At 37.6% G+C, this 72,089-nt stretch overlaps 1 long non-coding RNA gene and 1 pseudogene across 2 annotated transcripts; both read left to right on the top strand.

Annotated features, from left to right (window-relative positions):
- The first annotated feature begins 10,389 nt into the window (after nucleotides 1-10,389).
- On the top strand, nucleotides 10,390-34,610 carry LOC118350471 (uncharacterized). Of its 2 annotated transcripts, none has more exons than XR_004804330.2 (3): nucleotides 10,390-10,772; nucleotides 11,964-12,066; nucleotides 34,049-34,610. It is a non-coding gene; the product is annotated as an uncharacterized LOC118350471 (long non-coding RNA). The 2 variants fall into 2 exon arrangements; XR_007401313.1 differs by lacking the exon at nucleotides 34,049-34,610 and adding an exon at nucleotides 32,892-33,049.
- Nucleotides 34,611-72,050: 37,440 nt separating this feature from the next.
- LOC112658320 (stress-induced-phosphoprotein 1-like) overlaps nucleotides 72,051-72,089 on the top strand; it is a 4,440-nt pseudogene continuing 4,401 nt past the window's right edge.

A 72,089-nucleotide genomic window follows, 5' to 3' on the forward strand; every position in this document is an offset into this window, starting at 1 on the left:
ACCAAGGTAAAGTCCATGCAACTCAAGGCACTAAACTGGTGGTGTTGATCCTCTGAGAGATGCAGTTGTTTTGCCAGCAATACCCTCCTTGTCATGGCAGGTGGATGGCTGAATAATAACAGGCCTTGTGAATGATTGGAGGTGGGAGGCAGGAGACTATTTCCTGAATCCATCCTCCCGAGTCTCCACAGAGCTCAGAGGGGGAATTTTTGTATATTTACAATGATCATTTGGGTATCTTCCATCACCAAAATTGGATATGTAATGTCTCACATTCTACTTATTTAGCAATAACACATTTAAGGTGCCAGCTTCAGACTTCTCAGGAAACGGTAGTGCTGATGGAACTCTGCCAAAAGCCCAAGAAGGTTCTGAAGGGCTTGGCTGAGGAAAGGGAAAACCAGAGAATAATTCGATCCAGCATGAAAGGTCACACAAGTCAAGGTCTGTTGTCAAAATGCTGCCAGGGAGGATTAATTAATATCAATTGAGCAAGCAAGAGTGGCTGGCATTTTACCAAGCCTGCCTTTCCCAGCTTTCTCCCAGTAAAAATGATTGTGGAGTTTTAAGCTGCCAGGGCCAACAGATGCTCACCTCTCTGGCCATAATGAAATGGAGGGGCGCTGACATGACTACGAAGGTACACTCCTCTCTGCCTTCAGCTACACAAAAAATAGGTTTTGTAGTCATTTATCTAGGAGCATTTTCTTTTCCCAATCAGAGAAATATACAAACAGCTAAAATTTATTGAGTTATTTTTTTTAATTTATTGAGTTCTAAATACCAGACCCTCAGTTGGGGACTTGTTTTATGTTTAATCATTCAGTGTCCACAATAACCCTGCAAAGTATTATTATCCTCATTTTACAGATGAGGGAACTGATGCTTTAATATTAGCCAAAGACACACACCACACAAATTCTCAAGCTTCAAAGCCAGTGCTGCCTCCCCACACTGCATGTATCCTGCTGGACCTAAGCAGTCCCTTACTTGCTGAGGGAAACTCTTCATAATAACCACAATATTGCCTATTACTAGAGGCCACTCTGATCCTATTGACTGGCTTGGGCTAGGCCAGGTGAAACTTTAAGGATCATTAACTAATGCTGAGTAATGGTTAAACCCTGAGCAGTTTACCTAGAACCAGCTGATTCCTTTCCAAGAGCATTAAGCCTAGAGCATAATACAGAGCATAAACCCACATGTTGGAATCATACTGGGGTTCACTGGAAAACAAAGACGTGTAGCACTCTGAGTGGGCAACCAGAAGCCTCTACCTTTTCTGGTTCTTCTGTTCTCAGATGGACCTATTTAACAGAATATATCCTATAGGATATGAAGGATTTTCTGATTTTCTTCTTTCTACTTCTGCAAGACACAATTTCAAAGCCCAAGGTTCTAATCACACACTTTGGAGGGTGTAACAGATATTCTGTGAGTTGTGCTCCACTTCTTGCATACATATTTTTTAAATGACAAAATATCATAACTCTTTTTGAAGAAGCATGAGGATGCCCAAATAGGAAGGAAAGGCTAAAATGTTGGTTGTTATAAGACTCTGAATATGCCATGACAATTAGCATAAATTTATACTATCAGATCCTAACTTACTGTTAGTTATTGTGTGTCAATCTATCCGAAGGATTGTGTTCTATTTGTATTTTGTTGTCATTTTAAAATTCTTCCTGCTTTCCTCAAGCACATAGACCAGTGCTTCGGGTCGTAGACTGAGCATTCAATAAAACAAACATGTATTGAACTCCTACTTTTACTCTTTTACTTTCGCAACCAACCTCTGGTGTATTCATATCTTGCCCATCAAATCTGATTGTTTTCTTCACTGTTAGTTACTGGATATAACTCTCAGGTCAACATATCACTTTCCAGGATTTTAGTTTCCTTCATTACATCAAACCAGTGGACTCTCAAATCTAACCATGATCTTGAGTGCAATGACAGCATCGGCATTAACTCTGTAGGAAGACACAAAATCCAATGCCTACTTTATAGATGTTGTGTTGCACATGGTCATGGCTCTATGAACTAAGTCAGTTCACCTTATTGACAGAGCAGACACTAGATTAAAGACGTTTATTAGATAGTTGTAGATGCACAAGACTTTAAGAGAGATGAAGACCTGATTGATGGGAGAGGTAACCTAGAAAAGAGATTGGCAGAAGGAATGAAACAGCTCCACTTCCAGATGGCGTGCATGCAGAGGTATCCCAGGTATCTGCACCTAAATAACTTCCATTATGTGTGTAGAGCACTTGAATGCTTATCCTGTGACATGCACTGTATCGGGCACATCGCTCATAACATGTAAATTAATTCATACGAAACTCCTATGAGTTTCCCAACTGAAATCCAGTAGAGTAGGTTTAAGAAAAATAACTGTCACCAACCCACATAGCTTGAGAATCAAGACTTAAACTCTGGTCTGTTCAGATCCAAGGCTCAAGTTGCCCAAACCTGTTTATGATACCTGGTGTCCATTTGGAGAAAGTCTAAGGATGCTTCTGCACAGCCTTTTCCTATTTTTAAAATTTAGTCCATTTATAATATAATGAGGTATTTTGTTTTATATTATAAAGTTTTTTTCTCTCCTATCCTTAAACAATCTCATTCACTCTCCCAGTTTCACCAATCCCCTCAGTCAAAGAACTTGCCTACCTTTACCATCCTCATTCCCCCCACAGGTTCCAGAAGTGTATTTCTAACTGTTTGTCTTATTCTTTCCCCCAAATATTCCATCAGAATCTCAAATACAACATGTCCTAATATGTATTCATAAAAGCTTAGAAGTGGAATAGACATTAGAGTTTACCTAAAATAAAAACAGCAAGTTTGTATATAGAATTTTGTCCTGAGTGCTTCATGTATTAATGTATTTAGTTCTCCAAACATATATTATGTGGATATTATTATCTCCATTTACAGATGAGGAAACTGAGGCGCACAGAAGTTAGGTAAATGGGCCAAACCACATGGCTAGTAACTGGGTGGGAGCGTGAGGTTTGCTGGTATTTGAATGTGGCAATCCAATTCCAGAGACTGGGTTCTTCACCACCATACCCTACCACCTCTCCGACTTGATAGTAAGGACACTGCAACTCAGAGTTTTTGTGGCCTATCCAAGACCACATAGACAAAGTGGCAGAATTAGGATCTTCAAACTCCGGGCCATTGTAATTCTACTCTATTCCACTGTCTCCCTTTATCCGCCCCTACTATAACACATGCCTTCTCTGGAATTCTCTTCTCCAAATTCTGTTAGCAACTTCACTGTACTCTCGGTTACCCTGCCTGAACCCCCAGTCATCTTTTTCCAGACCTCTTTTATCGAGCTAGTTGCCCAGACCCATAGATTTAATTTCATCCATCTCTCTCACCTAATCCTAACCCTCCTTTCTTCACTGCTCCTGCCCCCCACTCACATTCTCATCTAATTTTAGACTCCCACTTCCTTTCCCTGCTCTTTTAGATGATTCTTTCAGATATGCACATCCTGACTTCTTTTTTTTTAAGATTTTATTTTTATTTATTCATGAGAGACAGAGAGACAGAGAGAGAGAGGTAGAGACACAGGCAGAGGGAGAAGAAGGCTCCATGCAGGAAGCCCGACGTGGGACTCGATCCTGGGTCCCCAGAATCAGGCCCTGGGCTGAAGGCAGTGATAAACCGCTGAGCCACCCGGGCTGCCCCACATCCTGACTTCTAAGCAACATGTGTATACTGTTACTGTTTGAGTTTTTAATGTTAGGCATTGGCCATTGATTTCTCTCAACGGAAGATGAAGATTTTGCTCTTTTCCTCCTCAGCTCCCACTCCCACTGCAATCTTTGTAATTTGGTTCGATCGGTGTTTGTTATGACCAAGTAAACACTTTTATTGACTCCTGTAACATAATGTGTCTTTCCCTTCCTTAATGAACAGTTTGTTTACTCTGGAGTGTCATTTGCTGAGTTCTCAATCATGAATTCAACAATGAATCTCCTCTATGGTGTCAGTATTCTTCTCAATACGCTCAGAGAGCTCAGGTGTGCTTCTGGTATCATTGTAGTGACAGCCCTCACTGAACTTCAGATGTGCCCTACCCCTGTCCCAACCCAGGCCAGCCACCCTCTGCCATCACCCTGATGAATCCCACCTTCCAACTCTTGGGTTGGAGCTCTGTTTTCTGGACCCCATGTCTTTTTTTCTAGCTATAACTTCTCATCTTGCTGATGTAGTGCCCTGAGAAATGGTGCATAGAAGGTACATTTTTTTAAGACTTGTAAAATTCTCCCCTCACATTTGACTGAGAGTATGTATGGGTATAGAATTCTAGATTAGAAAATTTCTGTCCCTTAATAGTGAGATTTATACATGTGTTATGTATGTATGAATAGTGTATGTATAAATCTCACATAATATATGTATAAATTTCACTATTAAAGGACATCAAGTTTCTACATGGAAAGGGCTCTTTGATTTGAGTGCTCAGCAAAATAAATGAAAATACACCCCCATCAAAGCGCATCATTGTGAAGTTTCAGGACACTGGAGACAAAGGAAAGATTCAACAAGTTTCCGGAAGGATAGAAAAATAAATAGTAGGAGGAAGAAAAGGAGATTCATACAAAGGATCAAAAATGTCACAGATAATAGCCACACTGGAGGCTAGAAGATACTGTTTTCTATGTATACACACACATATATATAAACATTATATATTTAGTATATATAATCTACATTATATATACTATATATAAGATACATAAGTAATCGAAATATTATCTATTTAATTGAATTCTACATAATATATATAATTGAATAATATTCCTTTTCTTTTCCCTGTATAGTCTGATTCTCTAAGTTTTTGTTTTAGTCTCTATCTTCCATATCATAGGTTACATTTTGGAATGGCCCACTAACGGGCTGTTTGGAAGCCTTGAAAAAAATGAATATGTGGAGCTGTCAATGAGGAGCTTGACTAAAGGACAATCTCAAACAGTCAGATTAGATTTGGGGAGAAACATCTGATATCAATTTCTATAAAAGTTTTCCTCTTTCTGATCAGATTCTATAGGGAAAACTTCCAATTTCTGCTTGAATGGCCTAAGCCTAGCTACCAGCATTACAATACACAAGAGGAAAAAGTGGGCTGAGAGTCTCAGATTCAGAGTAAATTTTCATTTAATGCCCTTGTTTTCATATAATAATCTTGCCCTAAACTCTATTTGGTATTCCCCACTCTTAAAACCTATTTTATAATCCCCAGAGAATAAATCTCTAGACTCCTGCCTGGTTAAACAAGGGGATCGTCTTAGCTTTATGCAATGGAAGAAAGAGCAGAGGGGATGAAGGAAATCAGAATATGTCACTCCAAAATATGCTCCTTTGACATAAAAATTATTTTGAGCTGAAGGCAATTAGCAGAAAACGCAAGGACAGCTCCCCACTTTCTACCTGAAGGTAGGATATAAATTCTTTTACCAGTCAGACTCTTATCAGCCCAGAAATGGCACTAAAGGAATCTACAAACAAACCTGACTCCATTAGTTTCCTCCCATGTATTTACCTCCCCAGTATGCTGCCCTTGGAAGTCTAAAATTGCCTTTCTTTATGTCATTTCTTTACAAACGTATTATTCTTTGTTGAAGATGCTACGTTGGCTTGAATTCTAAGCCACGTTTTGAATTGATTTTGATTTAGGTTTCTCCCACGTGGTATGTATAATTCATATTAATAAATTGTTGTTTGCTCTTGTTAATCTTTTTGTTAGAGTCTCAGCTGAAAACCTAAGATGGATAGAAGTAAAATTTGCTTCCCCTGTAGGATCATCTTCTATTTAAATAAACTTTCAATTAATTATTTTGGTTTATAGCCCCAAATTTACCCACATTCCCAGAAGCAACTGGTGCTGCCAACCCCTTAGCCACTGAGAATTCTGCACTGTAACTTGGGTTACTTTTCAGCTCTTCATATTTCTCAGGTCTGCTAATTAAGTTTTATCCATCAACTCCGCCAGCTTCCAAATTTTTGCTATTGGCTCCTCTCCATTCCTTTAGGCATTTCAGGCTTAAAAACTAAAATCCTCATACTGTCAATTTAGCATGGGTTGAGAGAGGGGCAGAAGTTCAATTCTTATATTTGACTTGCATGTTTACATAGGTATTGGCCATCATTTGCTCTTGGCTAGTAAGTCACTAGTCTTCTAACTTCCTGGTCATGTCAATCCTCTGTTTAGAAATAATCAACTTTTCTGGTGATGAAAGCAACTATTTTCCATTGACTATAGCAGATGTTCTCAACCTGTTTACTGTCCCCACCACTATTCACATGAATAATTTTTTCATCAGGATTACCACTCAGTATAATTCAATGCTTACAACTCCCAAGGTTATGATACTTCATATAGGGCCTTAGCTTACCACTATGATTTATTACATATGATTCCCATTATTCCTTGCTTCCACCAAAATCGGTTACATTTTTTGTCCCCTTAATTTGTCATTATTTTCTTCTCTCTGAGACTTTGCTTATGCCTTTCCTGACAAGTAGAATACTCATTTCTAGAAAACAAATTCTTCTAAGCCCCCAAGCCCAGGTCAAATGTACTTCTTCAATGAAGCTTCAATGAAGCATCTCACATCCCTTAGCACCGTAATGCTGTATACTTCACACATAGCACGTGTACATCTCATTTGGTTTTTTACTAAAGATATTATTTGTATCATTATTTTCATGTCTTTATGTAGGTTCTTTGACAGAACTGTGTCTTATTCTTGCATCTTAGCCAATGTAATAAACTCATAGGCTCATGTAAGTGAACTAAATCTACCCAAACTATAATATACAAGAATAAATAATAATCTCTAAAACCTTAAAATATTTTTCCTCTTATATTTCACTTATGTATTTATTTGAAAAGCCAAAAAGATTAAATACAAATTTTTAAAAAAGGAAACTCCACCTACTTCATCCCTGCTCATTTAACTGATTCACGGCAATTGTATAATTCCAAAAATAGGCTGAAATTTGGTTGCAAACTTTATATCAAGAGGAAAAAGAAAAAAAAAAAGAGGAAAAAGAATCATTATCCAAAAGTGCAATTTTTCCCATAAAAAATATTGATCAAAATTTCTGTGCAGCTTACTGTTGAGACTTTGCACATGACTTACTAAAGCAATTTCCTCAAATACGAGAACATGGCTGGCTTGAGGGGTTTATGGATATTATTATAGTAACTTCAGAAAGATAACCAAGTAAGAGCCATTTTTTAAATCTACTTCAGTACTTAAAATACTTTGTGCCAGGGGGTCTGGGTTGCTCATTTACTCAAGTATCTGACTCAATTTCCGCTCAGGTCATGATCTCAAGGTTGTGAAATTGAACCCCATGCCTAGCTCCATACTCAGTGGGTAGTGTGCTTGAGATCCTCTCTCTGCCCCTCCCCCCTCGTGTGTGTTCACTCTTTCTCTAAATAATAAATAAATAAATATTTATAAATATTTATTTCTCTAAAATAAATAAATCTTTTTAAAAAATAAAATCTGTGTCATCTGGAGGAGAGGTTAATTGACAAAACACATGCGGCCAGCCCGGGTGGTTCAGTGGTTTAGCGCCACCTTCAGCCCAGGGCGTGATCCTGGAGCCCCCGGATCTAGTCCCATGTAGGGCTCCCTGCATGGAGCCTGCTTCTCCCTCTCCTGTGTCTCTGCCTCTCTCTCTGTGTCTCTCATGAATAAATAAATAAAATCTTAAACAACAACAACAACAACAACAAACACATGCTGCAGTAAAAATATCTACAGATCATTGTCAAAATAAGTCCAGTTTTAGACTCAACATCCTCCCCAGTTCTTATTTTCAGGGCCATATTTTAATAACATTTCTGATTACTATTAGCCATTCCATATTATTGTATTTAATGTAAATAGCTCCTATTCATTGGGCATGTATTTTGTGCTATGCATTGTATTTATTTATTTTTCTATTTAATAGTTACAAAATCCCTTTAAGTATTATTATTCCCATTTTTATAAATATATAAATTAAGGCTTAAAAGGAAGCTAAGTAAATTGTCTAGGGTCAAAAAACAGGTAAATAGTTCTCTTCTCTTACTGATTTTACTTTAGGATTATTTGTAGATGCTAGCAATCAGTTTGTCTATAGAACTTCTCTATACTTTGGCTTTTATCCAAGAATCAGTGGAAAGGGAATTTTTGTATAAAGGTTTGTTTCTTATCTGGAGTGAAAGGTTAAAAGGAAAATTACCTATGTGGACTGTCTCTAAAGTGCATATCCTTTTGCAAAATATTTGTGTTAGTTCTATTTGTCATCTGTGTGCATCCAAGAGTGGTAGAAACGGTGTTCTTCGGGGTTGTCTGTCTTCCCTTCTCGTACCTGCTGATGAAAGCCATTGTGCCTCATGCTGTCTCTACATCCAGCAGGAGAGCTCTATTCTCCACAGAAGTTTTAATCAGCTCCTCACAGTCTACCTAAACTCTCTGCTTCCTATCAGCTGCTCTTTAGGAACATGTGTTGTAATGAGAATCATGTTTTTCCTTAAAACCAAAGGGACCCAAACTCTATCTCTCAAAGATTATGCACCCAGCACTGTGTTACATGGTTTTAAAAAGCTCTCTTGTTGGGGCGCTAGGTTGGCTCAGTTGGAGGAGCGCGTGGCTCTTGATCTCAATCAGGGTCATGTGAGTTTGAGCCCCACATTGGTTGTAGAGATTACTTACATAAATAAACTTTAAAAAGAAAAAAAGCTCTCTTGTTTCAGGTTAACCACTAACTTCTATCCACAAAGTATGAGCTGTTTCCATTATACCATTCCATCTTTTCAGCAACATAATTGGGGTTATATTCATGATCAACTACTCAACATCAAGTAAATGATCAAATATATCAAAAAACATGCATTAAATGAGTTGTTTATTGAGCATCTATTAATCATAATAGGATAAGTACTGAACTGATGCATAAATGAATGAAAATTTATTGTACATATGCAGAGAATCCTGATATTTCCTAAAGTATTGACAATGGATGCGATCAATCAGCTATATCCCAAATTCGGCCTGAAACAAATGTAATACTTTTCGGATGGACTGTAGTCTTCTTCCTGCAATCTCCATCCTCAACTGCCAACAACTTTCTCTCCAGGAATCAGAGGCATCAAAATTGTGGTAACTATAATCCTGTATTAAAGTTGAAAGTATATATTTCAAAAATATCCATGGTACAATCTGTATGTTGGAAGTCCCAGGGGAAGAGCTCTGATGTCAGGATATGATGAGGGAGGGATCTTGAATTTTGATCTTTTTCATCAGATTTTCTTATCCCTTCTCTGTAATCTATCCCCCACAACCTCCCTCCATCCTCACACACATCCTCCTCCCCCCATTTAATCTGTTGAAACTTAATCACCAGCGTGGTGGTATGTGGAGGTGCAACACCTGGGAGGTGATTAGGTCATGAGGGCAGACTATTCATGAACAGGATTAGGGCCCTTATAAAAGAGACCCCTAGGAGTTCCCTTGTCCCTTCTTTGGCCAACTGAGGACACAGAAAGAAGACAGCCATCTATGAACCAGGAAGTGGGCTCTCACCAGACACTGAATCTGCACATGCCTTGATCTTGTACTTCCCAGTCTCCAGGACTATAAGAAATAAATTTCTGTTGTTTATAAAGTACCTAGTCTATGGTATTCTATGAGAGCAACCCCCAAAAGACTAAGACACACCTTCAAAGTCAACTTTGGTGGAAAAAGAATTTGCTACAAGGCAATCTGAGAGAGGAAAGGAGGTAGTTTTACTCCTTTGCCTTAGAAGTGGTTCTCAAATACCTAACAAAATTGCCTAGGGTGCTTTCAAAATATGTAGTTCCAGATCTCCATCCTCTAGAGATGTGATGTGTCTGGAAAGACTCAGGAATCTGCATTTAATAAATATTCCCTGGGAGATTCTAATGATGCAGTTCTGTGAAAGACTACATCTTAAGAAACCCTGTTTTAGAAAGAGGAGAAGGTGGTTTTTTTTCTTGATTTTTTAATAAAATCCCAGGAACTGAAGCCAACTATCCCATCTAGACCCCTTCATCACATCTACCTCCTACAGAGTCTACCGCATCAGAAGACAGATTTCATCAAGGAGTAATGTGTAGACATTAAGCTGTCTCCAGGAAGAGGTGTCGGTTATAACAAAAATGTGAGATCCAGGAACAGAGCAGAAGAGGAATTTCACAGGCTTGGTTGGAGAGTGGGTGTCTGGGGATGCTGGGATGATGCAAATTTGCATCCAAGTGCCAGTAGTTGCTTCAATTATTCAAACAATTAAACTCTTCTTTCCAAATACTTCCAGTGACTGGCTTTTACTTTCATAGCTTCCAAGATGTAGAGTGGGCCAGAGCAAATAACAGTCTTGTTCTATGGAACAGCTCGAGATATCTCAAATATATGGCCCTTCCTAGCTGTTTTCAACCTGAGTCTACATTTCAGTTTATTTCTTCTGCCTGTGGGCTAATTTACTGGATCAGTATCTTTAGTTTGCACGTAACCATGGCTTGGCTTTGTAAGTTCCACTAGAGAATGGCACAAGAATAAAAATAGAAGTGTCTGAGCTGCCTAAATGTGAGCATGGATCTCACAGGACATTGTATTATGTGCCAAAAGACTCCTCTGGGGATCGGCTTGCCACACTCCACATCTTCTCACTCTGCAAGGCTTGCAACTGTCCGCTCAGCCCCCACTGGTGGTGCTGCACTGGGAAGGAGTCAGGTAAGCATCTCCCTTCTATGAGGAAAATAGGTGTCAGGCAAAGGGTACATAAAGGAGATCTCTAATTTTGATTTGTTCTTGAAATATATCCTTGAAGGAATGAAGTTTTGGGAGGCTTGGGGTAGGAAATAATATAAAGAAACATGGACTAACGCTTACTTGCAAGGTCGTTTTAGGAAAACAGTCAAGTTAGTGTTTTCCTGTTCTGTTTCTGCTAAGTGTCCATATGCTGTGAGTCATTTATAGGGGAGCTTAGAATGAATCCTCTGAGGCCATTAGTGCCAGAATGTGCTTCTCAGAGTGCCTGATTCAGATTGCAGAGGTGCACTTGGTGGAACAGAGTTGTAGCTGCTTCCCTTGGTTATCTTCTGAATGTTCAACTTCAAGACTTCAATCGTGGTCTTTTTGACCCCAAAGCTGTGCTCTTTCCTGTGGGCAATGCTGCCTCTCCATCTAGTCTTCACAGATGAATCACTTGGACTTTCCTCATCTCCCATCACAAAGTGCTCTGCTCTGGTCCTTTGGGACAATCACTCTGGCTCTGCCCTGTACATGCAGTACCCTTTTACACTCCCATTCTGCAACTCCTTGGACTAATTTTCATCTCATTTCTACATCTGGTGTAATATTTCAAGGTCTGTGTCAATTGCCTTTTCCAAAACCCTTCTGTAAGTCCTCAGGTGTTTCCTCTTCTTCTGTGACTCTATGGTGTTGACTTGAAGAACTGGTTGGTCTATGTATAAACATCCGTATCTTTCCCATCAAAGTATGGATATGGATTATTTTGTCCTTGTCCTTTTCCAGTAACGTTACCATACCTGGCACCATACCATGTACAGCATAGGAATATAATACATATTTTTGAATGACTGCTGAGAATATATTTTTAAAATATTTTTAAATTTAAAGGACATGAATTATGTTATTAAATTGCTTGTATAGTTTTTTTATTTATGCAAGTAATACATGTCATTTTAATGAAAAATTTTAAATACAGGTAGAATAAAGAACTTTAACATATATCTCTGGTTGAATCAAAGATAACCACTTTGAAGACACTGAGGTGTGTCCTCCTGGAAAGTTTTCTATGTTTAAGTGTACATATTATCTTAATATTTTGAGTGTGTTCTAGTTAGCCAAATCATAGGTAAGGATGGCTCTCTTAACCAAGATTAAATCTGATCTTCTTAGATCTCTGGGCTATAGGCTCATCCCTGGACAAAAGCACCAGAGGAATGCTGTAATGGATAATCTCACCAGAAAGAGATGAATGAGTGTCAAACAGACAAAAATGGTGAGTGTCGATCACAGACTCACATGATTTATGGAGAGCTGGACCTTTAGGAATGAGGAGCAGGACCACATGGAAACTAAAAAATTGTTAGCAACCATTGTCTCTGATAGTCTCTCAGTCTCTAGATCTATGCGTGCTCTTATTTCTGCTTTTTGTTGAGCATGTTCCTTTGTTCTCTCTACAAAAAAAAAAAAAAAAAAAAAAAGCCTTTAATAAAAATTCCTGTTTCTGGCTCCCCATGACCTTACCTTCCATGTGACTTTCACTCTGCCTGATGCTGATACTGGCCCACACAGTATGGCTGTGCTGATCAGCTCTCCACTGCCCTGTCTCAGCCTCTACTCCCAATTCTAGATGTCCAAGGGAAAGAATACTGAAGTTGGGTCAGAGTCTAGTTAAGTTACATTGACCCTTCCCAGCACTGTAAGTAGATGGGGTATTTTGAGAGAAGAAATGTGTCTTCTGTTGACCTATTCTACTTGACCGTGCATAGCTCACATCCTCTTTCACTATGATACACACACACACACACACACACACACACATTGGCATCTTGCAGGTTCCTCCCAGTACAAGCATTCTTCTGCCTCAGGGCTTTCCCCATGCTACAGCCTTTGTCTACCATGTTTTTTCTTCATATTTTTCTACTTGCTTGCTTTCCAGCTTTATTGAGATTCAATTGACATCTAATAGTGTATACGGTTAAGTTATACATATGATGGTTTTGATATATGTATATAGTGCAAAATGATACCACAATAGGGTTAGTTAACATCTCCATCCCCTCACATGTTACTCTGCTCTGTGTGTAGTGAAAACATTTAAATCTACTCTCAGAGCAACTTTCCAGTATATAATTTGTATTTTTTTTAGAGATTCAGTTCCTTTTTTTAAATTTTTTGTTTATTTATTTATGATAGTCACAGAGAGAGAGAGAGAGAGAGGCAGAGACATAGGCAGAGAGAGAAGCAGGCTCCATGCACCGGGAGCCCGATGTGGGATTCGATCCCGGGTTTCCAGGATCGTGCCCTGGGCCAAAGGCAGGCGCCAAACCGCTGTGCCACCCAGGGATCCCCTATAATTTGTATTTTTAACTAGAGTTACCATGCAGTACACTAAATTCCTAGAATGTATTCATCTTACAGCTGAGAGTTTGTATCCTTTGACCAATGTCTCTTCATTCCCCACCTCCCCACCCCCGAGTTTCTGGCAATCACTATTATACTCTCTTTCTATGAGTTTGGCTTTTTTAGATTCCACATATTTTTATGATCTATTTCAATGCATCCTTCAAGTTTTGGCTTAAATATCACATTTTCTGACAGGCTTTCTTGCTCACATAATTTAAGTGTCTCCTGGAAATTCAGTAGCATTATACCTCTGTGTGTGTGTGTGTGTGTGTGTGCGTGTGTGTTTGTGTCTATAAAATCTGTTCAGTCTTTTTCTCCCTCTCTCCCTCACTGGTCTACAAACATCCACACAAAAGAAATATAATTTTTTCTGAAATTTTATTATTTTTAGTTTGTAAGCCATCAAGCAGCAGCAATTTAATCTCAATTCCCCAGAGCTGCATAAATGTTCTGATGGCATGTGGGGTGGGAGAGAGCCATTGGGTGGGATTAGCCAGTCCTTGATAACATCATCTCTTCATACTGGGGTCAGGTAGATGGAATTATTCAAGGCTGATCTTTAATCAAATTCATCCATTCACTGCCACATCCTCCTAATTCCCATTTGCAAGATGTCTAAGACAATATCTTCAAAATTGAACTTTTCTCAAGAACCTGTTTATTCAATACAAGCTACTTTTCTAGATTGAGGGGAAAAGAAACCATTGAGTGCATCAAGAAAATTATTGTCTTTCTTTGAATGGCTGAGAATTGACACCATGAATAAGGATGTGATGGGGGAAGTCCTATAGCACCAGAATTGGTCTGTGGATTGTATTTATAACACTGTAAAACCCATAATTTTCACTAAAACAAAATATTTTGAAAAAATATGAAGTACTTTGGAACAGTATGAAACTGTCAGTTGTAGCAGACTTCAACTATCTAGTGCTCCTTAATGAAATCTCATATGATCTGAATTTCTTTCGCAATCAATGGGCTATTTAAATTGATTATATTCACCTGCCTTGTATAGCACTCTTTCTAAGCAGTTAATTTGCTTTAATTAGGGAGAGTAATGGGTTCATTTATTTTGCTTTTGAAATTATTCTCAAATCATTCTGTATTGACAGTGTTTTTAGGGGTTTTTGAAGCTAATTCCTCCTATGACACAATTAAGGGAAAGATCATTTATTTTCAGAACACAATTAATTGGCATATTTTGGTACCTTTAGTAAAGGGCATATGACAGCTCAGGATACTGAAAGAGTTCATAAACTTTTTTCATTGTATTATTTTAATCCACACAAATTACCTGTAAAATTTGATGACTAAGTTACTTTTAGATGTAAGGCAGATGGGGCTGTGTTCCTTCAACTTTGGAAGTTGATTTTCTTGTGTCGTAATGTCTCTTGGTAATGTTCACAATCTAGCTAAATAATAATGTTTAAGTAATGCATTTTTGCCTTCTAAGTAAGATAACAGTATTATTTCTTAATCCACCTAGAAAACAAAACATGAATGGTTCATGATGAATCGAAATATTAGGTTTAATAATCAGCAGTATTTGCACCAAGCTGCTACCCAACACAGCAAAGCTGGCCTTTTAGAGTAATAAGCCCTCCTACAAGAAAATTCTTTTTTTTTTTTTTGAGAGAAAGAGCACACACACAAGGAGCAGGGGGTTGGGGGGATTAGGGGGGTGGAGAGGGCAGAGGGAGAGAGAAGAGAATCTCAAGCAGGCTCCACACCCAGAGCAGAACCCACCATGGGGCTCAATTTCATGGCCCCTGAAATCATGACCTGAGCCAAAATCAAAGAGTCAGATGTTTAACTTTCTGAGCCACCCAGGTCCACTGAGGTGCCCCCCAAAATTCATTCTTATAAAACATGAGGGCACTTTCCTGGTATTCGCATGGTGAAAGGAAGAACATTAAATTTAGATTCAAATATATTGGTGTTGACCCCTGCCAAACTTCTGGAGCTACACAATTAAAATGGCAATAAAGGGACTCTGGTAGTCAAAGTCAATGTGCCTACAAGAGCATCTGCCTCTTTAAAAGTCCCTTCCCGGACCATAAGGCCAGTGAATACATGCCAGCACGGAGACTGGAACATCAGGATTAAAAGCACAGACTCTAGGATGTGATGGCCCTTAATTACATCCTGCCCTCTGCACTCACCGGCTGTCAGAACTTGGGGAGGTTAACTAATCTCTCTGCCTCTGTCTTTTTATCAACTATGAAATGAGAATAATAAAATAGTACCTCCCTCATGGAGTTGCTGTGAAGATTTAATGAGTTAATTAAGGTAAGGCTCTGAGGACAGCGTGTGGGACGGACTAAGAATGAAATGAATACTCACTATGATTAACTGATGTTCATGGCCAAATGCATCCACTCGCAACCAAACTGTCCTCAGTTCATTTCAGTTCTGCTTTCTGGTTCCTCTGATTGCTGCCGCCCACAGCCTCCCCCATTCCATGGTTCCTTCTTTACGGACTGGGGATTTATGACTGTGGGCTAACCCGCATTAAAATTCATGGCTTATATTCAATGCTTATATTTTCCTAATTGCAAAAGAATAATATATACACATTGCCCAAAGTTAGAAAACACACAAAAGTGTAAAGAAAAAAGTAAAAATTAAAAAAACAGGATTTATGTTTTATGTATTTTCTTCAAGTCTCTTTTTCTAAGTATGTACATGTTCAATAAATTTGCATTTAGTTACATGTGGGGGTTTTTTCCCAATAAATCCATGAGTTATGTGTGATTTTTTTTTAAATAAATACAAGTGGATGGGACGCCTGGATGGCTTAGTGGTTGAGTGTCTGCCTTCTGCTCAGGGTGTGATCCCGGAATTCCGGGTTTGAGTCCCACATCGGGTTCCCTCTGAGGAGCCTGCTTCTCCCTCTGCCTATGTCTCTGCCTTCTCTCTGTGCCTTTCATGAATAAATAAATAAAATCATTTAAAAAAATACAAGTGGAAAAATAAATTTAAAAAAATACAAGTGGATCGTTTTCAATAAATATACCACAGCACTGTATTTTCTATTCCTTATGGTTTATTTGAGACAGAATGCATGCAGGATAGGGGGGGTGAGAAGGGCAGAGAGAGAGAGAGAGAGGGAGAGTCTGAAGCAGATCCCAGGCTGAGTGTGGAGCTTGACATGGGGCTCAGTTTCACGAGATCATGACCTGAGCCGAAACCAAAATTCGGTCAGTTAACCGACTGCACCACCCAGGCTCCCCTCTCTTCCTCACGATTTTCTTAATAAAATTTCTTTTCTCTGGCTTATTTTATTGTAAGAATACAGTATATAATAAATACAACATACAAAATATGTATCAATCAACTATTTATAGGTATGTCAATAGTAGGCTATTACTAGTTAAGTTTGAGGGAAGCCAAAATTATATGTGGAATTTTGACTGTTCAGGGTGGGGTATTACTAACCCTCAAGTTATTCAAGGGTCAACTATAAAATACTGTTTTCCCTGAGTTTTCTGTATAACACTTTCATTGTCATTATGAGAATCTACCTGGAGCATTAAGAACAATCATTCCTTAGAATACTATATAACTAATTCTTTAGGAATGCATCTTATTCAAATCAGAGATATTTTAGTCTTGCTATGTCACCAAAAGGTTAAATTAAAAGAGTGTACCATTGGGATCCCTGGGTGGCTCAGCGGTTTGGCGCCTGCCTTTGGCCCAGGGCGCGATCCTGGAGTCCCGGGATCGAGTCCCGCATCGGGCTCCCGGCATGGAGCCTGCTTCTCCCTCCTCTCTCTCTCTCTATGTCTATCATAAATAAATAAATAAATTTTTTTTTTAAAAAAAAGAGTGTACCATTTAAAGCACTAAAAGATGAAAGGCAACACCCACACTCTGTCCATCTGCTTTTGCCCTGCTCTTCTCTGCCTCAGTAGCCATGATCAAAGATCATCTGTCACTGCCAGTTCTGTGATGCACCCATGTCTGATGCCTCCATTTGGAGTTGCAGATTATGAACCAAGCAGATGGCAGCCACAAATCTAAAAATTAGATGGAATATGGCTTTTATGTAGAAAGACTACTTTTAAGTCATCTTATGTGTCATCTTCCTGTGGGTCACTTTCTTACAAATATCCTAAGCAACACCTTCATAAATGAATTTTTAAGAGAAAGCTGAAAGTGAGTTTTCTCTTTAAACCTAAGCCTCAGATAGATGATCCAAACCCCAGGTGTTCTTATGACTCTCCTTTTCCATTTTATATTCCTTGAAGAAATATTTTTAAGAGTAAAATAAAGATCTTTTGGCTAATTAAAAAATTTATACATGGGAATAAATATTCCTAGGGTTTACTTAAGACTACCAGATGTCAAAAAATGTACTCTAAAAGTTACCAATTGCTTTCTTTCTTGAATATTTGGTATGCTATTAAAAAGAGGTTATATAAAAATAATCCATGTTTCATAAAGGAGGTTATTGATATCCTGCACTGTATAAAAAGAAAAGTAAATACCGAAACTGAAATACTCATAAAAAAGAAAAGAAATGAAGTTATTTTACTGGCATTATATCTTGTTATAGTTACTAGCAAAACAAAAATAAAAAAAACAGTACCAATGAGTTTTAAGTAGCAGCTTAGCTAAATTTCTTAATTTGTCAACATGTGATGATTTTGACAATCCACTTCCATCAAGCCCAGCTCTGTGTCATGCACTGAAGGTAGGGCATGTGGTATGGCCTTTGTTGCTTGGGTATGGGGACCTCAAAAGCACAGGTGGAGACAGGGGAGGGCAAGACATCCACCTGCTGTGGCTCATTAGACAAAGGAGAATGCAATGTGCCAACATCTCTTCCAGAGCCTGAGTCAACAGTAAGTGGGATTTCCTCGACTTTCAAAATTCCCCATCCATATTGACTAGGATGCTCCTTGAACAACTACCTAAATCTCTTGCTCAGGTAATAGTGCAGTGAGGGTGGATGGTGGGCTCCTCTTTATGAAATGATTCTGGGATCACAAACCCTTCTATCTAGGGACTCCACCATCTTTCCTTTATGAGATCCTCTCCACCTAGACAGTTGATAAGGGATAACACAAAGAAGAGATACCCAGCCTATCTCAGGCTAGATGGTGACACTTATAACTCCTCATATTCTGTAGCAAGAATTAGTCTCATGGTCCCACCTAACATGCAGGCTTTGCCACATACATCAGAAAATAGGTTTCTATTTTCCTCCAAATCTGTGACCTTTGGTCATTTCTTTTTCACTTCCTGAATGGCTATTTTTCTTAAAAAAAATAAAAAAGTAGAAAAAATGTTATTGAAAAATCTCACACATCCCTTTAAGATGTAGCCTGACGTGGTGGAAATATACTAACATTCGGTGTAAATATCATTGACATCTCAATAACTTGTTCCTGTTACCTGTGAGAAAATGCAAAATTTGGGCTGAACAATTATAATATGGCATTTAAACCTTCTCATCTACCAATCTCCCATCTTAGAAATCATATTTAAAGTAAAACTCTCAACATGTTATGCTATACTTAGCTCAGATAGAAAATGATGCTGGTTATAGCAGTGTAACTATGGTGTTGCCATGGTTATCTACCTATTAATGATTAAACTTGCTTCCTTATGCTCATTAGAATGTATATCTTGAAAACAGAGAAGAGGTTTCAGTTTATTAGCAGATTGTAAGGTCCAAACTTCTCAAACAAAAGTTTGGGCATTAGAAACCAGTTCAGGCTCTGACAGTCAACAGATCCTTCTCTTGTGTCTATGGTATGAGCAGGTTTTTTCCCCCCTTATTAGCTACAGTAATCAATTTTCAAAGGGATAAACATTTTATGCTTCATAGAGTCATTATAACTTCCCAGGAAGAGAGAAACTTGCTGAGAGATAGCATGAATTATGCAAAAATACAAATTTGTTTAAAAACCAGAAAGCATCAGCAAATTGAATCTGTTTATTCATTTCCATTTTTTGTCAGACCTATCCTCTTGAGTCTACATACAAACCATCACCATAAATTACCAAATCAATCAAAATTTCTGAATCATAGGAATAAGATTAATAGTTTTTCACAGAAATGACTTTGAGACTTACATGCAAGATATTTTTGTTTACTATCTTTTTAAAAAGCCAATGTCTGTAGGTATTTCTAGCTTCAAGAACAGCAGATAATTTATCTCCTCACTACAGGTTTTTAGGAAGAGTTAGTTTAGGAAGAGTTAAAACTGTTTAAGATATCTACATCTCCAGATCATTTTGTCCTTCATGAGAGAAGAGAAAGGAATGATGTGGTAATGTTTATCTTCCTGTGCTTCTCTATTTGTTTATTCAATGAGCATTTCCTGAGTGCTTAGTAAGTCTCGAGCCCTGCCCTGCTGCTGGGGTATAGAAAAGAACAAAACAGACATAATTTCTATCTGTAAAAATGATAAAATCCTCCACAAAGGCTTGTGAATGAATCACTCTCTTTTAACAAGAGGAAGAAGCCTTAGCCTGGCCTTTAAATTCTTCACCCTAAATTTTAAGCCTTCCTTGCAGCAGCCTACCATGTTTCTCCCAAACTGGTTGGCTGTCTACATCACTAGGAACCCAACTCCTATGGCCACGATCTTGTTTTCTATCTCCAATTAGATTTCAAGGCCTAACTCAAATCCTACTTTTCCATAAAGCCATCTCTGACTGGTTGGTTTCTCAGTCCTCTGAACACCCATAAATTCTTTTTTTAAAGTAAGCTCTATGCTAAACATGGGGCTTGAACTCACAACCCTGAGATCAAGAGTCACAGGCTCTACTGACTGAGCCAGCCAGGCACCCCCTTACATATTTTTTTAATATAGGAAACTTTATTGAGTTTATATTATGAATCAAGTACTTTAAAAAACTATAATTTGCATTTTGAATCAATCTTACAATGAAAATATCTACATTTTGTAGATAAGAACATTTGATTTTCCATGGAAATAAACTGCCCCCAAGTTATAGCTGTAATTCAACTCAGGATATTATGATTCAAAAATATATATGTTCTTTTAAACCCATCACATTGACCTAATAATATTTTTTATTTCAGATTAAATGATAAATTCTGTTAAGTCAGGAGTCACCTTTATGTATGTCTGTATTTCTCTTAATCTCTACAATTAATGCTATACCTAGAGTAGACTCTGATTAAAAATATTTTCATGATAATTGTGATAACAACACAAGTTAAAATATAGTAAATACCTTCCTTCTCACATGGTATATACAATAACAATTAGAAGATGTCAAGAAAAAGAAAATCACAGTTGGCTGGAGTAGTAAGAAAAGCTAAGAACTAAAGAATACACAAGTAAAATCATTCTAAATATGGGGAAAGTCAAGAGCAGAGGTATGGAGACGAGAATGTCCATGGAATAGCCATTGGAAGAATCTGGCTACCGCAGGGATGGATATAGTGTAAGACTAGAATGGTTAGTGGGAAACAGACAAAATAATGTTCCCACGAGGATATCTTTGTCCAATCCCCAAAACCTGTGAATGTTATCTTTTATGGCAAAAGAGACATTGGGGGCACCTGGCTGGCTCAGTTGGTAGAGTATGTGACTTTTGATCTCAGGGTTGTGAATACACACTCCATGTTGGATGTAGAGATAACTTAAAAGATGAAATCTTTTAAAAGAGAGAGAGAGACATTGTAGAAGTGACTAAGGATTTTGAGGGGACATTATCCCAGATTATGCAGGTGAGCACAATATAATCACAAGAGTCCTTATAAGAGAACATCAGGAGATCAGAGTGAGTGGAAAGAAATGTTATGACAGAAGCAAGAGGTTGGAGTGATATGAGGAAAGGTCCATGAGCCAATTAATGCAGCTGAGCTCTAGAAGCTGAAAAGACAAGAAAACAGATTCTCCTTCAAAGGAATGCAGCCCTCCAAAACCTTGATTTTAGACTTTTAATCTCCAGAACTATAAGACATTAAATATGTGCTGCCTTATGCCACTCCATCTGTGGTAATTTATCATATAAATAATAGGTATCAGTGCATGAGAAAACTTAGTATTTAGCCATACTAAATAATTGGGAATCTTCCCTGCAAGCATTGAATGTTTCTAAGCTAGGATGGAAATAATGTGATGAAGATGAATCACATTGTTGCATTTATTCACAGTTATCTGAATTACTGTCATAGCAATGAGAAAGGAGTCAAGGGGGATTGCTTGGAGATTGTCTCTGAGGAATTCAGAAAAAAGAAAGAAGATGCCAAGGAGCTACCTAAATTATGAATATGAGAGATATCAACAAAAAATTATAGTTATAATAGATAAATTTAAGTGGAGTATTAGACACACTAAGGAAAACAATGAGTTAAGTCTTGCACGCACTGAGTTCAGCATGCTGACATCTTAGCCATTAGACAGTGAAAGGCCCAGTGCTGGAGAAAGAAAGTGGCTTGGAAACGATGCCAACTAATCATGAACACCTTGAAAGTAGGAATATAGTCCTTTTCTCATTACCCACAGGCCCAAACACAGCACATCACAGCTAGCAGATACAGAGGACATGGTTGGTGATAGGGAAAATATCTGATCTTGCCAATGACATGTATTATATTTTAAAACACCCTCTTTGGGGTAAGTGTCTAGTTGTAAAGATTTCTTTCTTCTCTAAGTGATCTCCCTTCATCTCTCCAATTTTAAAATTAAATTCCAGAAAGTCTATATATCCATGTGGTTTTCATGGGGAGGATGCTCAGTCTTTATGCCGTCTTCTGGATCTTGCTACGTCTATAGAACTGCACCTTGACCCATGTAGTCCCTTGGTGTCCTGCATTCTCTACTGAATTGCGACTGTCCCATGTGGCCACTTGAGCATTACTCGGGCACTGTGGCAGATGCCATGGCCTGCAGCTGCAAGGTGGTGCGGCTACCTTATCCCCGTCAAAGATCTCTGATATTCCTTCCAGCACTTCTGTGTCCCCTATCCCTTAGAGACCTTAGAATTCTCAGTTGCTTTCTCTGAATCATTCTGATGTGTACTGGATCCAGTGACATTGTCATCAAATTTAGCTGTCTAGGCCACCTGCCTTTGTCTTTGTTACTCAACTATTCCCACATCACGGTAGGCATGGTAACATTCAATATGAACTTCTCTTGAGAGTCATGTAGGCTCCCTCAGACTATACTTTTGGAAGCCCTGAATTCTCCAACTGTATCTGAGTATTTGAAAACAGCCCCTTAGCTTTTAAACCTACTTCTCTAGGAAATTTAGAGTGTCAGATTTGACATTCAAAGCCAACCAATGGATTTTTGGTTGTAGACAGTATCTTTTGTTTCTTTCCTTACAGCAATAAGCTTTGGTATTGTGACTTAGCCTTAATGAGACTGGACTGCAGGGCATACAAAAGAAATATCTGAGAAGGGAAAATCCAGTGGAAGCCATTTATTTCAAAAGCATTATTTGCCTGTAAGCCAGAAGAGAGTTGAAGTCAAGGGCATGAATGATAGCAGAAAGAATGAGTAAAAAAGAAAAAAGAATAAAGGATGCAGGACTGAACTGAGGTACAGCTACAAAGAGAGAACAGGAAATAAAGCAGGCTGAAAAAACAGTGACCTAAACAAGAGGAGAACAAGTTATCAGAGTCCCCAAGGCCCAGAGAAAGAGAGCATGTCCCAAGGAAGAGATGAGCAGAGAGCAAAACACTAAAGAGATCAAGGAGGATGGATATCCTAAAGGGTCCCTGGGTCTGAGAAGTGCAAGGTAACTGCTAACCTTTTTTCGGTATGTGTAGGTTAGGGGTAGGATTTGGACTAGGATCCAGGGATCACCCAGTTAATGACTTCATGTAGAATGCTGCTTTCTTAGTCTATTCCTGTGCCAAAAATCTGAACAAACCAGAATGGATCTTTTAAAAATGTGTGTGTATGTATATGTGTGTGGAGAGAGAGACTAGACTTTTTTGTTGTTGTTATCCCTATGAAAGCATTACTCATATTAATTTCATATTTCATATTTATCCCTAAATAACCAAACTGGTTATTTAGGCCACTCTCCTAAAGTATGTTCTTTTTATGTGTGTAAAATTCATTCTCAATCATTATTTATGTGCAGGTTACATAATTATCCATTTAAAACACATCAAAGTTATTGTGGTTTCAAAAGATGGTCATCTTAGTCCTTACCATAAAATTCCAAGGCTGTAAGAAATTCTTATTGTTCTAATGAGCCTGTTAAATATAAGAAACAACCTTTTGTTGTCTCAAGAATTGCTAAGCTTGAAGTAAGGGACAGATACTCATTTGGGAGTTCAAATGAAGGCCTATGCTATAAAAAAAAAACAAAACAAAACATTGTATTGATTCCAAAAGGAACAAATGAGAAAGTAGATTATATATGACATGTATCTAAAGCTTATTTCAGCAAATACTCAAGAAATTGGATTTTACATTTAAGTTACTTTACTGGTCACTGTAAAATTCACTAACAAACACACTTTTTCAGTTACATATTTTACCATAAAAATGTATTCAACAGGGGCAGGATGATTATACTCTTTTTTGTACGATAGGTATAAAAAGTATCTCCGTGGGGCTATACACGTGTCTCACACTATAAAACTAAAAGGCAGAGTGATCAACCTGGCAAACACTTAACTAAAAAGACTTGAGAGTTCTAGATGCAGCGACTACAGGCAAGATATTTAAGCTTTCTGAGCCCCAGTTTCTCACTCTATAAAATGCATATGAATACTATAAAGATTTAGGATAATGATGGGCATATAACACATATGCTAGAGCAAGACAGGGTACATAAATCTTAAGTGGTAATATGCTGCTCTTTTCCTGTTGGTTTTACAAAAATATAAAACATGAAATATAGCTAAGTCATGGAATGAAGAATCAGCAGAAGATCCTTAGATTCCTTCAGAATAATTTTCTCCCAGCACAATGCAATCATTTCAGCGTGTCATCCCTCTGACATGTGCCCTGAGTCGACAGCATATCAATGAAGTCCCTGCATCAGATTTTACAAAAATGAACACTGAGGCTGTGTAATCTATTCTTTTCTCGTTTATTTATTCCTAAATAAAAGTCCATCCTCCCGATCAAGAGGATACAGAGGACTGCCAACCTCATTTCTTTTACTTTAATTTAACAAAGCCCTCCTGGGCCTTCATGGTAACAAACAAAAATTAGGCTTAGCATAGAAAGTGTACTTGCGGGTGCAAGGAGCTCATCCCAAAGCTCGAGAGACAGGCCAAGGCACAGAGGAAGACTCTTACCAAATCAGGCAGACAGAAAAAGACAGAAGATTTGCAACTGATCTCATCTAATTCACTGACCTGATTATGCTTCAAAAGAAGAACTAAAGTTTCTGAGATTGAAACAGACCGAAAAGAAAGAATAAAAAGCTAGGGCGATCGTGACGGCTGATGAGGGCATGCGATGCTCTGAGTAACTGTCTTCTGCACAGTGACACGCACATCCTGCAGAACTACATTTAATGCAGAAACCAGCAAGGGAAGGCAGGGAGTTTTGATCTTATGGTATTTTTTTTTTAAAGAGAATAAAGTAGAAATGTATTTTTATGGAGCTCCCATTGATTCTCTCAGAATTTAAGGAGATTAACACTAGTGGGTTATAATAAATAAAAGTGGTTTTCCTTTCATCGAGCATTTAGTGATCCTAGGGGAAGCACAAAACAACATATTTTGTTAGAAAAATGACAGGGAACTAACCTCTTCCTTCCCCTAAAAAATAATTGGTATGTAGGAAAAACATGATGAAGCACAGATTAGTAATGTAAAAGCTAGGTTTTAAAAAGATTTCAACTTCCAACAGACAGCCAATTACTAATGATTTCCTTCTACGTTAGCAGAGAAAAACCTGGAAAGGATTCAGATGCATATTTTCTATCCATCAAATAATATTCTTGAGTCCATTCTGCATACCAGAGCTTTCCCATATTCTGGTGGAGACAGCTATTTAATTAATATTTACAAGATTATTTTCCTTTTCTTTGAGGGCTTGTCTTTTTTTTTTTTTTAAGATTTTATTTATCTATTCATGAGAGACACAGAAAGAGAGGCAGATATATAGGCAGAGGGAGAAGCAGGCTCCCCATGGGAAGCCCGATGCAGGACTCGATCCCAGGACCCCAGGATCATGACCTGAGCCAAAGGCAGACGCTCAGCCACTGAGTCACCCAGGTGCCCCAGGCCTTGTCTTTGATTCAGTTACTCTTTTCCCAGATAAGATCATGCTATTCCCCCAAAGCCCTGCAAACCTCCAGATATAGTTCTGGTGATGCTTTCATGTGGTGCTACGTCTTTGTCCTTGAAATGAAGGCGGGCCAATACTTGGTTCTGTTTTTCTTTGCTTGCTTGCTTCTTGTTTGTTTATTTTCATCACATGTTTCAGTAATTCTTCATATTAAAGCCATCTGGATTTCCTCTTTCTTCTGAACTTTCCTCCCCTTTCCTACAATACTTTTTATTGTCTTAGTGTGTATAGCTAAAGTATAACAAATATTATTCATATTAGTTGTGAGAACAGTATCCCAAGATACTTTCCAACAAGAAGATCCTGTGAAAATGTAAGCTTTCTTCCCTTCTTCCCTAAATACTACTATGCTATAAATCATGTCCAATGTTCTCTTGATAATTTATTCTATGTTATAAAAGGAGACCTGTGGAAGCTTTTATAGCCTGAGCCTGTCACTGACATTATACACACAGAATAAAAGCTAGAAGTTTGGACCCTGTCCTATCTTGGGTTCTCAACCCTGGGTGACTTTCCCAATTACTGTAGTGAATTTTAAAGTGCTGGCAATGGGAACGCCTGGGAGGCTCAGTGGTTGAGCATTTGTCTTTGGCTCAGGGTGTGATCCTGGGGTCCCGGGATCAAGTCCCACAATGGGATCCCCGCAGAGAGCCTGCTTCTCCCTCTGCCTACATCTCTGCCTCTCTCTCTGTGTCTCCCATAAATAAATAAATAAAATCTTTAAAAATACATAAATAAGTACTGCTGATGAATGGATAAAAAAGATGTGATATATATTATATTATATTATATATTATTATATATATTATATTATATAGATATTATATATATAATGGAATATTACTCAGCCATCAAAAGGATGAAATCTTTCCATTTGCAATGTGTATGGAGCTAGAATGTATGATGCTAAGCCAAATAAGTCTGTCAGAAAAAGACAAATACCATATGATTTCACTGATATGTGGAATTTAAGAAACAAAACTAATGAACATAGGGGAAGGGAAGGAAAAATAAAACAGGTTAAAAACAGAGAGGGAGACAAACCATAAGAGACTCTTAATTCTAGGAACAAACTGAGGGTCATTGAAGGGGAGAGAAGTGGGGGGATGAGTAACTGGGTGATGGACATGAAAGAGGGCGTGTGATGTGATGAGCACTGGGTGTTATACACAAATGATGAATCACTAAATTCTACCCCCGAAACTATAGTACACTATATGCTAACTAACTTGAATTAAAAGAAAAGAAAAAATAAATACTGCTGCCACAGCCCCATCTTGACTTACTTAATATTTCTCAAAGCACTTCAAACATTTTAATGTGCAGCCAATTGAGAGCCATTGAGCTAATCTTCCACTCACGGCCAAGGAAACTGAAGCCCAGAGAGATTCAATCACTAGCCCACCTGCATAATGGAAAAAGCAGCAAAGGAAGGGTTAAAGACCCACAGTTTTTAGTGCATGGTTCTTCCAACTCCAAGAACTATAGGATTGCAAAAGGTTTCCTGAAGAAATCGATGGTCTGAATTTCTTTCGACCCACCCCAGGTCAGGATCAGTTACATAATTTGCAGAGCCCAGTGCAAAATGAAATCATGGGGCCTTTTGTTTCATAAATTACTAGGAATTTCAAAAAGTTGGCAGCAAGGATTTAAACCAAGCACAGGGCCCAATGTTCCTGCACCGGACACACACCCTGAAGTCCATCCTGGCCCTGGTTTTGAAGATATTCTCTCCAGTAACAATGTGTTTGTAATAAACAAACAAATAAAGATTCCACTGCTATAAACCGAGAAACAGGGCTGAACAAGTCTTTGGTGTAGTCTTTTTTGTTTGTTTGCTGTTTTTTTTGGTTTATTTACTTTTTTAAATGTGGGAGCTCTCAGGAGACTTCAAGAACCCCTGTTCTTTGCAATTGCATCAGCCTCCCTCTTCTCCTGTCAAAAGCAGAATCTGTGAGATGAGGGCTTTTATTTTTGGGAAGTGATCCCAGAGAGCCAGAGGGAGGGAGAGGAACAGTAAAATAAGGATGGAAAGAATCAACAGCAAGGGGTGGGAGTTGTTACTGGGCCAGCCACTGCTCTGGGTTAGGAGCCTTTGAAGAGCCATCCAGAACGCACCTCAGCACTGCATACCCAGCAGAGAGGGAGAGAAAGGGAACTTTTATCCTCTGGGTCCTATGCTATAAGGAGGTGACTCCTGGAGCTTCCAGAATGGGTCAGAAGAGACGGAGAGTCATGCTCTGCTAGTGTGATGCCGTGTGAAGCTGGCTATAGCAACCGGGGCTGGAGGGCCACAGAGGCCCAACATAGTGACCCTCCAGGCTGAGACTCAGAGCAGCAAGCCCAAACTGATTTTAGCTAAAACTCTTTACTTCCCAGAATACCTATTAACATCTCTCTGGACACGTGTGCTATCCATGGAGCACAGTTTGGAACAAAGTAGAGGATCTATTATTAGAGTTAGATATTCCTTTTCAAAGAAATCACACACTGGGAGAGCCAGGTTGGGGATGGGAAAGACCAAAGGAAAGATTAGAACATGGAGAATGAAAGCCTGCTTCCAGCTGAAGGGCAGTAATTGTTTTGAATGTCCTCCCACCGGTATAAGCACAAAGATTTGGCCTCCCTGACTGTTCCATGCCAGCTCTCCTGAAATTCTTTAATGTGTATCCAGAGAGTTTTAATAATAGGGCTATCATTTTTATACCATAAAAATCAGACTCTTTTCAAATGAATGCTAGATGAAACAGGAAATAGCACTTTTCTTCCTGCAGACTGGTAATAGTAAGAGGTTTTAAGTGAACTTGGCTACAGCTAAAAATTACACAGAGAGAAACCATTTCCTTGTTTAAGACAATTCTGAGCACGTGCACTCTTGGTCACTGAGACTGCTGGCAGTAATTTGCACAGACATATTGTGAATAAATGTCTTCTTACTATATTTATTTAGCTGTGATAGCAGACTCCGAGCAAACTTAGCATTTTAAAGTGAAAACTCCCTAAATCTGTTTGGGGTAGGTGTTCCTACAGATATGATACAATTCACATAGAAAAACAGCAAAACAAACAAAATCTTTTCATAACAAAATTATAATTTCTACTTTTACTTAGGAACCTTGTATGTTAATTTTCCATCAATAGCTTGCTGTTTTTAAAAAATCACTTTCAGACATCTCTACATCACTTCTTTCATTTTTCTGTCAGGTGGGCACTATTTATTGTTGATGATGTCCAGAGTCCTGAACCTGATAGTGTGGGTCAGCAAGATGTTTATATATTTTAAAAAGCACAATATTCTGTCTCTCAGAAAGGCTGTATCTGAACTATCAAAATGACAACATTTTCTGTACTGTAGAATTCTTTCTTCATAGGGTTTCAAACCTAGATTTATCTCAAGAGCAATTCAAATCCTTAGAAAGAATGTTATCATAATTTTCAAAATGTAATTGTCTTAGTCTTATATGTTTACTCGTCATTGGAAAACATGACTTTAAATATTGAGTGTTCCATCTGTTTTAAAACACGACCACCCACAAAAGCTGTATGTTGCCAGTTTTCCCTACACTCCTTTTTATTGCCACACTTTTGTTTCTGCTTATAAACCTGGGAACTTTACAGGAAAGCAGTTCAATGGCACAAACCTACAAAGCAAGAGAACTTTAAAATCAGTGTAAAAGTATACCCACAGAAAACTGTACAAAATATTATTTTTTCCAATGCCGTATTGTATTTAAATTCACTCTTAGATAGAAGATTTCAATAAAATCCCCTTATATCAATAGGGGCATTGTTGAAAGGCCTCATGTAAGTAGAAGTTTGTCTTACTATAAAGGCTAAAGGTCACAAAAAAAAAAAACAAACTTTAAACTTATATACTTGGAATTTGTGTCTTTTATACCTCATTTTATTTCTGTATGTCATATTTCTTCTTTGCCACATCTCTACTTGTAGTTCAGTAAGATAAAACAGCCATGCTAGAATTCTTTCTCTGAGTCTGAATTATTCTTAATTCAGCAAACCTTAAAGTTTCTGTCCCTCGGTTATCTGATCTGTAAATATAGGATATTGTGCCAAATAAACACTACACTAATGTTGTACTTAAATGTTGTCACTGTAGCTTTAATATGGGCCTTCTCGTGAAACAGATGACTTGAAAACTTTCCCATACGTTCCAGGTTAGGACAGCAGATTGAATGCTTACATTTTATTTCATTCACTCTTTTCCCAAACTGCATTAAAACTACAGCATAGCTAACTGTTTAAAGAAAAGAAAGCCAGAGATAGGAGATGAAGAGCGCTGAGTGCAGGCAAATCAAGGAACTCTGAATCCACTGAAGACTGATTGCAGAGCCAGCTCCAGTCCTGTTGGGCTCCCAAAGACTCCAGCAACTTGACATTTTCTTTCTAGACAGAGAAGCTGACCTTTCCCAGAGGTAATACCTAGGAAAGTTTTCCAACAGATGACTCACTCAGGGTCAAATCTGAGGTTCAAATATGAAAACTCCACCCATGCATTCAGGACCACTAATCACCTTTTTATTCCCTTACCCTAAATCCTGAGTAGACCATTAAAGATACCCAGATATCTGAGCAAAGTCTCTAACATGGACAGGAGAGCTCAACAAACAACCTGAGAGAACAACCAGGAAGAAACAAATCAAGACAACTATCACTGATATCCTCAGAGAAAGAAGATAGATGTTGCATCCATGAAACATGACCAGGAAGACATTAAAGAGGAAAGAAATAGAAATAGATGACCTTGGAATTTTAAAATACCATAGCGGAAGTTTAAAAAAAAACACCGTGGAAAGGTTAGAAGATAATTTGAGTATATTCAAATGTTTTGAATGGAAAATAAAAATATAAGAAACTTGAAGCACTTGTCTTTCCATGAAAGAAAGAGTAAGAGAAAAATGGAAGGCACGAAATAATTTAAGTTCATAAAACTAAAGAACATAACTGGCCACATGGGAAGGACCCCAGAGGAAACAGAGCCATACTAAGGAATATCAATGTACAGTTTCTGGATTCTGAACGAAAACAAAGAGGAGATTTTATAAGCATCTAGGGAAGAAAAGGTGATAAAAAGGTCACATACAAAAAAATGAGGAATCAAGTGGATCTGAAGTTCTCAACAGCAACACCAGGAGCAAGAGATCAACACCTACAGAGTTCTGAAGGCAAAGAATTTCCAAACTAGAATGCTAGGTGACATCAAGCTATCAAGTATGAAGGCAGAATAAAAATATTTTTATACATTCTTGGTATCAAAATATTTGTCACTCATGACCCAGTTTTTAAGAAGTCTTAGGAATGTACTTTACTACAATGAGAAAGAAAAGCCAAAAAGAGAAGATGTGGGATATAGGAAACAAGAGATATTATACAGGAGAACAGTGAAGGAGGACAATAGCAGGGGACCCTAGGATTTTCACCAGTTGCCATAGCGTGATTCAAGAGAAAAGCAACAGCTGAAATCACCAAGGTACCCACTGCTACGTCTTGTTAATCTGAGACAGAATGTATAGACAAGCCTGGCCCAGATTTTTATCCAGACTGGCATGAGCATGTGCTGATGCAGCTCTGTAGCCCCTCCACTTCCCACCAGGTCCTGCTCCAGGGATTAGCTAAAAGCATCCATTTCCTCCTACAGAAGTTCTCCTCTTTGACCTATTCTTGAGTGCTAGAGAACAGCCATAGTGAGTTTAGAAGCATAAAGTACAGAGCCCTCTCCTGTTGACCATATTCTGGCTGGACACCTTGTCCCTGCCCCTGGCAGGTGCCTCGACCATATGGGAGAACGTGCCAAGCTTGCTGACAGGAATATTCTAGGGTATATGACTCTTTAATTCACCATACAACTTAGTAAATAGGAATTATTGGTTATATTTCACTCATCTGAGCTTTTACTACACACCCATCCTTATAAAATGGATCTAGTCTAGGTATACTAACAAATGAGGTTTTTAATCCTTCAAGGCTGATGGCCACTTTCTAATTAGTTCACCAAAGAGATACACATGGAGGAACCCTGCCACAGCAGCCAGCACACCAGCTTCTCCAGATGTCTTCTGAGGGTCCTATGTCCTTTCATTTGAAACCTCATTGAGGGGGGCCCCTGGGTGGCTCAGTGGTTGAGCGTCTGCCTTTGGCCCAGGGTGTGATCCTGGAGTCCCGGGATCGAGTCCCACATCAGGCTCCCTGTATGGAGCCTGCTTCTCCCTCTGCCTGTCTCTCTCTCCTCTCTCTCTCTCTCCCTCTGTGTGTGTGTGTGTGTGTGTCATGAATAAATAAATAAAAATCTTAAAAAAAAAAAGACCATAGGTCTCCTGCAAACCATTGAAGATCAGAGTCTTGTGAATCCCCCATGCTCCTTACTTCAGTTAACTGTCATGGCAGGAAACACTTCCTTATAGGAGTTGAATTGAAGTTCATGAGAGATGCAGCAGAAATTGCAATGAAGGTTTTTGTGTTTGACTCATTTATTTTGCCTTTTTTGTTTTATTTAGTAATGAGAAAAGGGAATTACATTGCTAGTAAGAGGCATTACATACATTAAAAATAATAAGCATGGAGGGGTGCCTGGGTGGCTCAGTTGGTTGAAGGTCTGAAACCTTGATTTTTGTCTCAGGTCATGATCTCGGGGCTGTGGGATTGAGCCCTACATCAGGCTCTGCACAGAGTGTGGTGCCTGCTTGGGATTCTTGCTCCTTCTCCTTCTACCCCTCCCCACTTGTTGTCTCTCTCTCTCTCTCTCAAAAACAAAACAAAACAAAACAAAAAACAAGAAGAGGGGATCGGATCCCTGGGTGGCACAGCGGTTTGGCGCCTGCCTTTGGCCCAGGGCGCGATCCTGGAGACCTGGGATCGAATCCCACGTCGGGCTCCCGGTGCATGGAGCCTGCTTCTCCCTCTGCCTGTGTCTCTGCCTCTCTCTCTCTCTCTGTGTGACTATCATAAATAAAAAATAATAATAATAAAAAAATAAAAAAAAACAAGAAGAGATGGCAGAAAGCAAATAAAGGTGGATAAAAATGTAATAAAGAAACTTTAGGAAAGTCAGATAATCAGCAAGTTCTAGAAACCAAGTTTAAGGTCTTAAGAAAACGTGGCCCAAAGAGAAATGCTCATCCCCTCATTGACTGGTATTATAGCAAAATTCTGACCTACCTGGGAAAACACTATTTCGAACAACAGCAACAACAACAATTATTATTATTATATTATTATTAATCACATCCCTTCTTTCTACACAGTTGCAAAATGTTTTACTTATTTAGCTTTATAGTCTGAGTCATTGATGAAACATTTTGCTTTTATTTAGAAATATAAAAGCTGTGTCTCTTTTTAAATGACAGTCATAGGCATTAAACAGTGGATTGTAATGTAAATGAGGCTACTAGACATTTCAAATTTTCCCTGACTTGTTTCTTCACAGTTTGAATGAAGTTGTATTCAGGAACAAAAACCTCTGTAAAGAAAGAAGATGAGTAAAGCTAAGTACCTTTCTAAGAACCTGTGCTCTTGGTTGCCTGGCTGCATTTCATGCTGCCTGTTTACAACTGTGCATGATATCTGCAAGCCAAGAAACAAGCTCTTAAGGTAGATTCTGTGAATGAACTGATAAAGAGCCATTCCTGTAAATATCTGAAAACAGTGACAACACACCCCTCTGAGAACATGTTCAAATCCTATGTTGATTGTTGTCAGGAGGCCCTGATGGAGTTCATCTCTAGTTCCAACACTAATGAAAACAATGGGGATGGGCTGTAAAGTAGATTTGCAAAACTATTGTCTGCAACAATCAACATGAGTTTAAAATGATAGAGATTCTATTACTCAATAGCCCTGGGGTAAAAAAAAAAAGAAGAAGAAATCACAAATACATTCCCTTTCTAGCCCCCATCTATCAGACCAGACTTCATTTTTATTTTTGCCTTCTATTCCTTTCCACCCCTTCCCCATTTGTCTAAAAAGTGCAGTGATGTCTTTCTCTGAGTAAGAAATATGGATGAAATATTCAGAGATAATTGGAATTCTATTGGCCATCACCTTATGACATTCTGAGCATCGCGGCAGGAACACAGTTCATTTCAAGACCAGACTCTCGCAATTCCTTAGTGGTTACTTGCTGTTGCAGTGACTATTACTCAGCTGGAAGCTTCGAGTGGTCAAAATAATAATTAAAGTGTCTGAGAGCCCACTTAAGCACAAAATGTCCTAGTTCACATAGGTCCTCAAATGAGAACAGTCAGTTAGGGCTCCATAGCAAGAGGATGTGATAATCCTTCTGTCACCCAGAAGAGGAGAGTCTAGTGATCAAAACAATAACCTGTTCTTTCAATAACCATTCAAAGCTAAACATAATCAGGAATTCAAATAACACATCACAGGAAAGAGGTTACTGGGCTCCAGCGTGGTCTCATTCTGCTCTGTGAGTGAATGACTTTGTGTCTTTCTGCTATCTTTTGAAAGCCACTGAGGGCATGTTTTTACACTAACTCTCAAATGAGAGAAGGGAAGAGTTGATGGTGGGGCTCTCTATACATCAAGCTCTGGTTTACTCAGGTATCCTTCTTTTTGACATTTTTCCAGACTTTAGCAGGAGTTTTCTGAGATCTTAGAAAGCTTGGAAAAAACAAAGAAGACATATAAACCTAGGCAAAGCTGGCTTTTTAAAACAAGTGGAAGAGCCTCTGGAGAACAGCCACTTCTTCTGACCACTGCAGCTCAGTCTGGAAGATTATTTTTTGGATGTCAGTACTAACCTAGCGTCATCATCACACAACTCCTCTTGCCTCCTCCTCCAACAAACTCACATTGTGGATAATATATCTTTGACTGGGGGAAGATTGAGTTAAATTATGTAGTTAATTATGCAAATTAATTCCTACTATATTTTTAATGATCGCTCACTCATAAAATATTTGAATTACATTTTCAAAGAAATCACTGTGCTGGGGTACTATGAGTCTTAATTGGATGTAAACAAGCCAAGATCCATTTCCTACCCTGCAACTGATACAGTAATTTTCAAGCAGTAAAGAGCCATTTAAATTCCCACTACTGCCACTGTCCTGCTTCTCAAAATTCCATTTGTATTCACACATCTACAATATCCTTGGAGTAAATAAAACCATTGACTTAAAAAAAAAAAGATGGCATCAATAATATAAAATAAAAAATTGCTATATACCATCTGGTCTTGCATTGATCATTAGCGGTGGCCTAATTACAGTATAAGACAAATTATTTATCAGAAAGCAGGTGACCCAGATGTCTAAGAAGTGTACAAATTACCAGTGAGGATGTTCAGAAGGTAGAATATAGTTGGCCATTACAAATAAAAACAAAATATTTACTCAGGGTCCACTGTATGTGGGTAACAGGGCCTTATTTGACAGTGCTAGGGAAATATAATAAAAAACCAAATCTCCTGGAGTGCCCAGGCAGCTCAGTCACTTAAGCATCCAATTCGTGATTTTGGCTCAGGTCATGATCTCAGGGTCATGAGATCAAGCCCCAAGTCGGCCCCATGCTGGGCGTGGGGCCTGCTTAAGATTCTCTCTCTCTCCCTTGCCCTCTACCTCTCCCCGCATCAAAAAATCTCCTGACCCAGAAATCCTCTCCACAAAGGTAGCAGAAAAGGAAAACACTATATCCAGAAGAAACAAACTTTTCATATCCTAACGACAGGAGATAGTTTTGCAGCCCACTGAAGTTGGGCTCCTACCTCCCACGGAAACTGGAGAGGAGCTTGGTATTTATATATGAAAGTGATGGCTCCTAGAGCCTTGAGAAAGACATTCCTGAGTCATAAAGCTAACAAAAAGCCTATGTAGTCTTCAAACGGATGTATATATATACATTTACACACATTTCAAAGAGAGGAAAAAGTACATACAATTTTTTAAAGTAAATGCTCCAAGAAAAAGTATGAGGGAGAAGTTTCTTTTACATAGAATTACACTCATTTACAATAGAATTGCACTTCTTATTTTTATTTATTTTTTCTTTTTTTAAAGACTTTATTCATTCATGAGAGACGTAGATTGAGAGGCAGAGACACACAGAGAGAAGCAGGCTCCATGCAGGGAGCCCGATATGGGATCCAATCTCAGGATTCCAGGATCACGTCCGGAGCCAAAGGCAGACACTCAACTGCTGAGCCACCCAGGCATCCCTTATTTTTAATTTTTATTTGTCCTTAAAAGAGTAATTCTCAACACAAACTCCACTTTCTTCCACTCTCTTCTTAATGTCACATGGATATGAATTTTGTTCTCAAAATCAAATGTCTTCATCACTTCCTATTCAAGCCTTTGCAATGCTCATCTGACCAGGGGCTTTTATGCTACATGGCAAAACTCCGAAGTTTGCAGGTGCCAACAGGAAGGAGGGTAATGTACTCATTTACTCTGAGACTGGGCAAAGGATTGATTGTTGGAGTATCTCACATATAGCTGGAATCAGAGACTGTAGAGTGTTCCAAGTGTTGGGAAAATATAATTAAAAGCAAAATCTCTTCCCAACTCAGAACGCCTCTCTACAAAGATAGAAGAAAAAGAAAATAACTTTATTACTGAATAAACTTTAACCTGCATGTGATATCATCACAGGCAATCTGCTAAAGAGATCGCAAAGATAGAAAAAAAAAATTGTACCCTTTTATATAAGTAAGTAGATACAGCCCATGACATCCATGTTTTCAAGGTAAAATTGCTAATTTTCTCATATCTTTATGGCTGGAAGTGGGGTTTGCAATTTGGAGTCAGGTGACAGCTGAAGTTTGGCTCATAATCTTCCAGGAGAATGTGAGATAGGGTGTTATTTCCTTGATGATTGCATTTCTGAAGGATGGTTTTCACTGGGTGCTTTTATTTAAAAAAAAAAAAAAGGTTTTATTTATTTATTCATGAGAGAGAGGAGGCAGAGGGAGAAGCGGGCTCCCCACAAGGAGCTTGATGCAGGACTCAGTTTCAGGACTCTGGGATCATGACCTGAGCCAAAGGCAGATACACAACCACTGAGCCACCCAGGTGCCCTTTCACGGGTCGTTGAGGCAACTTTCTTAAATTGTGAGACTAGCAAAAGGCTTATTTAGCATTTTTTTACTTTTCCTAAGAAGGTGAAGGAATTGGGGTGAGGGGGCTGCATAGTACATCTAGGAGAGTTGGGCATGAAATTTCACAAAGAAATTCATGCCCAAGTTTGGCAAAGAAGTATTCTGAAGTATTTTGAGAGCTTGGAAAATGTGTATATTCAAGATGACCAGGGGAGACTGGAGACAACTGTGCTCTTTCCTAATGTTTTGCATAAAGTTAAGATTCTTTTTTTTTTTTTTAATTTATTTATGATAGTCACACACAGAGAGAGAGGCAGAGACATAGGCAGAGGGAGAAGCAGGCTCCATGCACCGGGAGCCCGGTGTGGGATTCGATCCCGGGTCTCCAGGATCGCGCCCTAGGCCAAAGGCAGGCGCTAAACCGCTGCGCCACCCAGGGATCCCTGAAGTTAAGATTCTTATTATTATTGCATGACCAGAGATAAAGGGAGGAAACTCCATTTGTGACTCAGATTGGATGTCTTGTCATCCAGAAATGGGAAGAAAGTAACTCAAAGCAGAGTTATCTTATTGCTAAAAATAATGAAATGTGACATTCTTACACTAAATGTGGTAGTATTCAGATCCACTACATTTACCTACTGCCTATTACATACCAGCCATGTTCCATGTAAATAAGGCCATAAAGATCCCTCCAATGATGGAGACTATAAAATATTAGAAAAATCATTAAAGCAGAGGATTATAATTAAGAAGGGTGAGTTATGACATGAAAAGTATAAATGATACAGATGTTGTCAGAGACCCACATTTGGGGTGTTAAGGAAGGCTTCCAGAAGTGAATAAGTACAAACTGAGACTCAAATGAAGAATAGGAATTATTACTTATAAGTATAAGACCTAAAAGGCACAATACAATAATGGATTTAAAATGGCAACTTCCAAATTAAAAAAATTTTAATTCTTCAAAAATATTTTTACTAAAGTAAGGAAGTGTGGCCTAGATCTTAGAAATATTTCCACCAAAATAGTCAAACCTCAAAGAGGAAAACTTTCATTACCCGGAAAATGCTGTTATTCATCTAATTTCTTTAATGATGTCAAACAAAGTGTTCCTTTGTTTTCTGAACTTCAGATTTGACTGCTTTTAAGTCTTCAGGAAGAGTTCAAGGAATTACTTAGCATAAACAGAAGACTCAAATTACTAATTATGATTTTGCCAAATTCTTTCATTCTTTACCCGACCAATTTTGTTTATAATACATGGGTATTAATACATGGGTACTCCACCAGGTGCTGGGGATAACAAAAAAATAGCCAGTCCTTCCCTTCAACTAGCTTTCTATACCCGAATAGCAGGTATAGAAATCATTACTAGTTAACCTGCCATGATTGATGCTTCCCAAAGTCACATCATAATACAATTACCTGAAGGCTCTAATGTCCTTTTACATCACCAGCAGATTGGGAACACAATTTTAACAAGTGGCCACACCCTCTTGAGGCTCCTGCCAGCTCAGCATACTCATCACTAAGGAGAGTACCATTACTGATTGGTCTACTACTAGTTCTGATCACACCCGTTTAAAGTTTGCAACATATTCTTACAGTATATCTTCTGCTGTCCACCTCGGCCAAAGAAAAAAAAGGATGACTTAATAACAGTTTAAAAAAAAATCCAATGTGTATGTATTCTCTACGAAGAAATCTTTTTAAAAAGCAAGGCAAGGGGGACCTGGGTGGTGACAGCTGGTTAGCATACAACTCTTGCTTTCAGCTCAAATGGTGATCTCAGGGTTGAGAGATTGAGCCCCTACATCTGGCTATATGCTCTGCTTGGGCAGGGGACAGAAGGAGTTTGCTTGAGATTCTCTCTCTCAAATAAATAAATAAACCTTGGGACGCCTGGGTGTCTCAGTGGTTGAGTGTCTACCTTTGGCTCAGGGTGTGATCCCATATCCCAGAATTGAGTCCCACATCAGGCTTCCCACGGTGAGCCTGCTTCTCTCTCTGCCTGTGTCTCTGTCTCTCTCTCTGTGTCTCTCATGAATAAATAAATAAATCTTTAAACAAACAAAAAAAATTAAATATTTAAAAAATTGAATAAAAGCAAGGCAATATTTTATCTCTGTTTTTAACTTAAAGATGGGAAGAAAAATGAGTAGATCACTGAATTTTGAAATCATACAAACTTCTTTAGCAGCTATTTTCATAACAGCTCCGACAGGAAAGACAAATGGTTTGTTTCAGCATTTCATTGACACAGAAAGTAACAGAAGGATAATGCTGTATTTTTCCATTTAGAAGAATGGTAAGTTCAACTTAAATGTACTTAATTCATTGATAGAATTTAGGTATCATAGATTCCAGACTACTGTAAATATATAGTAAGTGGCAGGTAATAGTAAAGAGAAGGTTCTTCAGTTGAGTTTTTAAAAGTTAAACATTAGTATGTACTGGCACTACACATTACATAGAAATTAATCCTTAAATTGGAAATTTAAGTATAATTGCAACTAATCACTTTAATTGTGTAATTGCCTAGCCTAAATGGGCTGCTTGCAATAAGCTGTGTTGTGGGTAACTTTTTAATTAGATCTGTGTCTTGAGAAAAAAATAATCCACCAACACCACGTTATTCACCAACAGAACTATTAAGTAATGAAATCAAAAAGAATGTAAATCCATGCAAATATTCCAAAATAACAGTTCATAGATTATAATGATTCTCTCACATCCCTAGGCTGACTTTTAAGATTTTCTCATTTGAAACAAAAATAGCTTTATCACTTTTCAAATAAAGTAAAGTTCAAAATTTTAAATGTTCATGCAATACAGAAGTTCTATTTCTAAAGAATAAAAATAGAGTCATCCTTCATATCTCCACCTAGAAATAATCACTAATGGTTTCTTTTATATCTTTCAGACATTTCATTTTCCCATCCATAAAAATTTTCTTACAAAAACTAAATTCTTTGTAAGCAATGTCCTTCATTCTGTTTCATTTACTTATTATATTATTAAAATGCTTTGGAGTCTATTCATAAATTCTACCTTCTTTAATGTATATATTTTCACTGCATATATATTTTCCCTCATTTATTTAACCAATCCATTTTTAAAGCACAATTATTTTCCACATTTCTTTTTGCTACTGTAAGAAATATTACCAGAAGTAAACATTATTATATTTTGATGCACTTTACTTCATAAATTCCTACATTGGACTTGCTGGGTCAAAGGGGATGTATTTAAAATATATAATTTAAAAGTTTTTGTTAAATATTTCCAGATTTTTCTCCAAAAGGTCATATCAATGTATAGTCTCACTGACAGTGTATGAAATAGCCTGTTTCCTGACACTTTCACCAATACTATTTCTTATCGATATTTTTAATTTTTTTCACATTGGTTTGGTTTGTAAAAGTTTAAGGAGAAATTGCAAAGGGGAGACTTTGGGGATAACAGATAGGTTCCTTTGCTCAATTATAATGTTGTTTCAGTTACATACATATGTCAAAATTCATCCATTGTATACTCCAAATACATACAGTTTATTGTATGTCATTTATACTCCAATAAGGATGAAAAAAAGAAAAGAACCCAAAATAGGGATCCCTGGGTGGCGCAGCGGTTTAGCGCCTGCCTTTGGCCCAGGGCTCGATCCTGGAGACCCAAGATCGAATCCCACATCGGGCTCCCGGTGCATGGAGCCTGCTTCTCCCTCTGCCTATGTCTCTGCCCCTCTCTCTCTCTCTCTCTCTCTCTCTCTCTCTCTGTGTGACTATCATAAATAAATAAAAATTAAAAAAAAAAAAAAAAAAAGAACCCAAAATAAAGGCAAGGGAAAAAATTGTTTGGTTTTAATGTTTCTTGGATTACTGAACAAATTAAATAATTTTAGGTGCTTATGGGCCATTAGGCAATTATGTTTTTTTATTATTGACTCATGTATTCTCTTTATAAATTAATAATATATATAAATATATTTCCCAGGTTTGCTTATTTTGGTCACCAGCAGTTTCCAATATTTGTGTACCTAAATCTACTAATCTTCTTCTAGATTGTCAGAGCAGGGTCACATAGCAATGTTTCTGAAGCCATAACATGTTCCAATATTAATGCTAAGTTTTTTTAAAGAGACTCACTGTCCCTTGCCTGCTTTTGAAGCTCAAGTCAGAACCAAAGTGGGTTTCAGAGGACACAGAAGCCACTCATCTCCTTTCAACCATTCTTTTTCTAGACAGAAAAGCTCTTAGAGCTCCCACAAAGAGTCACACACTTATCTTTACAAACAGCACATATACTCTGTTGAATCATAAAATGAAACCAATTTGACAACTTTGGACTTACAAAAATGGCAATTTTATTGGGCTGTATTTAACAGGCAGACCCAGGTACATAGCAGAGATTTGGGAGTCTCGATCACTCAGCAGTGTCAACTTGCAGAGGTGGATTTCTTGGAGACAAAGTCCCACATGAAGAGAGTAAAGCTCTTGTACTGAGAGAAGACTATGAGGTGTATGTGTAAAAAGTCATCTAGTATTGGCAGGGATAGAGACTGGAAGAATGGCTGCAGACATGATGGACATGCCATTTGTTCCTAGGGCCAGGCCAAGCTTAATTCAGTTCACGCAGAGCTGTGGTGTACAGGCTTTAAAATACTGATGATCTAGCCCTGGCTTCCCCATCATCCTGCTTCTCAGCTATATTCCAGAAGAAAAGGTTGGCAAGAAGTGACATAACTGCTGCCACCAGAGTAAGGAAGCCTAAATAAAACCAAGGGAATTTAAAGTAGGAGGAAAGACCAGGTTTGGTAGAGACCTGATGAATAGCAGAGGGCATGCTGGTCTTCAGTGGGCCCCTAAGGGTGCTGGTTCAGGTAACAATACCAACTATAAGTCCAGTTTACAAATATATTCAAGGCAGCCCGGGTGGCTCAGCGGTTTAGCACCATCTTCAGCCCAGGGCATGATCCTGGAGACCCAGGAACGAGTCCCACATTGGGCTCCCTGAATGGAGCCTGTTTCTCCCTCTGCCTGTGTCTCTGTGCCTCTCTCTGTGTGTCTCTCATGAATGGATAAATAAAATCTTTAAAAAAAATAAAATATAAAAATATGTTCAGAAATAGAAATTGGATACATATGCAGAAACAAGAGGCAAAACCATCTAGAAAAGCAAGAGTTATAGATATTAAGAACTCCAGAGCAGGAAAGGGAGATGGCACAGAATGATGAGAGTCTTAGGTTCCTACTGGGCTTGGAGAAACACCACAGAGGGCTGTGGGGAACATAAAGCCGTGATCTTTGATGGGAGAGTTGCTACTATCATGGGGGGTGGAGGGCTGCTTTTTAGAAAGTACAGAAGTTACTAGCTATTACTGAATAGCTAGCACTTCAATGTAGTGCTGTCATCAGAATGCAGAGATCAAAGAAAGATTCTGAAGGAAATTTAATAAGCTTTAAAAACTCAGAAATAGTATCGTGGAGACAAAGGGAGACTGAAATTTTCTAAGTTTTGATAAAAGATAGGAATGTTTAGGAATGATATTCTCCCAAAAATGAAGCATTTTACAGGGCTGGTGAATTTGTTCAAGGTGAAATGTGACAGTGTCAAAATTAACCTCCTTGTATAAGGGTGATTTCCACCTGTCGACTTTGAAATTCACAAGAGATAGATTCTAGGTCATTGGAATGGGCGTGCATGCAACCTAGCAAAGCTGAAACAAGACTCGTTCTCTTTTCTCTCTCCGATTTTTCTCATTTCAAGGTCTTCCCCTCCCATCCAGCAATCTCTACATGCTACTTTTTCCCCCTTTGTTCAATCAGAGACATGTTTACTTGGCATTCTCTGAAACATATCAAACAGCCAATACAATCGCGCCAATTTGCCACACTCAGCTTGAAATGGCGTAAAAGCATGAAGTTGAACAAAAGTCAAAATGGCTGCAGTAATGCTTCAGCAAAGCTCGATTTTAAACTAAGTAAGCTTTCGCCTCTCTTCTGCAAACCTCCCCTCCTCCCTTCTTAGCCTTTTGTTTCAGGAATCCCATTCCACCTTGAAGACAAGATGAATGAGGCTAGCAACACATACATAATTCCTGTCAAAACTGGCTAGATCTCATATTCTTTATAATCCCCCTCAGCCCCTTCCTCTGGGCAGGCTTGCAGTTTTAAAGGCCTTCGGCTGCTGTAGCCTTTGCCTGGCAAAACAATAAAGGTATTGTTCCTCTTTATACTCAAACTCTGCCTTTATGTTACTATGTTGGCTCTGGAGCACAGAGGTCAGTTTTTGACAACAAGCTCATGACAAAAATTGCCAGTAGTGCATTTGCCTCTTCACAATATCAAAGTGTGACAGATGTGACTTTATAGAGCTTTGTGAATGGTCAAGGAACCTCAGGCTTAACCTAAGATTGGAAACCCTGCTTGTAAGGAATGGTATCCTTCAAATTAAACTTAATACTGATCCCTCTATTTTTATAAATGCTTATTAATAGAATTCACTGAAATTATAATACATGGAATTCCTTTGAAGAAACACTATATACCACTACATAAAATCTCCCAGAGAAGAAAAACCTAAATTAACAAAGAAACAAAAATGCACACACTTATACCTTAAGAAAATAGGAGCAGCTGATGTCTGAGCTGCTCGTTTTTCAGCCGTTTTTTCTGTGCACGCCTCTCTTCCCATTAAACACCAGTCGAATCCCTGACACTGCACTAGGCACTTTAAGTATGTCATATTTCATTTTCACCACAACTTTGTAAAGTAGACATGATTATCTTCATTTTAAAGGGCATTTCATTGAGATTCATAGAAATCAAAATACTTTGCCATAGCTAATACTTGGTCTTGTCTGAATGCAAAGTTCACACTTTCAAAGGCATTTATTCATTCAACAAATATTTATTGAGGGTCTGGGCAATGGGATATAGCATCAAACAAAGCAAATTTTTTGCCCACATGAAGCATATATTCTGGTGGAATTCTATCTTAATTATGATATTATATTACTATATACTAGCCAAACATTCCTATCCCTGCCCTTTGGCAATAGCTGCTTCATCAATATTTTCACAGGAGGTACCAAGAACCAGGTATGATTTCGTAGCATAAGCACAAGCACCTGATGGACCGATTTAGGTTTTGTTTTGATTCTGGATACTTCTCATGTTTGTGATTACCTTATCTTCGTTGAAATCTAAGGGTAAACTATATCAGCCTGTATAATAAGGCTTTTCCTTAAAGGAAGCTTATTTTTTCTTCCCTTGAAAAAATATAAATCCAAGCTAAGCTGATACTCAGGGTGCAGAACACATTTTTGGCTCAGAATGTATTAAAAAAAATTTTTGAACTATTCAAAATGACTTCCCAAAGAAATATTCTGAGTTTTAGTATTACTAAGCTTATCTCTAAGTTAGACTGGCAGAGAGGAGCCAAACTTCACTGAACCTTCCTTCCTGCCATTGGATGTGGAGGAAGATATAAAGCAATGAAGAGTAATCACATGCTTTTCATACAGTCCTGTGTATTGCTCACTTCCCATACAAATGCTCAGCGGGTACAGTTAGTTGCTCAGTAGAGGGCTCTGAAAGAAGAGAGAATTTTGAAACTCAATTTACAATTGTCACAAATGCAAATTAACTGAAAATGGGGGGAAAAGAGAGCAAATGGTATTCTGCAACAGCCATCATTGTCCTATCCACCCCCGGCACAGTCCACTCAGAGAAAGAATGTCCAGATCAGAAGAGATCCCAGCATAAGGAGGTAGCAGATGGAGGCTTATTGTTTTCTCTGTCTCTTCTGGGATCCAATATTCAAAGGACATTATTTGTTGAAACATATACCTGGATAAATGAAGTTAACCACCTGTAAATTAAATTAGCTCCAAAGCCATTCTATAATACGTCACAAATGTGGGAAAAAAAAAAAAAAGCCCTTCCATTTAACTCATAAAGGTTTTGCAAACATGTAATGAAATAATTTAGTTTGAAAGATACAATACAGAATATGTTATATATAAATTCTCATTAAATTTTTCAAGAAAATTGCAGGTATAGTTATTTTATCTCTTAAATGGAAATGTCTGAGCAGAACTAGCATGGCAGAGGAAAGATTTCTAGGTGCACATAATAGGGACAATGTTGACAAATGCCACCAGTGAAATGGATAAATGGGAAAAAGGCAAAATACAAAGATCCCTAATCCACACTCTGGATATCTAACCGGTCAGTTATAAAGATTAGCTAAACTTGGGGGGAAAACAAGATGACTGAGGGAGAGGAATTGCATTTGGCACAGGTAAAAAATATCCCCTTTCAAGTAACCACAACCTCCTTTCCCATACATGAATATTAACCATCACAATTCTTTAACTCCGGTGCATCTTTCAAAAAAATAAATACATGAACAAGAATAAAATTACAGTGATTACATTCATAATACAATCACACCAATAATTATGTTCAGCTTATTACTGGGAAAATGGAAAGTAATTTTGAGGGGAAATATTTTTAAGTATCTCAAATTCACTTCTGAAAATGAATCAAATGTTTTAGAAGATAATTAACTGAGCAAGAAAGCTCAAAAGAGCTTTAACACAATAGTATTAACAACTATTTTTAACCACCCATAGATTTGTTCTTTATTGTTTCGTTAAATCCTGTCCATGACATACATAGTTACCTTTGCTCTTCACCTGGTTTTGCCACCTCAATAAGATAGACTCCTCTCATTTTTACACTATACTTTTTTACTTTAACCAAGGAAGTTAACTGTCAATGATTTCAATATAATAAAATCTACTTTACTTGAAGGCACTTTGGGAGTTCATTAAAAAAACAAAAGACACTCAAATTATAGCAAGCAATCAATGAGATAACCTTGAAATAGTTTTTAGATGAAGTTTAAAAGTGTAATAAGGCACTACACTGTGTTTGGATGTTATGAGACCACAATCCTTCTTAAGAATTCTTAAGAATCTCTTTTCTTTCTTTTTTTTTTTTTAAGATTTTATTTATTTATTTGAGAGAGAAACAGAGAGAACATGAGTAGGGGGAGAGGCAGAGGGAGAAAGAGAAGCAGACTCCCTGCTGAGCAGGAAGCCAGATGTGTGGCTTCATCTAGGGACTTCAGAATCATGACCTGAGCCAAAGGCAGACTCTTAACCGACTGAGCCACCCAGGTACCCCAAGAATCCCTCTTTTCATGTTTAACGTTGTAAGCTTACACAGCTGCTCTATAATTATAAGGAGCATATACTCTTAATTCCCAGGCTTCTTACAGAAATTTATTCACATAGAACATCAACATCTATAGTAGATCAAGGATAGTCATTTGAAAATTTCAGTATAAACGATTAACAAAATTGCATCACTTTATTATAAACATCTTATTGCACAATGACTTTTACTTGGAAATTTTAAACATATGGAATTTATTTAAAAAGCTCCAAGATCATAATATTCATTCTTATTCAAATAGCTTCTGGGAAGTTTTCAACAAACCCACCCTTCTGAGAAGAGTTTCATTAAGGATTTCACACAGTCAGTAGTTTTTGGGGGGCTGTAGAGTTCTTAGCTCCAGCCAAATCCCTAGCCTACTCATTTCTGAAAATGTCCCTTCCTTTCCAAAATCCTGTCCTAAAAAATTTGGATTTGAGGTATGATCACACAGAGAAGTTGGAGAAACTGTCCATATGAAGTAACTTGTGAAGAAACATTTAGTCTTTAAGAAAGCAAACAGAGTGAGGCTGTGGAGAAAAAGAGAACCTTCTTGCACTGCTGGTGGGAATGAAAGCTGGTGCAGCCACTCTGGAAAAGAGTGTGGAGGTTCCTCAAAAATTTAAAAACAAGGCTACCCTATGACCCAGCAATTGCACTACTGGGTATTTACCCCAAAGATACAGATGTAGTGAAACACCAGGATACCTGCACCCCCAATGTTCATAGCAGTAATGTCCACAGTAGCCAAAGTGTGGAAGAAGCCATGGTGTCCTTCAATAGATGAGTGGATAAAGAAGATGTGGTATATACACACAATGGAATATTACTCAGCCATCAGAAAAGACGAATACCTACCATTTGCCTCGACATGGATGGAACTGGAGGGTATTATGCTGAGTGAAGTAAGTCAATTGGAGAAAGACAATTATCATATGGTTTCATTCATAGGTGGAATATAAGAAATAGGGAAAGGGACCATAAAGGAAGGAGGGGGAACTGAGTGGGGAAAAGTTAGAGAAGAAGACAAACCATGAGACTCCTGACCCTGGGAAACAAAAAAGAGTTGCAGAAGGGGAGGGTGGTAGGGGAATAGGGTAACTGCATAAAGGGCATTAAGGAGGGCATGAGATGTGATGAGCACTGGGTGTTCCACTGTATGTTGGCAAATTGAATTTAAATAATTTTTTTTAAGAGAGCAAACATAACAATGTTTGCACTTTCTGAGGTCTGTGTATTAAGGTTCAGGGGAGTCAGGGGCTGGGGCCAGTACTTCTGCAAACAAAACACAGCTGCTCATTGCTTAGCTACTATCTCAGCTAGTAGACCTCAGCTAGTAGCCACTTGAATTTTTTAAGTATCATCAAACTCCATACCAGTTAATGAATTTTTTTTCTATCTCATTGTTCATGCAAAAGGAAACCACAAGACCTCAATCACTCTTCAATTAGGACTCACAGATCATACCAACCTAAATCTCATTAACTTGTACCAAGAGTTCCCAAAATACAATTTCCATTTACTGGGAAAGATTAAAAGGCACATTTGACATTTGTACTGCAATGAGGAGTCAGTAGTGGGTGAAGGGCAATCAGTCTCAAAGTTTTACTCTTTTTTTATAAGCTTATGTGCTAATTTTAAAAGGCTTACAAAGTGAGTTTTCTAGACAAGAAAATAGAGAACTAGTTAATTCCTAGAAATGTCTCCCTGGAGAATTTATGAGTTCCTGTTGCTGCCAGACCCCAGACCTTAACTAACCCACAAACACATCCTTCAGCAAATACAGAGATGCTTCATTTTAGGAGATAAAAGTAGTACATTAAAAAAAGATTTAGCTGAGGGACACCTGGGTGGCTCAGCAGTTGCATGTCTGCCTTCAGCTCAGGGTGTGATCCGGCGATCTGGGATATAGTCCTACATCGGGCTCCCTGCAGGGAGCCTGCTTCTCCCTCTGCCTCTGTCTCTGCCTCTCTCTCTATCTCTCATGAATAAGTAAATAAAGTCTTTTAAAATTTTTTTAAAAATAAAAAGACTTAGCTAAAAGAGACCCAAAATCTAAGTATTCTCTCTGATTTCTTTCTCTCTCAGAAACTCTACATTCAATCCTTTAACATGTTCTGTCAGATGTTTGCATTCTAAACTTTTCCAGCTGGGCCCCCTGACCTGTAGATTCATGGTAGCCTGGGCCCTGTGCACAAATCCTGAAACAAGCCATAAGCCCCAAGGATTTCACCCCATTCAGTAATGTGAGGTTCTTGGCATGGCCACATTCCCCCTCCACAAATTTCCTCCCAGATTATTACAATATTTGGAAGTAGTGGATTCTGAGTGGTTGAGAGTGAAAACCAGGTCTACTAGCTGAGATAGTAACTAAGCAATGAGCAGCTGTGTTTTGTTTGCAGAAGTACTGGCCCCAGCCCCTGACTCCCCTGAACCTTAATACACAGACCTCAGAAAGTGCAAAGGAAGATTGGGTTGTTAGGTCTGCTGGAGGCTCACTTGAGGACTAGGGCATTCCTGGTAGGTGAAAATTACTCATTAGCTGTCCTCACCATCAGCTGCATCCCATTGTGCCTCAACAAGTAGTTCCCAAAGCCTCCTTTCCACAGGCCTTTCCAATATCAACCACTGGTTCTTTCCCTACAACTGCCAACCCCAATTCTGGACTGTCTTGAGGAAGTTGTAACTTCCAAATATTAAATTTTACTTATAAAAAAATCTAATCACATATTACACTATGGCTTAATTGATGCTAAAAGGTTTGCAAAATGTTAGTCTAAAAAGGAGTTCTCATGGAAAGAGGAAGGTCATCAGAAGGAAAAACGTAGTAAGGCTCAAGCTGAGAGGAAGGCAGGGAAGAAGCTGGCATTGCCAGGCTTTAATCCTGAAGATTCCCGAGGAATCTCACCATAAATGTTAGTAGAAGTTGATTGTTGAGCCCAAGGGTAAGGGCACCTTTGTTCACCGGCCCAAGAGTACCTTTGTGTTGGAAATTGCAATGCAAATCATTCAACGAGAATACTCTTGCTATAGTGCTACATACTTATAAGAGAATTCTAGTTGAACTGACTAGTCCTTGTGATATGCTGAATACAGCACATCTAGTACTCATTCAGACCTTCATGAGTTGCAGCCTAATCACTGGGAAGCTGGACAGTGGAAGAGGTCCTTGCCAGAGTCTTCCTCTTAGGAATCAATCACAGCTACTTAGTTTACTTTTGGACTTTGAGCCTGAAGCTTGCCTTCCCATGGAGTCCAGATTGGAAGGTGGACTGTGAGCAATTGACATGATACAAACTGCATCATGGAGATGAAGAGATCTTGTACTGGTTTGAAACTGCCTTTAGAATGTGGGCAAAGACTTCACTTAAGGGAAGATCATCAAGTGATTTTGCCATGACCTAGGACTGTTCATAAAGGAAATGAAACAATGAAATCTCCAGAATATAACCACTTTTTTCCTATTGCCACAGCTGCCACCCTAGTACAAGCCACCATCTTTTCCCTCTCCATTAATATAATATGTTCCTAATTAGTCTTTCTACTTCCACATTTGTCCACTGTAGTTGATATTTCAACTGTAGTTGATATTTCCATGATATTTCATGGAAGTTGACTTGATTATTTTAAAATAAAAGCCAGACATATTATTCTGCTGCTAAAAACATTCCAAAGGCACTCCTCACACTCATATAAAATCCAAATTTTCAAAATAATCATATTTTGTATTTAAGCAAAATCCTTACTCCTCACTGTGTCTCCCAGGTGATAAATGCTCCTTATAAACAAAACGCTCTTGTAACAAAACAAAACTAAAACAACCCACAAACCCTGTTCATGTGAGAATCATTTTCTCTCCTTCCTTCTTCCTTGTTGGTGTCCCATAGGCTTCCTCATTACTCACCTTACTCTGACAAAGACCTTGGCATCTGGCTCATAGTCTTTGTCATCACTCCAAGCTTGCCTTCTTCCCGAGGGACTCCAATCTCCATTTTAAGCTCTGGTCTCTGAAGTTTCAGTCTCTACAGGTCCAGTTATCTTCTCCGAGCTTTCTAACTCTAATCCATTACTTCCATAATCAGTTATCCAAACACCACAAATTTCTCTCCTTCTATCTGGCTGGCCGAAGTAAGCCTACCTCATCCTCACTGAGGTCTCTATTTCATTCACCAATCTTCTTGCTTCTAGTCTGTTTTATAACTTAGTTTCTTTCTTATTCATCCCCATTCTGTTGTCCATAATTTCAATCATAGTCTTAAAATTTTCTTATTATCTTATGCTTTTATTGCTGCTGTCAGAAAAAAATCTCCACTCTAGATGACTATAAGTATTCTATTCCTTATATTGGATGAAGAAAGTCATAGGATAAGGTAGAATGATTTCACTTTAAACTCTTGTTTACCAACCCAAACATGATCCCAACCCTAACTGGTATTCCAACCAGGATGCACTATTCAACTCACTCACTTTCTCCACAGTGTCTTCAATTTTATTCCAGTCTTCAGAGTTCCAATGCCCTCCTTCCCAACTCAATACTAGCAGAGGTCTCCTACTTACTGAGAAAACATTCTCATGAAGTGCTAAAATACAAATTTTAATGGAATGTTAAAAATGGAACATTCTCAATTTTAAAAACATAAGTTAAATATATTAATTACAAACTAGTAGAGAGAAAATAAATAATAAGGTACCTAGCTCAATAAGGAAGAAAAAAATACAAAGAAATGTGCAGTAAAAAGAAAGTACTATTTATTATGGCATACATAAATAAGATGGCATAAATAAATCCAAATATATCAGTAACCTTATAAATAAAATTGGACTAAAATTCCATTTACATGGCAGATCTTTCAGCCTGGATTTTTTAAAAATTAAACTATGCCTATGTGCTTTTTGTAGGAGATATACTTTAACAATAATGACACAGAAAGGTTGAAAGTAAAGTGGTAAAAAAAATATGTACTAGGTAAATAGTAACCAAAAAAGATAGTAGTTTTATTTCAATGTAAGTGAAAACCAATTTTAAAGCAAAAGCCATCATTAACAACAATAGAGTCAATAAATAATCAAAGAACAATTAACTCAGATGATTTTAACAGTTCTAAACATAACAAGAAACTAAGAGATATATTTGAAAATCTGTAATTGTAATGGAGAAAGCTTCACATATTTCTCTTAATAATAAGTTAAAACTACATAGCATTCCATGGCATTGATATGTTAAACACTACTCTAAACTCTGTAAATGTATATTAATTCCTTTGCTCCAACTTAAGTGTCTAGTAGACCCTCAATCTTAACATACTCAAAATAGAACTCCTAACTTTCACCCCCAAATTTGCTTCAATCACTCTTCCACATCTTAATATTGATGCTTCATTGCCCCAGTCACTGGCCAAAAGCCTTGGAATGATTTTCACTTCTCTCTTTTTCTCATACTTCACATCTGATAGATCAAGAAGTCCTGTTGACGATGTCTTCAAGGAACATCTAACCACCTCTCACCATCTTTTCTGCTATCCTTTGGTTCAAACCACTATCATCTTCTACCTATAGAGACCATCCCCAGCTTACCATGGTTCAACTTAAGATTTTTCAACTTTACAATGGCAGGAAAGCAGTATGCATTTGGTAAAATACTGTACTTCAAATTTTGAATTTTAATCTTTTCCCGGGCTATCAATATATGGTATGATACTCTCCTGTTATGCTGGGCTCTGACAGTGAGCCCTAGGTCCCAGTCAGCCATGCAATCAAAAGGACAAACAACCAGCATATTTATAACCATTCTGTACTCATAACACCATTCTGTTTTTCACTTTTGGTATAGTATTCAATAAATCACATGAGAAATTCAACACTATAGAAATACACTTTGTGTTAGATGATTTTGCCCAGCTGTAGGCTAATGTAAGCATTGTGAGTGCTTTTAAGGGGAGCTAGACTAAGCTATGATGTCTGGTAGATTAGGCATATTAAATTCCTTTTCAATTTATGATATTTTCAATTTACAATGGGTTTATCAGGACATAATCCCGTGGCAAGTGAGGAAGAGAAGTATTCCTTCAGCAGCCTTGTAACTAATCTCCTTGATCCCACACTTTCCCTCATACCATTCTGTTCTCAACATAGCAGCCAGGGTAATTCCTTTAAAATATATGTCAGACCATGTCACCCATCTGCTCACAAGCCTCTGACTTCTCACTTTACATGGAGTGAATGTCAAAGATGTTTACAATGGTTACCAAGTTTCTACATACTTGACCCCGTTTTACCTCCTAGACTACTTACCTAACATGCTCTGCCTTGTTCACACCTCTCCACAAAACTATTGAATCCTAAACCATGCCAAGCATATCCTGGTCCAGGAACTTTTACACTCTTCTCTTTCTGGAACACTTTTCCCCTAGATATCAGCATAACAAGCTTCCTTACTTTTTCCAGGCCCGTATTCAGATGCCACCAGCCTCATGAGGTTAAGCCTGACCACCCTATTTAAAATAGGAACCTGCCTCCCACTCTCACTTCCACTCTCCTTCCTTTACTCTATTACTTCCCTGGCACTTATCTTCCAAGATAACTATATAAAATACCTATTTATTATATTTGTTTTCTGTCTTTCCTCAAAAAAAATATAAGCTGAGGTGAGGGTCTATCTATTGCATATGCCTAGAACAGAATTAGCACACAATTTTAATTAATTAAATATTTGTTGAATGAATAAATGAATACGTAAAAACTCACCAGAGTTAGATAGCATTATTTACTATCCCAATTACAAAAGAGGAAACCGAGGCACAAATAGGTTAAGTAATCTGTCCAAGTTCTCACAGCTAGAGAATGACAGAAAAGAGACTCGCTTTTGTTTTCCCCACTTTTTTTTAAACTTCTATATTGTTCTAACAATTATTGCTCCTCAGTAACTGAGAACTCAAACCACAAAAACTGCCACTACAAAATATGAATATTTGAATCAAAGTAAATAAGTTTGATGTACATACTTCATCCCCAGCAGAATTCATATATTTTTCAAGCATATTTAACATATTTACCCAAAAAACCATGTTAAACAGCAAAAGGTAACACCAAAGAAAGATTCAACATAATACAGATGTGACTTTACTTCAATGCAGTAAATCTAGAAATTGATAAGTTAAAGATACCTTTTAAAAGATCATATACAGGGGCACCTGGGTGACTCAGTTGGTTAAGGATCTCCCTTCAGCTCAGGTTTGATCCCAGGGTCCTGGAATTGAGCCCTGCAGGGAGTCTGCTTCTCCCTCTCAATCTGCTGCTCCCCCTGCACATGCTTTCTCTCACATGGGCACTCTCTCTCTCTCTCTCTCAAATAAATATATAAAATCTTTAAAGATAATATACAGATGGAACCTAAAAATCATACTTCTAAGTAATTCACAGGTTTAAAAAGGAATTTGGATAAGAATGAAACATAAAAGCACTACATAGCTAAATTTCTGGGAGTTACTATATTTGTTTCTTTTAATGCTTTCTATTTAAATGTATGTTAGAAAACAAGAAAGACTGCAAATATGTGAACTAACAATCTATTCTCAAGAAGCTAGGAACAGAATTTACAATAAATACATGCAAAAGTATAAAACAGGAAATAAAGATTAAAGCACGAAAAGAAACAAAGTAGATGTGATTCACAAGTTAGTACTAATTCTTAGAAAAGACTATAAAATGACAAGATTAACCAAGAATATGAAAGGGATGATAAAAATAAACAGTATCAGAAATAAAGCATAAGGTATGATAACAGAGTAGAAATTTTTTAAACATGAAAATACAGTGGGGCATCTGGCTAGCTCAGTTGGTGGAGCATGCAAGTCTTGATCTTGGGGTTGTGAGTTCAAGCCCCACATTTGGTGTGGAGATTACTTAAAAATAAAACCTTAGAAAAGAAAAGAAAATACAGTGAATAGCTCCATGTCAATAAATATTAAAACCTGAGCAGAAATAATATGTTATGGGAATTACAAATTACCAAAACTAACATAAGAAGAAATATAAAACTTTAATAGATCTACGACCATTTAAAAAATTGGGGTCAGTGGTTTAAAATCTACCTACAAAATCAAAGGGGAAAAAAATCTTCCTGTGACCAAAAAACTTTACCTATATGTTGTTCAAAATTATCAGCAATCATATTATCTCTAATACCAACAGTTTTAGGGGATCACTGGTGGCTTAGCAGTTCGGCGCCTACCTTTGGTGTGGGGCATGATCCTGGAGTCCCAGGATCGAGTCCCTCGTTGGGCTCCCAGCATGGAGCCTGCTTCTCCCTCTGCCTGTGTCTCTGCCTCTCTCTCTCTCTCTCTAGAGAGAGAGAGAGAGAGTGGATTTTAATTAATATAAATAAACAGGGGGATCCCTGGGTGGCTCAGCGGTTTAGCGCCGGCCTTCAGCCCAGGGTGTGATCCTGGGGTCCTGGGATCAAGCCCCACATCAGGCTCCCTGCATGGAGCCTGCTTCTCCCTCTGCCTGTGTCTCTGCCTCTCTCTCTCATGAATAGATAAAATATATATACAGAATAATTTCATCTGCTGCAAGGAGATCTTAGAATATTTCACCTTGTATAGTTGAAAGAATACTGGTTTGGATGTTGCAAACCCTGGCATTTGGGTCTCTTTACCATTTGGTAGCAGTATAACCATTAAGCAAAGCATAACTCTGGTCTTTATTGTCCCATTTCTGTTAGATTGGGCTAATAAAAATTGATATTTTACTTCTTTTGCAGTATTGTTAGAAGATCCAAATGGAATAATGAACGTAAAATGAATGCTTTGGGAAGCATATAAAGTATAATATGCAATGAAAAAAAAATGATTCATGATATATATATTATATATATTCATGATATATATATATCATATATATATATAATGAATAAAAATTTTTTTAAATACCAACAGTTTCAAAGAACAGAAAATGAGGAAAACTAACTCATTTTATGAGGCCTTATGATATTCCTGTCAAAATGGGGCAAGAACAGTACAAAAAAGAAAACTAGCAGCCAATCTCACTTATGAACAAGAACATAAATATCCTAAATAAAATATTAGCAAGCCAAATCAAGGTTTATGTGAACAAAATATATGAATAATCTAAGTAGGGATTTTCTAGGAGTCATAGAGGTTCAAATATCAGAAGATGGATTGAGACAATTCAGAGAAGATGGTGGAGCAAGAAGCACCAAGAATCTCTCTCCTTGCTAGACAACAACTGCACTAGCAGAATCTGTCTAATGCATCTATTTGGAACTTTGGAGTCTTTTCAGGGCTTGCAACTTCTAGAGGAAGCCTTGGATGGTAAATTGCCAGTAAACTTGGCCAATTTCAGCTCTCCTACAGTAGCAGACACCCATCTCCCACATCTCAGCCACATGGCAAGCAGCTGTGCATGACTTCCTAGAGCAGCTTGTAGCAGTTTATGGGAACCAGGGTGAGCAAAAAGGACCCTGCCCTCCACTATGGGGAATCTTTGTTCTGACAGCTGATGGCTGTAATCACAGAAGTGTAGAGAGGTAGATGGCCATTGTTGCAAAACCTCCTTCCTATTGTTACAAGCCCCTCTTCTAGCTGAAGTGATTTCTAGGGGATTTAAAGAGCCACTACCCTCCTTTTACTCTTAATTCTTCTCTCTTTCCCCTTTTGAAGCTAGAACATTCAGGGGCGCCTGGGAGCCTCATTCAGTTAAGTGTCTGCCATCAGCTCAGGTCATGATCCCAGGTTCCCTGTTCAGTGGGGAGTCTGCTTTTCCCTCTGTCCCAAACTCCCACTCATGCTCTCTCTATGTCTGAAATAAATAAAATCTTTTTTAAAAAAAGATTAGGACATTCAAAAACAACTGCACATATGGGGAAAATAAGAAGTGCCCATGTGGGACGCTTGGGTGGCTCAGCAGTTGAGCATTTGCCTTTAGCTCAGGGCGTGATCCCAGTTCAGGGATCAAATAACAAAAACCAGCAGACACTAGGAAATGGGGAGAATTTGATATCCATAATTACCCAGGGGCACCGGGTAATTATTAGATTCTAGGCACCTGGGTAATTATTAGATTCAAATGTCCAGTTTTCAACAAAAATAATGAGGCCTAACAAGAAACAGAGGAATATGACCCATTCAAAGAGAAAGGAAAAACAGAAATTGTCCCTGAAAAAATAGCTGATGGCAGATCTACTAGACAAAAACTTTAAAACAACCATCTTAAAGATGTGCATACAACTAAAGGGAGATGTGAAGAAAGTGAACAAATGATATAGGAACACATCAGAAATATCAACAGAGACAGAAAACCTAAACAAAAAAACAAAAAGAAACTCTGGAGTTGAAAAATATAATAACTGAAATGAAAAATTCACTGGAGGGATTCAAAGATAGATTTGAGCAAACAGAAGAGTCTATGAACTTGAAGACAGGACTATGGAAATTACTGAGTCTGAAGAACAGAACGAAAAAGATTGATGAAATGGCAACAGAGTGTAAGGGACCTATGGGATATCGTCAAGCAGACCAACACGTGCATTGTGTAAATTCCAGAAGAAGAGAGAGAGAAAGAGACAGAGAGAATATTTGAGGAAATAAAGGCTGAAAACTCTAAATTTGGTAAAAGACAAAGCAAGATGAACTCAACGAGATCCACACTGAGACACACTATAATGAAACTTCCTAAAGACAAAGAATCTTGAAAGCATACGCAAGGAATTTTCAAGTGATTATCAGCAGATTTCTCATTTTCTCATCAGAAACTTTGGAGGTTGGAGGGAGCAGAACAATGTATTTAAAGGGCTGAAAGAAAAAACTACTGTCAACCAAAAATCCTAGATCTGGCAAAACTGTCCTTCAACAGTGAGGGAGAAATTTTTAAAACACTGATGGAATTCATTATCACCAGACATGCCCTGAAAAAAATGCCCAGGGGAGTTCTGGAGCATGAAATGAAAGGACACTAGACAGTAACTTGAAACCTTATGGGGACATCAAGAGCTCAATAAAGTTAAAAACAAGGGCAATTAAAAAGCTAGTATTATTGTAAGTATGGTTTGTAACTCAAGCTTTGGTTTTCTATATGATTTAGGAACTAATAGATTTTTAAAAAACAATTATTAGTTTAAATACTAGTACTACTGTAACTTTGGTTTATAACATCAAATTTTGTTTCCTATATAATTTAAGAGACTAATACATTTACAAGAATTATTATTTTATGTTCTGGAACACACAAGATATAAAGATGTAGGGGCATCTGGGTGGCTCAGTCAGTTAAGCGTCTGCCTTCAGCTCAGGTTGTGATCCCAGGGTCTTGGGATGGAGTCCTACATGACGCTCCCTGCTTAGCAGGGGGTCTGCTTGTCCCTCTTCCTCTGTCCATCATCCCTGCTCATGCTTTCTCTCAGTCACTCTGCTCTTTCCCAAATAAATAAATAAACAAACAATTTTTAAAAAACATATAAAAACATAATTTTTGGAAAAATCAACAACTAAAAGGGATGGAGACAGAGCTAATTTTTGTGTGTTATCATAGTTAAGCTGCCATAAATTCAAATCAGAGTGTTATAACTTTAGGATACTAAATGTAATCTCCATGGTAACCACCAAGAAAATAGCTATAAAATATACACAAAAGGAAATGAGAAAGGAATTTAAACATTTCACTACAAAAAAAAATCAACTAAATGCAAAAGAAGGGAGCAATGCAGAAAATGAGGGGGAGAAAACCACAGGCATATTAAAAAAATAGCAATATAACAGAAATAAGTCCCTTATTATCAGTAATTACTTTAAATTACAATTGACCCTTAAACAACATGAGTTTGAACTGCAGAGGTGCACTTACACATGGATTTTTTTTTCAGTAAATATATTATAGTACTGTCAATGTATTTTCTGTTCCTTATAATTTTCTTAAAATTATTTTTTTTTCTAGATTACTTTATTTTTTTTAATTTTATGTATTTATTCATGAGACACAGAGAGAGAGAGAGAGAGAGAGAGAGAGAGAGAGGCAGAGACACAGGCAGAGAGAGAAGCAGGCCCCATGCAGGGAGCCTGACATGGGACTCAATCCCAGGACTCCAGGATCACACCCTGGGCTGAAGGCAGGTGCCAAACTGCTGAGCCACCCAGGGATCCCCTCTAGCTTACTTTATTGAAAGAATATAGTACATAATGCATATAACCTATAAAATATGTGTTAATAAACTGTTTATGTTATCTGTAAGACTTTAGGTCAACAGCAGGCTACTAGTAGCTAAGTTTCTGGAGATCAAAAGTTATACGTGAATTTATGACTATGTAGAGACTTAGCACCCCTAACCCCACAATATTTAAGAGTCAACTGTACTCTCTCCAATGAAATTTGAATTAAATTCTCCTGTCAAGGGCAGCTTGGATGGCTCAGCGTTAGCACTGCTTTTGCTGTGTCCTACAAGTTTTGGTGTTTTTTTTTTTTCCATTCATTTCTCAGTATTTTTCTGGTTTCCCTGTGATTTATTTCTTCTTTGATTCATTAGTTTTTTAAAGAATGTGTTGTTTACTTTTCACAAATTCGTGAATTTTCCAGTTTTGCTTCTTTTATTGATTTCTGATTTTATCCTGTTAGATGGTTTGTATAATATCTACCTTTTAAACTCTATTGAGACTTAATATGTAACCTAAATATGGTCTATTCTGGAAAATAGCCCATAAAAACTTGAGAAGAATGAGTTAGATGTTGTTGTTGATAGTGTTCTCTACATGTCTACTCGATCTAGTTGGTTATGTTAAGCCCTTTATTTACTTACTTATATTCTGTCTGGTGAAATGAAAAACTGTATGCCAATAAGTTAGGTCACCTACATGAAATGGACAAATTCCTAGAAACACAAATTATGAGGAGAGAAAATCTGAATAGACCTGTAACTAGTTAGGAGAATGGATTTCTAATAAAAAACCTGATAGCTTCACTGGCGAATTCTAGCAAACATATAAAGAACTAATACCAATCCTTCTCAAATTTTTCCAAAAGAATGAAGAGGAGGGACTACTTCCTAACTCATTCTATGAAGCCTGAACTATCCTGATGGCAAAGCCCCAAAGAGACAACAATAAAATGGAGAACAATACCTCTCATGAACACTGATTGAAAAATACTTGACAAAATACTAGCAAACTGAACCAGCAGCATACTAAAAGGATCATATCCCATGACCAAGCAAGATTTATTTCTGGAATGCAAGGATGGTTCAACATACAAAAAAAATCAGTCAATGTAATAACATCACATTAACAGAATGAAGGAAGAAAAAAATTATCATCTCAATTGATACAGAAATAGCAGTCAACAAAATTCAATATCTTTTCATGATAAGGCATTCAACAAACTAGGAATAAAAGGAAAATAACAGCAAATATAATCATTTAATCTACCACAACCCCTTTTCCCATGTGCCATGGGTACTTTAATGGAGAGATAAGGCATCTGCACACAGAATTCTATGAAGCCTGTAGAAAGCAGGGATAACAGCATGCTTCCTTCAGTAACTTTGTGTCCAGGTTACCTAACTAGTTATTTGGCCTCTTTCTAATCTACTCCAAGACACAAAGCTTACAGATTTCCTCATCCAAACACAATTGCATACAAAATTTAATGTGAGGTAAAAAGCCCACAACGTAAAAAGGAGAGCCTTCTTTACTTTCCTCACACTATGCCAGATCTGCAGAATACACACATGTGTGGCATATTACCTTAATAATGCATTATCATTAAAATTATTTATTTTTGTGGCCCACTCCTTACCCTTAGGTAAATCAATCAAATTATCCATGGAAGTGTTCACACCTTTCTTCTGGCCTTCTTAAGAATATGGCTATTTTGTCCTCCCTCCCCCCCCCAAAAAAAAACAGATCAAAGAATAAAATGCACCTCTATTTCTGAGGTGAGATAACACCAAAGGGTGGTGCTTTGCTCTATCTCTATTGATCTTTGGCCATCGCCAAACTATTATTTAAAAGCCATTGGGAATACATAAATGCACATTGTTACAATTTTATTTTTATTTTTATTTTTATTTTTTTTTTACAATCTTATTTTTAAAAAACACAGAAGCACAACTATATTTAGTTCACGCCTTTTATTTCCACTTTTCAACTTGAGTTAATGTAAATTAAATCATGTTTACAGAAAAATTTTTGTTCTGTATATATAATAAGGTATGTATCTCCATTAAAAGATACTTTGAATATGTCAGCAGAAGTTATCACTTAAAAGCAAAGATCACTGTGTCATTCATTCTTTCAAAAAATACTTTCTATTAAGAAAGTTTATCCTTCCTGTTATGCTTCAGTAATCAAGGAAAACACTCCTAATGGGCACTTTTTTGACAGTAATCAAATGACATCTGAGCACAAATGTGTTAAGTTACTGACCTTTTGAAACAAACAAATATTAAATTTGTGACCAAGTGTTTAGGATAATTAGTATTGATTTCTATGTATTTAAGGGTCTTTGAAGTTGTGATGGTCACATCACTCTTAGGTTAGAAAATCCTCTTTAAAGAAAGCCTAAAATGCTTACTGTCAAGGGATGCTGCATTGGATTTACAAAGCACTTCAAAAACACTGAACATAATTGTATTAAACTTCAGACTTCCACCCTAATTACAAAACATTATCTTTCAAAAACCATTGCCTTTCTTAAAAGACACAGAGGAATTTTCATGAGTAGGCTTTAACATCTTAAAAAATTAATTTCCGTCAGTACTTCTCTATTGCTGATTTAAGGTTACCTTCTCCCTGTCCTCTCCCATTATAACCATTAATCTTTATCGGGTACTACTATTTCTGAAAAATATATTCTAAGAACTTGCTAAGCCTGTGACCACAAGGAAAATTTCCTACACACAGTTCAGAAAGGTTGCACTCATCTAATCCTTCCAAAGGAAATCAGCAACTCCCAATATCAAATTACTTGTTTGTTATTGTTTATGGTCAATTTGTTTTTTTTATCCTGTCTGTTTTGATAAAAATGCTTAAAACTCTCTTGTAGACTCTAGGGAGCTGGGATAGCAAGTATCAAATGTCATTTCCAACCCAACTCTCCAGCTTTGACATTGGGGCATATCAAAAATCAGCCTTCCCATCCGCATACACTCACTCCCCAAACATTCACTTAGTATCCCTCCATCCTCTGGTCTCTACTGAAGAAAAAAAAAACTTAGAAATTACTAAAAGAGAAAAAAAAAATTACTACAAGAGCTAGACATGGTATTCTTTAAAGCAGTTAATATCAATTGTAGTGTTACCCAAGACAAGGAAAGTCCAAGTTTAAGAATACCCAAGGTTATTCCTTTTCAAGAAGTAATGTCAAATTTTTGTTATGATAGAAACCAAATAAATCTCCTGAGCAACCCAAAGTTTCTCCTAAGAAAGACATCAAACCGGAGATGCTAGTAATATTTGATTCCAAATACTTTGGGATCCTAGCTATGCCTGAGGAGATGATTCTAACTCCACCCTCACACTGTTTCCACTCTTCCCTCCACCAGATTTTAACTTGATTCTCCTCTCTGGAAAGCTATAAGACCCTGGAGGAGAAAAAAATTCATTGGTTTTTTTCAGAACATGTTTGGATTTGTACAAAGAAATTATAAAGGATTAGAAATACCTGAAATTTTATCATATCTGTGGAGAAACATAAATCCTGGGAAAATGGAGAACTGAAGACACAAGGAATGAGGATAAAGATCAAGAGAGAGAAAACGATGAGTTAAGGAGGAGGGAGCAGTCCTGTGGCCCCTCTGGGAAAGCTGAGGTAGTAAGATTCATCCTTCATAAAGGAACAGGGAGCAAAGTGGTTACCTTAGGAACACAGTGTCCCCTACATACTCACCCTGTCACCTACTTGGAACTGACCAATAGTTTGTAGTAAACTATTTACACTTCCAGTGGTGTCATATGTGTACTGAGTTCCATTGTTCACGTAAGGCTTCAACATGATGGCTTCCTTGACTGTGGACCACAGAGCAGCAAGAAGTATGTCCCAGCAAGAGTATAAACAATTAAGGGCAATAGTTTTTGCCAAGTTCTTTTCTTTTTTCTTGCTATATAACAGGGCCTGGAACATAGAGTCACTCAATAAATATTTGTTGAGTGAAACAATATTGAATTACTTCACCTACGGACTACCTGGTAAGAGAATCATAGCTCCTTGGTGGCAGATTCTAGATCAGAAACTCTTAATGTCCAGGGTGCCTGCCTGGCTTAGTCAGAATGGAATGCAACTCTTCATCTTGGGGTTGTGAGTTTGAGCCCCACATTGGGTGTAGAGATGACTAAAATAAATAAATAAACTTTTAAGAAAAAAGGAAAAGGAAAAAGAAAAAGAAACTCTTAATGTCCAGGTCTGTTACACTTTTCACACAATATCAGGGACTAACAAGGAGTTAGGAGCTTAATGTGTAATTAAGTAAATATTCAACCCCTTAAAACTTCAAATACTAGGGAACAAGCAAGCAACCTGGGAACATGTTCTGGGAGAGGGATGAAAACATACTTTCATTTTTAAAAAGAAGAGTTTAATTTTTTTTAAGTTTAATTCACATAAATCCTAATTTAATTGTTCCGAACTTGGGTTGATTATAAGTACAATCTAAGCAAAGGAAGATTTGTGGTACTTCATGCTTTTCCAGAATATTTATTTTATGCCAAATTTTCTTGGGCCCTGAAGAGGAGAAATAAACATACACAGTAAAAGACTTACTACTCTACAGGTAATATTCATATATGATGTTTTGTGAATATATAATATTTTATAAGGTTCAAAAATCAAAACAATATTTTTAAAAGATTTATTTATTTGAGAGAGCAAAAGTGGGGGTGAGGGACAGGGAGAAGGAGAGTGTTTCAAGCAAATTCCATGCTGAAAATGGATCCCGAAGTGACGCTCGATCTCATGACCCTGAGATCATGACGTGTACCAAAACCAAGAGTTGGATGCACCACCCAGGCACCCCCATATAATATTTTTTTGAAGTAACAAAACCTAAAACCTATTCATGATAAAACAAACAAATAAAACTCACAATAATCTGGGTATATAGAAGGGAATTTCCTCAACTTGATAACAAATATTGCCATATTGTACAACTGAAACTAATATAGGACTGTATGTTAACTAACTGGAATTAAAATAAACTTTTTAGATACAAGACCAAAGGCACAATCTACGAAAGAAAGGTGAATGTGAAAGGTGACTTCATTAAAATTAAAAATGTTCTGCTGTAAAAAACACTATCAAGAAAATATCAAGACAAGCCACAGACTGGGAGGAAATATTTGCACAAGGCATATCTAATCAAGAATTGCTATCCAAAATATACAGAGAACTCTTAAAATTCAACAATAAAAAAAATTCAACAATAAGAAAATAAACAACCCAATTTAAAAATGGGCCAAAGACCTTAACAAAACAGGCCTCACCAAAGAAGATATATAGATTTTAAATAGTCAAGGAAAAGATGCTCCATGTCATGTATCATCAGGGAAATGCAAATTAAAACAAGATACAACATACCCTTTAGAATGGCCAAAATCCATAATATTGACATCAAGTACTGTCAAGGATATGAAGCAGTAGAAACTCTCATTCAATGTCAGTGAAAATACAAAATGGTACAGCCACTCTGAAAAATATTTTGGTGGTTCCTTACAAAACTAAACATACTCTTACCACATGATTCAGCAATCTCACTTTTTAGAAACCAAAAACCTATGTCCACATAAAAATCTGCACATGGATATTTGTAGAAGCTTTATTCATCATTGTCAAAGCAACCAAGGTGGCCTTCAGTAGCTGAATAGATAAACTATGTACATTCAGACAATGGAATATTATTCACTACTAAAAGGAAATGAGCTATCAAGCTATAAAGAGACAAAGGAAACTTAAGTGCATATTATTAAGTGAAAGAAGCCAATTATATATACTATGTAATTCTGACTATATGGGATTCTGGAAAAGGTAAAATTATTGAGACAGTAAAAAAGATCATTGGCTGCCAGGGGTGAGGAGGGGAGGAAGGAATGAATAAATAGAACACAGAAGCAATTTAGGACAATGAAAGTACTCTAGTAAAATGGTGGACACATGTCATTATAAACTTGTCCAAACCAAGGATGCACAACATGAACATCAACCACTATGTAAATGATGGACTTTGGGTGATAATGACGTGTCAATGTGGGTTCATCAACTGCAACAAATATACCACTCTGGTGGAGGATGCTGATAATGCAGGAAGCTGTGTGTGTGTACAGACAGAAATATAGGGCACATGAATGTACTTTCCATTCCATTTTGCTGTAAATCTGAAACTACTCCAAAAAATAAAATATATGAAAGTTAAATTTAAAAAATTTTATACTTTGGTAAATCTTAGTCCCATCCCCATTACTGTCCACCATGTCCCCTCACCCATTATAAGTAGGTGTTTTTATTAGTTTCTTGATCACCATTCTAAAATGTCTTCATTCAAATATAAATTACATCTTCAGTTAACAATAATATTTCCTGGACATCTTCTCACACCACCACATTATGGATGTCTCACAATTGCAAAGTACTCTACTTTGTAGTGAACCAGGTCCCCACTGATGGGCACTTCTGAAGTTTCTGGTCTTTTGCTATTGAAGACTATACTCTAATAAGTAAGTTGTGCATAAGCCATTTTATAATTGTGCATAGGTAACTGTAAGAATAGAGTCCAATAAGTGAGATTTCTGGAACAAAGGGTAAAATGCATCTATAATTTTAGTAGTTGGTGTTAGATAATATTCCACAGGTTTTGTGGCATTTTGCTACATTTGCCACTGGCAGCAGTTCATGACTTACTGAATGTGTGTTGTCAAACCTTTAGATTTCTGCCAATCTGATAAGTGAGAAATGATACCTCAATGTGTTTGATCTTTGTTTCTCATACTATGAGTGGAGTTGAGCATCTTTTCATATGCTTACCAGCATTTCTCTTCTTTTTTTGTAATCTATATTCTCCTGCCTTTTAATCATTTTTCTATGGGGTTGCTGGTCTTCACAATTTTAGGGGTTCTTTATATATTAAAGAAGTAACACCTATGTCTGTGATATGATGGCAAATATTTTTCCCTAGTCTGTCAATTGTCTTTTGGCTTTGCTTTATGGAGTCTTTTTTTCTATTCAAATACTTTGATCATATTGTTTTTTAAACTTCACACACCCTAGATAGTAGGGTTATTCCCATTTTAAAGAAGAGGACACTGAGTTATAGGAATATTGAATAAACTGTCCAAGAACACACAAATCCAGCCACGGACCTATCTGAGTTTGAAGATAGTGTAATATCCATTATACCACAATACTCTTGCCATAAAAATAAAAAATAAGAAAAGCAATCACATATAACACTTTATCTTAATTATGTTTTTATCTTCACAACTCTCTGAAATTGATATTATTATCATACTAATTTACAAACGAGAATTTGAAGCTTCAAAAGTTTAAATAAATTTCCCCAGGGAATACTGCTTCATCAAGGATCAAGTCCCCACAGTCCCTGTCCAGAACTGGGGTGCCCCATGTCCGAGCTCTACATTCCTTGTCCTCAAGAAACTTACAGAGTCCAGGAAGTAGAGACAGAAAGGCAACTGGCTTCAATAACAGAGGTAAGAGCTGCGTATGAGTACTGTTGGTATCACTCCATTTATTTGGAATCTTAAGCTGTGTCTTAGAGATAATGATAAGCTATTAGGCCAGTGTCCAAGTAGCTGGGCAGTATCACCAGATGCTGTCACAACACCCAGCATTAGCCACAGTCATGTCTCCCTAGCTACCCATTTAATGAAACACAAATGCCACAGTTCAGCTACGTGTCTGGGAACATTACCTCAAATTCACAATGTTCAGAAACTCTGCAGAGAGAAGCACTCCTTAAGGAGGACTTCTTAATGTGTCAGCACTCCTAATTCCCCTCATTTTGCTCAGTGAGATCTTGCTCCAGAATAAACCAGATTGACAGAGGTAATATGTCTGTCCTGCTTACTATTCTCCCTACTGTGGAACCGCTCTTCCTGAAATTTAATCTTAAGTGACACTCTCCACCTATAGTGAGAGGGCATTAGAAATTCTAGAAAACTGTGGTTTTTGTTAAGGTGCTATTAGGGATGCCTTTCAACATGAAAGTCTCCTACCTGTGAAAGAAACCTGAAAGTGGTTTACGGTCTCAGTGCCAGGAATAGTTTTCTTCCCACTGAGACTGACTTTTGCTTACCTGGTGACCCTGATTGGAACTCTACTGAATCTAAATTACGACTCAAATTACATACGTGAAGGAAGATTACTTCATCTGCACCAGAATTTCACTAAATTCTTCTCACTTGTGACAATTTGTAACTCTGGATAAAAGAAGGGTCAAGAGCCATCAGAATTCTTTTCAGCCTTAGCAATTGTCTGGCATGCTAATTGCTACCTGGTTGGACCAAGTTTACATTATTAATGGGCTTTCTGCTGATCACTGCTTTGAATCTAACAGACATGGAACTTTAAATTAAAATAGAAATTAGTGTTCAAAATATAATCTTCCAAGAAATATATTGACCCCTGTACACTACAATAAAATCACCCAAAGAGCAAATTAAAATTACATAGAACATCACTTTTAGGTATTACTTGCCACAGAACAGAAAACATGTGATTACATCAGAAAGAATCCAAATGTGCCCTAGAGTGCATGCTTAGTATCTCATTTCCCTTAATTTTCAGTGAATTATGAATACAGGACTATTAGTACAATTGAGAGAATTTCCCTGTGTTCTCAAGCTTCTCTCTATACCACTCGACCCATGGAAAGCTACCAGCATCTCCCACTCAGGAAAAAGTGTATTTCACAAAAATAAAGCCTTAGCTCATTGTGATGAAAAATCAAAACTAAGAAAACCCAAATATATTTGTATCTATCCTAAGAATAAAAGTAAAAACTCTTCTTTGTCTTACTTTACGCATCTATTCGTTCACTTTTATTTCTTTTTCCTTTTCAATGATTTCATGAACAACTCAGGGTTTACTCACCCTAAGCCTTGAATCATTTTCTACTTAGACAAGCTGAGTCTGGTTATCTCAGGAAAAATCATGCTTTAGACTTCTGCAATATTTCTAACCTCAAAAAATTGCCAGTGTTGCCGAAGTTTAAAATGACTATACACAGAGGAGCTAATTTTCATCTGTGCTTTGAACTTACACAAAAACCACAGCTGCCTTTATCTATCTGACTTATAGGTTAATTTACCACAGGGTATTCTGTTTGGTTCTCTCTGGTGTTACTCAGCTGATAAAAACTTGGAAATATTGTGACTGTCTGTGTCTTGCCCTTATTATACTGTCCAATTGGGTTCATATCATCTCACCTCTCCCACCCTCTGCCTCTTTCTTCGTCTCTCTGAAATTAGGTTTTGCTGTTGCCAAGAATAAATTGTTCCTTAGGGAAATCAGTAAAAGTCTTGATTGTGTGTCACCTTGAGTACAAGTAATTTTCATTTTAACCTCAGTTTAAAATCACTGTTTCCTACTCTTGCATATCTTTGAAGGGAGGTGAGGAGAACTGATCATTATAAAGTCATTTATTATTCACACTTTCAACTATAGCATATCTACTAGCATGGAATTAAACTATCTTCAATCAACCAGAGTTAATATTTAATAGAGCCTTTGAAAATAGTCTATATCTCCCACTACTGTTAAACAAGCAAACCAACCAACCTAAGGGATAAATCTTCATTTCAAAGGGAGAATACAAGTCTTTATTTGCTGGGTTAGGGTTAATATTTTAGATCTTTCTGGATTTCATCGAATTTCTGGAACCCTCATGAAACCATTACTTTATTACTTGCAGCTGTAATGCCTCCCTAGGGCTGCTCCCCTAGGTGTGGTTTCTTGCAAATGACACAGGGAAAACATTTCTAGTTATTATAATAAGCATAAGAAAGGACAACCTGCTTTTTTTAAGAAAAGAAAAATAAATCTTAAATTTCAAAATGGTAAAACTATAGTAGATGCCATAACACTAGCAAAGTTTATGTAACCCTTCACATTGTCTAAGCCACTCCATCAACCACTGTTTTCTTCTAATGCTCCAAATTTGGAGACATAACAAAGGTGGAATAGTCAATGAGGAAACAGTTAAAGGCGCAGACACATAGTTACAGAAAAGAATTTGAATAAAACTCTATGAGAAACATTTAAGCAGGGCAAAGATATACCAAGATACCGCCACTGTGTGTAGTTATTAACAAGAATGAGTCATATCTATGTAGATTGGCCTATGAAAGCAGCTATGATCTATCAATTTTATTAAAAAAGTACTATAAAATAATGCATACAGTATGAATTCATCTTTGTAAAATGAATAAACAACCAAACAAAACTAAACATAATAGAAGGCTATAAGTTTCTATAAGCATGTAGGAAAATACATAAGTACACATAGTCAATGGTTAACACTGGTTACCTCAGGAAGGTGTAAATAAGAAGAAAGTAGAGAATAAAAGTTTTCTTTCATAGTTCTATATTGCTTTGACTATCAAAAATGAATGTTTGTTATCTTAAAATTAAACAAAACAAATAAGGTAAGAAAAAAAAAAGACTATATACCAAGGAAGATACATGTATCATATATATGAAAGAATTTTCTATTCAATTCAATAAGCCTTTGCTGAGTGCTAGAGAGTATCACATTGCTTAGATATGGTGCACTGGGCTACCAATACTAGAAAACCCAACTCAAACTGCCTTAAATAAGAACACTTTATTGGCCTACATAACCAGAGGTCCAGCAGTGATACGGCTTTCAAGAGTGACATGATCCATGGACTCCTAAGATTCTCTTGGTTTTTCCTTTATCTATATAATGACTCCACCCATAGTCTGATAGGAAGGCTAGGACTTATTTCTAAGTATCACATGTCGAGAATTGCTTCCCTAGGAAATGAAGTAAATGCTTCTGTCAAATCTCTCCTTGTGCCTCATTGGCCCAAATCGCACCACATTCTCAATCTTAAAAAATTCATGGACAAAGAAAATGGATATTAGATCAATCAGGGATAGTCTTGGAGCAGGGCATGAGGACAGTCTAGTGAGGAACATGAACTGAGTTGGAGAGAAGACAGGATTCCATTAGCAAAGAGAACAAAGAAGTGATGATTATGGTCAAACATGAACAATGGCAACACAGTTCTTACCTAGTGGAGTTTACACTGTTGAAAAGGCAAGCAACAAAGAAGCAATTACGACTATGAGAAGCATTATGGAGTATATAGTGCTATGCTTTGGGAACAGATAACAAAGGATTTATCATTGATAACAAGAAGATAACTTACCATTATTCTAATGTTATTGCTCAATAAGAAAAAATATTTTTTAATATTAATGGTCAGGGGATGCCTGAGTGGCTCAGTGGTTAAACATCTGCCTTTGGCTCAGGTCATGATCCCCAGGGTTCTGGGATTGAGTCCCACATCAAGGCTGTGTGCAGGGAGCCTCCTTCTCCCTCTGCCTATATCTCTGCCTTTCTCTCTATGTCTCTCATGAATAAATAAATAAAATCTTTTAAAAATATATTAATGGTCAAAATGTATAAAATGAGACTTCAGTATAGATACTTGTCATCTGTAACACCGCTAAAGGTTTTCACCTTGAAAACACAGGAATTCTGATAAATTCCATTTCATATATTCCCATCTCAAAAGAAACATACATGTAAGCTAGATTTTTTACTGCATTACTGAATATGTTCCTAACAGGAAGAGAACATCTGTTTTACTAGGCTTCAATGAAAACTTAATTATCCACTTCTAATTTTACATATATGAAGATTGGAAGAATTTTGCACCAATTAGTTTCTGGCTCCAAACATTTCAAACATCATTTCTTCTCCATTATCCTCGTACTTCTGGTGCCAAGCATTGAAAGATGCATTCATACAGCACCTTCATGTCAGTGTGGCATGAGTCAGCACAGTGGGGAGTGGGAGTATTCCTGGAAGCCATTCCTACTCTAGATTTGCTAGTAATAACTTCTCTGTATATGCATCCCACTAAACCAGAATTAGTATGTCCCCAATTCAATCTGGATCCCAAAACGCCTACAAAATTCCCCAAACACAAAGGAAATATGACAGAAGGAAAATCAAAGTAGAAAGAGACAATGGCCTTGGAGTGAATGAGAAACCATATGCATAAATATTACTGTTAATATATCTTACATTTGTACATTGCACAAATACATATGACCATGAGAACACATTGCTAAATTTCCACCCAAAGCCTTGAAAGGGGTTCAGGCAAGTGTGAAGCCCTGAAGTTTATTTAAGCTTCATTAGCTTTATGTTAAACCCAATTCTGCCTGTGAGAGAAAAGCATGTGGAGAGAAGACTCCATGGGAAAAAGCATGGGAGAGAGAGAGAGAGAGAGAGCAATGATAGTTGAGGGCTTCCTATAAAGGAGAAGCCTGGAGCGCAAGACACATGAGCAGGAAAGGAGTCCAAGTACTTTCAATATAGACAAGTTTGCATAGGTAGAAACAAGAGGGTTTTTTCTACAACTTTCCACACAAAGTAAAAGTCAAGGTTGTCTGCTGAAGGTGAATGGGTAGTTGTGTCTAAAGAATAATGTTGAGGCTTATGAATAATCATTTTGAAACCTATAAAAGAGATGACCAGGGCAATGAGAAAAGTTTGCTAAGTAATGCTGAAGTCAAAATAAAACTGGAGAACATAATCTTGACATGTCACCAATCTTCAGGGTTGTGTGATAGTCTCCAGTAGCATTCGGCAGCTCAGCTGAGAAACCAAGTGTAAGGGAAATTTGTTGTTTTTTGACATCCTGATATTCATAGACCATCATTTTGGTCATTGTACCCCAATTTCTCTCTAGAGAAGCATGTACTTCTTCCTCTACTTTTAGCCCACTTACTTGGGGCCACAGTGTAGAGCATGTTCCCTGAATCCAAACCAGATTGTTTGGTTTTCTGTCACTTGCAGTGGAAAAAGTTCTCACTGAATTCAAAGGAGAAAGAAAAAGAGAAAGAAGGAAGGAAGGAAGGAAGGAAGGAAGGAAGGAAGGAAGGAAGGAAGGAAGAAAGAAAGAAAGAAAGAAAGAAAGAAAGAAAGAAAGAAGAAAGAAAGAAAGAAGAAAGAAGAAAGAAAGAAAGAAAGAAAGAAAGAAAGAAAGAAAGAAAAGAAAGAAAGAAAAGAAACGAAACTGCAAGTGGCATAGTATAGGTAATGGATAAACAAGATGGAATAGACAAAGATAGGGGAAAAAGTAACTAAGTAATATTTTGTCTTCTATTTGTACCTGGGGACTGAGACCATGCACCTCTTGCGGCTTCCCCAGTAAAAGACTTGACAGGAAAAGAGTCAGGAGTTCAGAGAGTATTATTTATGGTGGCTTTCTGGAAGAGCCTACAAAGAAAAGATTTACTTAGCCTAAAACTAGTCCAAGTGAAAGCTGAGAGGAATGAAAAGTATGGATATGCTAATGAAGACCATTTCCGCTTGAGGCCTGCAATCCAAGATGGCTAAAAGTCCAATGAAATGAAACCATTTGGAAAACGGTTGGAAAAATGGACTGCTTTCCTGTCAGCTAAGATTCACGCCAGGAAAGGCAAGGGAAGTTGTGCCAGGAGATCGAAATTGGGATCTTTTCCCCCTCAAATATCTGCTGTTATGCACTCTAGACTGACAGAGAATAACTAACCTAATTGCAAAAAAGCTGGGATGGAGCCTGCAAGCAAAAGGCAAATTACTGGTGACTCTCACCACAGCTATGGCTTAATTTTATCCCTAGGCAGAGAGCAAAATGGAAGCCATTTAGTTGAGAGTCAAGAGCCCATATCTGAGACTAAGGCAAGGCCAGCTGCTAAGAGATTGAAATTCTCATGCCCACAATTCAAAAACTATGTTTTCATATGATAATCTGGCTCTGGGTTCCCAGCCCATGGAACTCAGGGAATAAAAAGGGGAGTGGAAGGTGGAAAGCTTCATAAATTGTTAAGGAAGTTGCTTTGATCTCTAAATCAACTCCCAGGACCCCAAAACATTACTAACCTGACTGCTCCAAGATGATACTGTTAGGTCATTCTCCCCATATCCAACTGAGATGTAGCTGGGGAAAGCAAAGGACAAAGGAGAATCTCCTAAACAGGGATCAAACTGTTTATTAAACCTTCTGGGCTGTGTGTGCGGTTGGGAACGTGGAGCTGATGGAATCAATTCAACGGGGTTCCGGGCTGGGCTATGGAGCAGGTAAATGAGCTGAAA

Source organism: Canis lupus, chromosome 12, assembly GCF_003254725.2.
Source record: "Canis lupus dingo isolate Sandy chromosome 12, ASM325472v2, whole genome shotgun sequence".
In the NCBI taxonomy this organism is placed as follows: Eukaryota; Metazoa; Chordata; class Mammalia; order Carnivora; family Canidae; genus Canis; species Canis lupus.